Genomic DNA, 72,089 nt, shown 5'->3' with positions numbered 1-72,089 from the left:
GTGTTTTATACTTTTGGAATTTTGGTTCTTCATGTTGATTTTAAAATGACCTTTTTCATGTTTGAAATGTACTAAAGCGTTTTTTCGTCACAGCAGGTCAACTTGTGTGTGGTTGCAACATTACGATCCCATTGAGTACATTGTTGGAGAAAGGGACATCTGTTGCACCACAGGGCGGGAGGAGGGTGCCTAGTACGATACATTTTTTTTTCTTGGGTAAGCATTTTTGTGTGTTTTATACTTTTGGAATTTTGGTTCTTCATGTTGATTTTAAAATGACCTTTTTCATGTTTGAAATGTACTAAAGCGTTTTTTCCTCACAGCAGGTCAACTTGTGTGTGGTTGCAACATTACGATCCCATTGAGTACATTTTTGGAGAAAGGGACATCAGTTGCACCACAGGGCGGGAGGAGGGTGCCTAGTACGATACATTTTTTTTTCTTGGGTAAGCATTTTTGTGTGTTTTATACTTTTGGAATTTTGGTTCTTCATGTTGATTTTAAAATGACCTTTTTCATGTTTGAAATGTACTAAAGCGTTTTTTCCTCACAGCAGGTCAACTTGTGTGTGGTTGCAACATTACGATCCCATTGAGTACATTTTTGGAGAAAGGGACATCAGTTGCACCACAGGGCGGGAGGACGGTGCCTAGTACGATACATTTTTTTTTCTTCGGTAAGCATTTTTGTGTGTTTTATACTTTTGGAATTTTGGTTCTTCATGTTGATTTTAAAATGACCTTTTTCATGTTTGAAATGTACTAAAGCGTTTTTTCCTCACAGCAGGTCAACTTGTGTGTGGTTGCAACATTACGATCCCATTGAGTACATTTTTGGAGAAAGGGACATCAGTTGCACCACAGGTCGGGAGGAGGGTGCCTAGTACGATACATTTTTTTTTCTTGGGTAAACATTTTTGTGTGTTTTATACTTTTGGAATTTTGGTTCTTCATGTTGATTTTAAAATGACCTTTTTCATGTTTGAAATGTACTAAAGCGTTTTTTCCTCACAGCAGGTCAACTTGTGTGTGGTTGCAACATTACGATCCCATTGAGTACATTTTTGGAGAAAGGGACATCAGTTGCACCACAGGGCGGGAGGAGGGTGCCTAGTACGATACATTTTTTTTTCTTGGGTAAGCATTTTTGTGTGTTTTATACTTTTCGAATTTTGGTTCTTCATGTTGATTTTAAAATGACCTTTTTCATGTTTGAAATGTACTAAAGCGTTTTTTCCTCACAGCAGGTCAACTTGTGTGTGGTTGCAACATTACGATCCCATTGAGTACATTTTTGGAGAAAGGGACATCAGTTGCACCACAGGGCGGGAGGAGGCTGCCTAGTACGATACATTTTTTTTTCTTGGGTAAGCATTTTTGTGTGTTTTATACTTTTGGAATTTTGGTTCTTCATGTTGATTTTAAAATGACCTTTTTCATGTTTGAAATGTACTAAAGCGTTTTTTCCTCACAGCAGGTCAACTTGTGTGTGGTTGCAACATTACGATCCCATTGAGTACATTTTTGGAGAAAGGGACATCAGTTGCACCACAGGTCGGGAGGAGGGTGCCTAGTACGATACATTTTTTTTTCTTGGGTAAGCATTTTTTTGTTTTATACTTTTGGAATTTTGGTTCTTCATGTTGATTTTAAAATGACCTTTTTCATGTTTGAAATGTACTAAAGCGTTTTTTCCTCACAGCAGGTCAACTTGTGTGTGGTTGCAACATTACGATCCCATTGAGTACATGTTTGGAGAAAGGGACATCAGTTGCACCACAGGGCGGGAGGAGGGTGCCTAGTACGATACATTTTTTTTTCTTGGGTAAGCATTTTTGTGTGTTTTATACTTTTGGAATTTTGGTTCTTCATGTTGATTTTAAAATGACCTTTTTCATGTTTGAAATGTACTAAAGCGTTTTTTCCTCACAGCAGGTCAACTTGTGTGTGGTTGCAACATTACGATCCCATTGAGTACATTTTTGGAGAAAGGGACATCAGTTGCACCACAGGGCGGGAGGTGGGTGCCTAGTACGATACATTTTTTTTTCTTGGGTAAGCATTTTTGTGTGTTTTATACTTTTGGAATTTTGGTTCTTCATGTTGATTTTAAAATGACCTTTTTCATGTTTGAAATGTACTAAAGCGTTTTTTCCTCACAGCAGGTCAACTTGTGTGTGGTTGCAACATTACGATCCCATTGAGTACATTTTTGGAGAAAGGGACATCAGTTGCACCACAGGTCGGGAGGAGGGTGCCTAGTACGATACATTTTTTTTTCTTGGGTAAGCATTTTTGTGTGTTTTATACTTTTGGAATTTTGGTTCTTCATGTTGATTTTAAAATGACCTTTTTCATGTTTGAAATGTACTAAAGCGTTTTTTCCTCACAGCAGGTCAACTTGTGTGTGGTTGCAACATTACGATCCCATTGAGTACATTTTTGGAGAAAGGGACATCAGTTGCACCACAGGGCGGGAGGAGGGTGCCTAGTACGATACATTTTTTTTTCTTGGGTAAGCATTTTTTTGTGTTTTATACTTTCGGAATTTTGGTTCGTCATGTTGATTTTAAAATAACCTTTTTCATGTTTGAAATGTACTAAAGCGTTTCTTCCTCACAGCAGGTCAACTTGTGTGTGGTTGCAACATTACGATCCCATTGAGTACATTTTTGGAGAAAGGGACATCAGTTGCACCACAGGGCGGGAGGAGGGTGCCTAGTACGATACATTTTTTTTTCTTGGGTAAGCATTTTTGTGTGTTTTATACTTTTGGAATTTTGGTTCTTCATGTTGATTTTAAAATGACCTTTTTCATGTTTGAAATGTACTAAAGCGTTTTTTCCTCACAGCAGGTCAACTTGTGTGTGGTTGCAACATTACGATCCCATTGAGTACATTGTTGGAGAAAGGGACATCTGTTGCACCACAGGGCGGGAGGAGGGTGCCTAGTACGATACATTTTTTTTTCCTTGGGTAAGCATTTTTGTGTGTTTTATACTTTTGGAATTTTGGTTCTTCATGTTGATTTTAAAATGACCTTTTTCATGTTTGAAATGTCCTAAAGCGTTTTTTCCTCACAGCAGGTCAACTTGTGTGTGGTTGTAACATTACGATCCCATTGAGTACATTTTTGGAGAAAGGGACATCAGTTGCACCACAGGGCGGGAGGAGGGTGCCTAGTACGATACATTTTTTTTTTCTTGGTAAGCATTTTTGTGTGTTTTATACTTTTGGAATTTTGGTTCTTCATGTTGATTTTAAAATGACCTTTTTCATGTTTGAAATGTACTAAAGCGTTTTTTCCTCACAGCAGGTCAACTTGTGTGTGGTTGCAACATTACGATCCCATTGAGTACATTTTTGGAGAAAGGGACATCAGTTGCACCACAGGGCGGGAGGAGGGTGCCTAGTACGATACATTTTTTTTTCCTTGGGTAAGCATTTTTGTGTGTTTTATACTTTTGGAATTGTGGTTCTTCATGTTGATTTTAAAATGACCTTTTTCATGTTTGAAATGTACTAAAGCGTTTTTTCCTCACAGCAGGTCAACTTGTGTGTGGTTGTAACATTACGATCCCATTGAGTACATTTTTGGAGAAAGGGACATCAGTTGCACCACAGGGCTGGAGGAGGCTGCCTAGTACGATACATTTTTTTTTCTTGGGTAAGCATTTTTGTGTGTTTTATACTTTTGGAATTTTGGTTCTTCATGTTGATTTATAAATTACCATTTTCACGTTTGAAATGTACTAAAGCGTTTTTTCCTCACAGCAGGTCAACTTGTGTGTGGTTGCAACATTACGATCCCATTAAGTACATTTTTGGAGAAAGGGACATCAGTTGCACCACAGGGAGGGAGGACGGTGCCTAGTACGATACATTCTTTTTCTTCGGTAAGCATTTTTGTGTGTTTTATACTTTTGGAATTTTGGTTCTTCATGTTGATTTTAAAATGACCTTTTTCATGTTTGAAATGTACTAAAGCGTTTTTTCCTCACAGCAGGTCAACTTGTGTGTGGTTGCAACATTACGATCCCATTGAGTACATTTTTTGAGAAAGGGACATCAGTTGCACCACAGGGCGGGAGGAGGGTGCCTAGTACGATACATTTTTTTTTCTTGGGTAAGCATTTTTGTGTGTTTTATTCTTTTGGAATTTTGGTTCTTCATGTTGATTTTAAAATGACCTTTTTCATGTTTGAAATGTACTAAAGCGTTTTTTCCTCACAGCAGGTCAACTTGTGTGTGGTTGCAACATTACGATCCCATTGAGTACATGTTTGGAGAAAGGGACATCAGTTGCACCACAGGGCGGGAGGAGGGTGCCTAGTACGATACATTTTTTTTGTCTTGGGTAAGCATTTTTGTGTGTTTTATACTTTTGGAATTTTGGTTCTTCATGTTGATTTTAAAATGACCTTTTTCATGTTTGAAATGTACTAAAGCGTTTTTTCCTCACAGCAGGTCAACTTGTGTGTGGTTGCAACATTACGATCCCATTGAGTACATTTTTGGAGAAAGGGACATCAGTTGCACCACAGGGCGGGAGGAGGGTGCCTAGTACGATACATTTTTTTTTCTTGGTAAGCATTTTTGTGTGTTTTATACTTTTGGAATTTTGGTTCTTCATGTTGATTTTAAAATGACCTTTTTCATGTTTGAAATGTACTAAAGCGTTTTTTCCTCACAGCAGGTCAACTTGTGTGTGGTTGCAACATTACGATCCCATTGAGTACATGTTTGGAGAAAGGGACATCAGTTGCACCACAGGGCGGGAGGAGGGTGCCTAGTACGATACATTTTTTTTTCTTCGGTAAGCATTTTTGTGTGTTTTATACTTTTGGAATTTTGGTTCTTCATGTTGATTTTAAAATGACCTTTTTCATGTTTGAAATGTATTAAAGCGTTTTTTCCTCACAGCAGGTCAACTTGTGTGTGGTTGCAACATTACGATCCCATTGAGTACATTTTTGGAGAAAGGGACATCAGTTGCTCCACAGGGCGGGAGGAGGGTGCCTAGTACGATACATTTTTTTTTCTTGGTAAGCATTTTTGTGTGTTTTATACTTTTGGAATTTTGGTTCTTCATGTTGATTTTAAAATGACCTTTTTCATGTTTGAAATGTACTAGAGCGTTTTTTCCTCACAGCAGGTCAACTTGTGTGTGGTTGCAACATTACGATCCCATTGAGTACATTTTTGGAGAAAGGGACATCAGTTGCACCACAGGGCGGGAGGAGGGTGCCTAGTACGATACATTTTTTTTTCTTGGGTAAGCATTTTTGTGTGTTTTATTCTTTTGGAATTTTGGTTCTTCATGTTGATTTTAAAATGACCTTTTTCATGTTTGAAATGTACTAAAGCGTTTTTTCCTCACAGCAGGTCAACTTGTGTGTGGTTGCAACATTACGATCCCATTGAGTACATTTTTGGAGAAAGGGACATCAGTTGCACCACAGGGCGGGAGGAGGGTGCCTAGTACGATACATTTTTTTTTCTTGGGTAAGCATTTTTGTGTGTTTTATACTTTTGGAATTTTGGTTCTTCATGTTGATTTTAAAATGACCTTTTTCATGTTTGAAATGTACTAAAGCGTTTTTTCCTCACAGCAGGTCAACTTGTGTGTGGTTGCAACATTACGATCCCATTGAGTACATTTTTGGAGAAAGGGACATCAGTTGCTCCACAGGGCGGGAGGAGGGTGCCTAGTACGATACATTTTTTATTCTTCGGTAAGCATTTTTGTGTGTTTTATACTTTTGGAATTTTGGTTCTTCATGTTGATTTTAAAATGACCTTTTTCATGTTTGAAATGTACTAAAGCGTTTTTTCCTCACAGCAGGTCAACTTGTGTGTGGTTGCAACATTACGATCCCATTGAGTACATTTTTGGAGAAAGGGACATCAGTTGCACCACAGGGCGGGAGGAGGGTGCCTAGTACGATACATTTTTTTTTCTTGGTAAGCATTTTTGTGTGTTTTATACTTTTGGAATTTTGGTTCTTCATGTTGATTTTAAAATGACCTTTTTCATGTTTGAAATGTACTAAAGCGTTTTTTCCTCACAGCAGGTCAACTTGTGTGTGGTTGCAACATTACGATCCCATTGAGTACATTTTTGGAGAAAGGGACATCAGTTGCACCACAGGGCGGGAGGAGGGTGCCTAGTACGATACATTTTTTTTTCTTGGGTAAGCATTTTTGTGTGTTTTATACTTTTGGAATTTTGGTTCTTCATGTTGATTTTAAAATGACCTTTTTCATGTTTGAAATGTACTAAAGCGTTTTTTCCTCACAGCAGGTCAACTTGTGTGTGGTTGCAACATTACGATCACATTGAGTACATTTTTGGAGAAAGGGACATCAGTTGCACCACAGGGCGGGAGGAGGGTGCCTAGTACGATACATTTTTTTTCTTCGGTAAGCATTTTTGTGTGTTTTATACTTTTGGAATTTTGGTTCTTCATGTTGATTTTAAAATGACCTTTTTCATGTTTGAAATGTACTAAAGCGTTTTTTCCTCACAGCAGGTCAACTTGTGTGTGGTTGCAACATTACGATCCCATTGAGTACATTTTTGGAGAAAGGGACATCAGTTGCACCACAGGGCGGGAGGAGGGTGCCTAGTACGATACATTTTTCTTTCTTGGGTAAGCATTTTTGTGTGTTTTATACTTTTGGAATTTTGGTTCTTCATGTTGATTTTAAAATGACCTTTTTCATGTTTGAAATGTACTAAAGCGTTTTTTCCTCATAGCAGGTCAACTTGTGTGTGGTTGCAACATTACGATCTCATTGAGTACATTTTTGGAGAAAGGGACATCAGTTGCACCACAGGGCGGGAGGAGGGTGCCTAGTACGATACATTTTTTTTTCTTGGTAAGCATTTTTGTGTGTTTTATACTTTTGGAATTTTGGTTCTTCATGTTGATTTTAAAATGACCTTTTTCATGTTTGAAATGTACTAAAGCGTTTTTTCCTCACAGCAGGTCAACTTGTGTGTGGTTGCAACATTACGATCCCATTGAGTACATTTTTGGAGAAAGGGACATCAGTTGCACCACAGGGCGGGAGGAGGGTGCCTAGTACGATACATTTTTTTTTCTTGGGTAAGCATTTTTGTGTGTTTTATACTTTTGGAATTTTGGTTCTTCATGTTGATTTTAAAATGACCTTTTTCATGTTTGAAATGTACTAAAGCGTTTTTTCCTCACAGCAGGTCAACTTGTGTGTGGTTGCAACATTACGATCCCATTGAGTACATTTTTGGAGAAAGGGACATCAGTTGCACCACAGGGCGGGAGGAGGGTGCCTAGTACGATACATTTTTTTTTCTTGGTAAGCATTTTTGTGTGTTTTATACTTTTGGAATTTTGGTTCTTCATGTTGATTTTAAAATGACCTTTTTCATGTTTGAAATGTACTAAAGCGTTTTTTCCTCACAGCAGGTCAACTTGTGTGTGGTTGCAACATTACGATCCCATTGAGTACATTTTTGGAGAAAGGGACATCAGTTGCACCACAGGGCGGGAGGAGGGTGCCTAGTACGATACATTTTTTTTTCTTCGGTAAGCATTTTTGTGTGTTTTATACTTTTGGAATTTTGGTTCTTCATGTTGATTTTAAAATGACCTTTTTCATGTTTGAAATGTACTAAAGCGTTTTTTCCTCACAGCAGGTCAACTTGTGTGTGGTTGCAACATTACGATCCCATTGAGTACATTTTTGGAGAAAGGGACATCAGTTGCACCACAGGGCGGGAGGAGGGTGCCTAGTACGATACATTTTTTTTTCTTGGGTAAGCATTTTTGTGTGTTTTATACTTTTGGAATTTTGGTTCTTCATGTTGATTTTAAAATGACCTTTTTCATGTTTGAAATGTACTAAAGCGTTTTTTCCTCACAGCAGGTCAACTTGTGTGTGGTTGCAACATTACGATCCCATTGAGTACATTTTTGGAGAAAGGGACATCAGTTGCACCACAGGGCGGGAGGAGGGTGCCTAGTACGATACATTTTTTTTTCTTGGGTAAGCATTTTTGTGTGTTTTATACTTTTGGAATTTTGGTTCTTCATGTTGATTTTAAAATGACCTTTTTCATGTTTGAAATGTACTAAAGCGTTTTTTCCTCACAGCAGGTCAACTTGTGTGTGGTTGCAACATTACGATCCCATTGAGTACATTTTTGGAGAAAGGGACATCAGTTGCACCACAGGGCGGGAGGAGGGTGCCTAGTACGATACATTTTTTTTTCTTCGGTAAGCATTTTTGTGTGTTTTATACTTTTGGAATTTTGGTTCTTCATGTTGATTTTAAAATGACCTTTTTCATGTTTGAAATGTACTAAAGCGTTTTTTCCTCACAGCAGGTCAACTTGTGTGTGGTTGCAACATTACGATCCCATTGAGTACATTTTTGGAGAAAGGGACATCAGTTGCACCACAGGGCGGGAGGAGGGTGCCTAGTACGATACATTTTTTTTTCTTGGGTAAGCATTTTTGTGTGTTTTATACTTTTGGAATTTTGGTTCGTCATGTTGATTTTAAAATGACCTTTTTCATGTTTGAAATGTACTAAAGCGTTTTTTCCTCACAGCAGGTCAACTTGTGTGTGGTTGCAACATTACGATCCGATTGAGTACATGTTTGGAGAAAGGGACATCAGTTGCAGCACAGGGCGGGAGGAGGGTGCCTAGTACGATACATTTTTTTTTCTTGGGTAAGCATTTTTGTGTGTTTTATACTTTTGGAATTTTGGTTCTTCATGTTGATTTTAAAATGACCTTTTTCATGTTTGAAATGTACTAAAGCGTTTTTTCCTCACAGCAGGTCAACTTGTGTGTGGTTGCAACATTACGATCCCATTGAGTACATTTTTGGAGAAAGGGACATCAGTTGCACCACAGGGCGGGAGGAGGGTGCCTAGTACGATACATTTTTTTTTTCTTGGGTAAGCATTTTTGTGTGTTTTATTCTTTTGGAATTTTGGTTCGTCATGTTGATTTTAAAATGACCTTTTTCATGTTTGAAATGTACTAAAGCGTTTTTTCCTCACAGCAGGTCAACTTGTGTGTGGTTGCAACATTACGATCCCATTGAGTACATTTTTGGAGAAAGGGACATCAGTTGCACCACAGGGCGGGAGGAGGGTGCCTAGTACGATACATTTTTTTTCTTGGGTAAGCATTTTTGTGTGTTTTATACTTTTGGAATTTTGGTTCTTCATGTTGATTTTAAAATGACCTTTTTCATGTTTGAAATGTACTAAAGCGTTTTTTCCTCACAGCAGGTCAACTTGTGTGTGGTTGCAACATTACGATCCCATTGAGTACATTTTTGGAGAAAGGGACATCAGTTGCACCACAGGGCGGGAGGAGGGTGCCTAGTACGATACATTTTTTTTTCTTGGGTAAGCATTTTTGTGTGTTTTATACTTTTGGAATTTTGGTTCGTCATGTTGATTTTAAAATGACCTTTTTCATGTTTGAAATGTACTAAAGCGTTTTTTCCTCACAGCAGGTCAACTTGTGTGTGGTTGCAACATTACGATCCGATTGAGTACATGTTTGGAGAAAGGGACATCAGTTGCAGCACAGGGCGGGAGGAGGGTGCCTAGTACGATACATTTTTTTTTCTTGGGTAAGCATTTTTGTGTGTTTTATACTTTTGGAATTTTGGTTCTTCATGTTGATTTTAAAATGACCTTTTTCATGTTTGAAATGTACTAAAGCGTTTTTTCCTCACAGCAGGTCAACTTGTGTGTGGTTGCAACATTACGATCCCATTGAGTACATTTTTGGAGAAAGGGACATCAGTTGCACCACAGGGCGGGAGGAGGGTGCCTAGTACGATACATTTTTTTTTTCTTGGGTAAGCATTTTTGTGTGTTTTATTCTTTTGGAATTTTGGTTCGTCATGTTGATTTTAAAATGACCTTTTTCATGTTTGAAATGTACTAAACCATTTTTTCCTCACAGCAGGTCAACTTGTGTGTGGTTGCAACATTACGATCCCATTGAGTACATTTTTGGAGAAAGGGACATCAGTTGCACCACAGGGCGGGAGGAGGGTGCCTAGTACGATACATTTTTTTTTCTTGGGTAAGCATTTTTGTGTGTTTTATTCTTTTGGAATTTTGGTTCGTCATGTTGATTTTAAAATGACCTTTTTCATGTTTGAAATGTACTAAAGCGTTTTTTCCTCACAGCAGGTCAACTTGTGTGTGGTTGCAACATTACGATCCCATTGAGTACATTTTTGGAGAAAGGGACATCAGTTGCACCACAGGGCGGGAGGAGGGTGCCTAGTACGATACATTTTTTTTTCTTGGGTAAGCATTTTTGTGTGTTTTATACTTTTGGAATTTTGGTTCTTCATGTTGATTTTAGAATGACCTTTTTCATGTTTGAAATGTACTAAAGCGTTTTTTCCTCACAGCAGGTCAACTTGTGTGTGGTTGCAACATTACGATCCCATTGAGTACATTTTTGGAGAAAGGGACATCAGTTGCACCACAGGGCGGGAGGAGGGTGCCTAGTACGATACATTTTTTTTTCTTGGGTAAGCATTTTTGTGTGTTATATTCTTTTGGAATTTTGGTTCTTCATGTTGATTTTAAAATGACCTTTTTCATGTTTGAAATGTACTAAAGCGTTTTTTCCTCACAGCAGGTCAACTTGTGTGTGGTTGCAACATTACGATCCCATTGAGTACATTTTTGGAGAAAGGGACATCAGTTGCACCACAGGGCGGGAGGAGGGTGCCTAGTACGATACATTTTTTTTTCTTGGGTAAGCATTTTTGTGTGTTTTATACTTTTGGAATTTTGGTTCGTCATGTTGATTTTAAAATGACCTTTTTCATGTTTGAAATGTACTAAAGCGTTTTCTCCTCACAGCAGGTCAACTTGTGTGTGGTTGCAACATTACGATCCCATTGAGTACATTTTTGGAGAAAGGGACATCAGTTGCACCACAGGGCGGGAGGAGGGTGCCTAGTACGATACATTTTTTTGTCTTGGGTAAGCATTTTTGTGTGTTTTATACTTTTGGAATTTTGGTTCTTCATGTTGATTTTAAAATGACCTATTTCATGTTTGAAATGTACTAAAGCGTTTTTTCCTCACAGCAGGTCAACTTGTGTGTGGTTGCAACATTACGATCCCATTGAGTACATTTTTGGAGAAAGGGACATCAGTTGCACCACAGGGCGGGAGGAGGGTGCCTAGTACGATACATTTTTTTTTCTTGGGTAAGCATTTTTGTGTGTTTTATTCTTTTGGAATTTTGGTTCGTCATGTTGATTTTAAAATGACCTTTTTCATGTTTGAAATGTACTAAAGCGTTTTCTCCTCACAGCAGGTCAACTTGTGTGTGGTTGCAACATTACGATCCCATTGAGTACATTTTTGGAGAAAGGGACATCAGTTGCACCACAGGGCGGGAGGAGGGTGCCTAGTACGATACATTTTTTTTTCTTGGGTAAGCATTTTTGTGTGTTTTATACTTTTGGAATTTTGGTTCTTCATGTTGATTTTAAAATGACCTTTTTCATGTTTGAAATGTACTAAAGCGTTTTTTCCTCACAGCAGGTCAACTTGTGTGTGGTTGCAACATTACGATCCCATTGAGTACATTTTTGGAGAAAGGGACATCAGTTGCACCACAGGGCGGGAGGAGGGTGCCTAGTACGATACATTTTTTTTCTTGGGTAAGCATTTTTGTGTGTTTTATACTTTTGGAATTTTGGTTCTTCATGTTGATTTTAAAATGACCTTTTTCATGTTTGAAATGTACTAAAGCGTTTTTTCCTCACAGCAGGTCAACTTGTGTGTGGTTGCAACATTACGATCCCATTGAGTACATTTTTGGAGAAAGGGACATCAGTTGCACCACAGGGCGGGAGGAGGGTGCCTAGTACGATACATTTTTTTTCTTGGGTAAGCATTTTTGTGTGTTTTATACTTTTGGAATTTTGGTTCTTCATGTTGATTTTAAAATGACCTTTTTCATGTTTGAAATGTACTAAAGCGTTTTCTCCTCACAGCAGGTCAACTTGTGTGTGGTTGCAACATTACGATCCCATTGAGTACATTTTTGGAGAAAGGGACATCAGTTGCACCACAGGGCGGGAGGAGGGTGCCTAGTACGATACATTTTTTTGTCTTGGGTAAGCATTTTTGTGTGTTTTATACTTTTGGAATTTTGGTTCTTCATGTTGATTTTAAAATGACCTTTTTCATGTTTGAAATGTACTAAAGCGTTTTTTCCTCACAGCAGGTCAACTTGTGTGTGGTTGCAACATTACGATCCCATTGAGTACATTTTTGGAGAAAGGGACATCAGTTGCACCACAGGGCGGGAGGAGGGTGCCTAGTACGATACATTTTTTTTTCTTGGGTAAGCATTTTTGTGTGTTTTATACTTTTGGAATTTTGGTTCGTCATGTTGATTTTAAAATGACCTTTTTCATGTTTGAAATGTACTAAAGCGTTTTCTCCTCACAGCAGGTCAACTTGTGTGTGGTTGCAACATTACGATCCCATTGAGTACATTTTTGGAGAAAGGGACATCAGTTGCACCACAGGGCGGGAGGAGGGTGCCTAGTACGATACATTTTTTTGTCTTGGGTAAGCATTTTTGTGTGTTTTATACTTTTGGAATTTTGGTTCTTCATGTTGATTTTAAAATGACCTTTTTCATGTTTGAAATGTACTAAAGCGTTTTTTCCTCACAGCAGGTCAACTTGTGTGTGGTTGCAACATTACGATCCCATTGAGTACATTTTTGGAGAAAGGGACATCAGTTGCACCACAGGGCGGGAGGAGGGTGCCTAGTACGATACATTTTTTTTTCTTGGGTAAGCATTTTTGTGTGTTTTATACTTTTGGAATTTTGGTTCTTCATGTTGATTTTAAAATGACCTTTTTCATGTTTGAAATGTACTAAAGCGTTTTTTCCTCACAGCAGGTCAACTTGTGTGTGGTTGCAACATTACGATCCCATTGAGTACATTTTTGGAGAAAGGGACATCAGTTGCACCACAGGGCGGGAGGAGGGTGCCTAGTACGATACATTTTTTTTTCTTGGGTAAGCATTTTTGTGTGTTTTATTCTTTTGGAATTTTGGTTCTTCATGTTGATTTTAAAATGACCTTTTTCATGTTTGAAATGTACTAAAGCGTTTTTTCCTCACAGCAGGTCAACTTGTGTGTGGTTGCAACATTACGATCCCATTGAGTACATTTTTGGAGAAAGGGACATCAGTTGCACCACAGGGCGGGAGGAGGGTGCCTAGTACGATACATTTTTTTTCTTGGGTAAGCATTTTTGTGTGTTTTATACTTTTGGAATTTTGGTTCGTCATGTTGATTTTAAAATGACCATTTTCATGTTTGAAATGTACTAAAGCGTTTTTTCCTCACAGCAGGTCAACTTGTGTGTGGTTGCAACATTACGATCCCATTGAGTACATTTTTGGAGAAAGGGACATCAGTTGCACCACAGGGCGGGAGGAGGGTGCCTAGTACGATACATTTTTTTTTCTTGGGTAAGCATTTTTGTGTGTTTTATTCTTTTGGAATTTTGGTTCGTCATGTTGATTTTAAAATGACCTTTTTCATGTTTGAAATGTACTAAAGCGTTTTTTCCTCACAGCAGGTCAACTTGTGTGTGGTTGCAACATTACGATCCCATTGAGTACATTTTTGGAGAAAGGGACATCAGTTGCACCACAGGGCGGGAGGAGGGTGCCTAGTACGATACATTTTTTTTTCTTGGGTAAGCATTTTTGTGTGTTTTATTCTTTTGGAATTTTTGTTCTTCATGTTGATTTTAAAATGACCTTTTTCATGTTTGAAATGTACTAAAGCGTTTTTTCCTCACAGCAGGTCAACTTGTGTGTGGTTGCAACATTACGATCCCATTGAGTACATGTTTGGAGAAAGGGACATCAGTTGCACCACAGGGCGGGAGGAGGGTGCCTAGTACGATACATTTTTTTGTCTTGGGTAAGCATTTTTGTGTGTTTTATACTTTTGGAATTTTGGTTCTTCATGTTGATTTTAAAATGACCTTTTTCATGTTTGAAATGTACTAAAGCGTTTTTTCCTCACAGCAGGTCAACTTGTGTGTGGTTGCAACATTACGATCCCATTTAGTACATTTTTGGAGAAAGGGACATCAGTTGCACCACAGGGCGGGAGGAGGGTGCCTAGTACGATACATTTTTTTTTCTTGGGTAAGCATTTTTGTGTGTTTTATACTTTTGGAATTTTGGTTCGTCATGTTGATTTTAAAATGACCTTTTTCATGTTTGAAATGTACTAAAGCGTTTTTTCCTCACAGCAGGTCAACTTGTGTGTGGTTGCAACATTACGATCCCATTGAGTACATTTTTGGAGAAAGGGACATCAGTTGCACCACAGGGCGGGAGGAGGGTGCCTAGTACGATACATTTTTCTTTCTTCGGTAAGCATTTTTTGTGTGTTTTATACTTTTGGAATTTTGGTTCTTCATGTTGATTTTAAAATGACCTTTTTCATGTTTAAAATGTACAAAAGCGTTTTTTCCTCACAGCAGGTCATCTTGTGTGTGGTTGCAACATTACGATCCCATTGAGTACTTTTTTGGAGAAAGGGACATCAGTTGCACCACAGGGCGGGAGGAGGCTGCCTAGTACGATACATTTTTTTTTCTTGGGTAAGCATTTTTGTGTGTTTTATACTTTTGGAATTTTGGTTCTTCATGTTGATTTTAAAATGACCTTTTTCATGTTTGAAATGTACTAAAGCGTTTTTTCCTCACAGCAGGTCAACTTGTGTGTGGTTGCAACATTACGATCCCATTGAGTACATGTTTGGAGAAAGGGACATCAGTTGCACCACAGGGCGGGAGGAGGGTGCCTAGTACGATACATTTTTTTGTCTTGGGTAAGCATTTTTGTGTGTTTTATACTTTTGGAATTTTGGTTCTTCATGTTGATTTTAAAATGACCTTTTTCATGTTTGAAATGTACTAAAGCGTTTTTTCCTCACAGCAGGTCAACTTGTGTGTGGTTGCAACATTACGATCCCATTGAGTACATTTTTGGAGAAAGGGACATCAGTTGCACCACAGGGCGGGAGGAAGGTGCCTAGTACGATACATTTTTTTTTCTTGGTAAGCATTTTTGTGTGTTTTATACTTTTGGAATTTTGGTTCTTCATGTTGATTTTAAAATGACCTTTTTCATATTTGAAATGTACTGAAGCGTTTTTTCCTCACAGCAGGTCAACTTGTGTGTGGTTGCAACATTACGATCCCATTGAGTACATTTTTGGAGAAAGGGACATCAGTTGCACCACAGGGCGGGAGGAGGGTGCCTAGTACGATACATTTTTTTTTCTTGGGTAAGCATTTTTGTGTGTTTTATACTTTTGGAATTTTAGTTCTTCATGTTGATTTTAAAATGACCTTTTTCATGTTTGAAATGTACTAAAGCGTTTTTTCCTCACAGCAGGTCAACTTGTGTGTGGTTGCAACATTACGATCCCATTGAGTACATTTTTGGAGAAAGGGACATCAGTTGCACCACAGGGCGGGAGGAGGGTGCCTAGTACGATACATTCTTTTTCTTCGGTAAGCATTTTTTTTGTGTTTTATACTTTCGGAATTTTGGTTCGTCATGTTGATTTTAAAATGACCTTTTTCATGTTTGAAATGTACTAAAGCGTTTTTTCCTCACAGCAGGTCAACTTGTGTGTGGTTGCAACATTACGATCCCATTGAGTACATTTTTGGAGAAAGGGACATCAGTTGCACCACAGGGCGGGAGGAGGGTGCCTAGTACGATACATTTTTTTTTCTTGGGTAAGCATTTTTGTGTGTTTTATACTTTTGGAATTTTGGTTCTTCATGTTGATTTTAAAATGACCTTTTTCATGTTTGAAATGTACTAAAGCGTTTTTTCCTCACAGCAGGTCAACTTGTGTGTGGTTGCAACATTACGATCCCATTGAGTACATTTTTGGAGAAAGGGACATCAGTTGCACCACAGGGCGGGAGGAGGGTGCCTAGTACGATACATTTTTTTTTCTTGGTAAGCATTTTTGTGTGTTTTATACTTTTGGAATTTTGGTTCTTCATGTTGATTTTAAAATGACGTTTTTCATGTTTGAAATGTACTAAAGCGTTTTTTCCTCACAGCAGGTCAACTTGTGTGTGGTTGCAACATTACGATCCCATTGAGTACATTTTTGGAGAAAGGGACATCAGTTGCACCACAGGGCGGGAGGAGGCTGCCTAGTACGATACATTTTTTTTTTCTTGGGTAAGCATTTTTGTGTGTTTTATACTTTTGGAATTTTGGTTCTTCATGTTAATTTTAAAATGACCTTTTTCATGTTTGAAATGTACTAAAGCGTTTTTTCCTCTCAGCAGGTCAACTTGTGTGTGGTTGCAACATTACGATCCCATTGAGTACATTTTTGGAGAAAGGGACATCAGTTGCACCACAGGGCGGGAGGAGGGTGCCTAGTACGATACATTTTTTTTTCTTCGGTAAGCATTTTTGTGTGTTTTATACTTTTGGAATTTTGGTTCTTCATGTTGATTTTAAAATGACCTTTTTCATGTTTGAAATGTACTAAAGCATTTTTCCCTCACAGCAGGTCAACTTGTGTGTGGTTGCAACATTACGATCCCATTGAGTACATTTTTGGAGAAAGGGACATCAGTTGCACCACAGGGCGGGAGGAGGGTGCCTAGTACGATACATTTTTTTTTCTTCGGTAAGCATTTTTGTGTGTTTTATACTTTTGGAATTTTGGTTCTTCATGTTGATTTTAAAATGACCTTTTTCATGTTTGAAATGTACTAAAGCATTTTTTCCTCACAGCAGGTCAACTTGTGTGTGGTTGCAACATTACGATCCCATTGAGCACATTTTTGGAGAAAGGGACATCAGTTGCACCACAGGGCGGGAGGAGGGTGCCTAGTACGATACATTTTTTTTTCTTCGGTAAGCATTTTTGTGTGTTTTATACTTTTGGAATTTTGGTTCTTCATGTTGATTTTAAAATGACCTTTTTCATGTTTGAAATGTACTAAAGCATTTTTTCCTCACAGCAGGTCAACTTGTGTGTGGTTGCAACATTACGATCCCATTGAGTACATTTTTGGAGAAAGGGACATCAGTTGCACCACAGGGCGGGAGGAGGGTGCCTAGTACGATACATTTTTTTTTCTTCGGTAAGCATTTTTGTGTGTTTTATACTTTTGGAATTTTGGTTCTTCATGTTGATTTTAAAATGACCTTTTTCATGTTTGAAATGTACTAAAGCGTTTTTTCCTCACAGCAGGTCAACTTGTGTGTGGTTGCAACATTACGATCCCATTGAGTACATTTTTGGAGAAAGGGACATCAGTTGCACCACAGGGCGGGAGGAGGGTGCCTAGTACGATACATTTTTTTTTCTTCGGTAAGCATTTTTGTGTGTTTTATACTTTTGGAATTTTGGTTCCTCATGTTGATTTTAAAATGACCTTTTTCATGTTTGAAATGTACTATAGCGTTTTTTCCTCACAGCAGGTCAACTTGTGTGTGGTTGCAACATTACGATCCCATTGAGTACATTTTTGTAGAAAGGGACATCAGTTGCACCACAGGGCGGGAGGAGGGTGCCTAGTATGATACATTTTTTTTTCTTCGGTAAGCATTTTTGTGTGTTTTATACTTTTGGAATTTTGGTTCTTCATGTTGATTTTAAAATGACCTTTTTCATGTTTGAAATGTACTAAAGCGTTTTTTCCTCACAGCAGGTGAACTTGTGTGTGGTTGCAACATTACGATCCCATTGAGTACATATTTGGAGAAAGGGACATCAGTTGCACCACAGGGCGGGAGGAGGGTGCCTAGTACGATACATTTTTTTTTCTTGGGTAAGCATTTTTGTGTGTTTTATACTTTTGGAATTTTGGTTCTTCATGTTGATTTTAAAATGACCTTTTTCATGTTTGAAATGTACTAAAGCGTTTTTTCCTCACAGCAGGTCAACTTGTGTGTGGTTGCAACATTACGATCCCATTGAGTACATTTTTGGAGAAAGGGACATCAGTTGCACCACAGGGCGGGAGGAGGGTGCCTAGTACGATACATTTTTTTTTCTTGGGTAAGCATTTTTGTGTGTTTTATACTTTTGGAATTTTGGTTCTTCATGTTGATTTTAAAATGACCTTTTTCATGTTTGAAATGTACTAAAGCGTTTTTTCCTCACAGCAGGTCAACTTGTGTGTGGTTGCAACATTACGATCCCATTGAGTACATTTTTGTAGAAAGGGACATCAGTTGCACCACAGGGCGGGAGGAGGGTGCCTAGTACGATACATTTTGTTTTCTTCGGTAAGCATTTTTGTGTGTTTTATACTTTTGGAATTTTGGTTCTTCATGTTGATTTTAAAATGACCTTTTTCATGTTTGAAATGTACTAAAGCGTTTTTTCCTCACAGCAGGTCAACTTGTGTGTGGTTGCAACATTACGATCCCATTGAGTACATTTTTGTAGAAAGGGACATCAGTTGCACCACAGGGCGGGAGGAGGGTGCCTAGTACGATACATTTTGTTTTCTTGGGTAAGCATTTTTGTGTGTTTTATACTTTTGGAATTTTGGTTCTTCATGTTGATTTTAAAATGACCTTTTTCATGTTTGAAATGTACTAAAGCGTTTTTTCCTCACAGCAAGTGAACTTGTGTGTGGTTGCAACATTACGATCCCATTGAGTACATTTTTGTAGAAAGGGACATCAGTTGCACCACAGGGCGGGAGGAGGCTGCCTAGTATGATACATTTTTTTTTCTTCGGTAAGCATTTTTGTGTGTTTTATACTTTTGGAATTTTGGTTCTTCATGTTGATTTTAAAATGACCTTTTTCATGTTTGAAATGTACTAAAGCGTTTTTTCCTCACAGCAGGTGAACTTGTGTGTGGTTGCAACATTACGATCCCATTGAGTACATATTTGGAGAAAGGGACATCAGTTGCACCACAGGGCGGGAGGAGGGTGCCTAGTACGATACATTTTTTTTTCTTCGGTAAGCATTTTTGTGTGTTTTATACTTTTGGAATTTTGGTTCTTCATGTTGATTTTAAAATGACCTTTTTCATGTTTGAAATGTACTAAAGCATTTTTTCCTCACAGCAGGTCAACTTGTGTGTGGTTGCAACATTACGATCCCATTGAGCACATTTTTGGAGAAAGGGACATCAGTTGCACCACAGGGCGGGAGGAGGGTGCCTAGTACGATACATTTTTTTTTCTTCGGTAAGCATTTTTGTGTGTTTTATACTTTTGGAATTTTGGTTCTTCATGTTGATTTTAAAATGACCTTTTTCATGTTTGAAATGTACTAAAGCGTTTTTTCCTCACAGCAGGTCAACTTGTGTGTGGTTGCAACATTACGATCCCATTGAGTACATTTTTGGAGAAAGGGACATCAGTTGCACCACAGGGCGGGAGGAGGGTGCCTAGTACGATACATTTTGTTTTCTTCGGTAAGCATTTTTGTGTGTTTTATACTTTTGGAATTTTGGTTCTTCATGTTGATTTTAAAATGACCTCTTTCATGTTTGAAATGTACTAAAGCGTTTTTTCCTCACAGCAGGTCAACTTGTGTGTGGTTGCAACATTACGATCCCATTGAGTACATTTTTGGAGAAAGGGACATCAGTTGCACCACAGGGCGGGAGGAGGGTGCCTAGTACGATACATTTTTTTTTCTTGGGTAAGCATTTTTGTGTGTTTTATACTTTTGGAATTTTGGTTCTTCATGTTGATTTTAAAATGACCTTTTTCATGTTTGAAATGTACTAAAGCGTTTTTTCCTCACAGCAGGTCAACTTGTGTGTGGTTGCAACATTACGATCCCATTGAGTACATTTTTGGAGAAAGGGACATCAGTTGCACCACAGGGCGGGAGGAGGGTGCCTAGTATGATACATTTTTTATTCTTCGGTAAGCATTTTTGTGTGTTTTATACTTTTGGAATTTTGGTTCTTCATGTTGAGTTTAAAATGACCTTTTTCATGTTTGAAATGTACTAAAGCGTTTTTTCCTCACAGCAGGTCAACTTGTGTGTGGTTGCAACATTACGATCCCATTGAGTACATTTTTGGAGAAAGGGACATCAGTTGCACCACAGGGAGGGGGGAAGGTGCCTAGTACGATACATTATTTTTTCTTCGGTAAGCATTTTTGTGTGTTTTATACTTTTGGAATTTTGGTTCTTCATGTTGATTTTAAAATGACCTTTTTCATGTTTGAAATGTACTAAAGCGTTTTTTCCTCACAGCAGGTCAACTTGTGTGTGGTTGCAACATTACGATCCCATTGAGTACATTTTTGGAGAAAGGGACATCAGTTGCACCACAGGGCGGGAGGAGGGTGCCTAGTACGATACATTTTTTTTTCTTCGGTAAGCATTTTTGTGTGTTTTATACTTTTGGAATTTTGGTTCTTCATGTTGATTTTAAAATGACCTTTTTCATGTTTGAAATGTACTAAAACGTTTTTTCCTCACAGCAGGTCAACTAGTGTGTGTGGTTGCAACATTACGATCCCATTGAGTACATTTTTGGAGAAAGGGACATCAGTTGCACCACAGGGCGGGAGGAGGGTGCCTAGTATGATACATTTTTTATTCTTCGGTAAGCATTTTTGTGTGTTTTATACTTTTGGAATTTTGGTTCTTCATGTTGATTTTAAAATGACCTTTTTCATGTTTGAAATGTACTAAAGCGTTTTTTCCTCACAGCAGGTCAACTTGTGTGTGGTTGCAACATTACGATCCCATTGAGTACATTTTTGGAGAAAGGGACATCAGTTGCACCACAGGGCGGGAGGAGGGTGCCTAGTACGATACATTTTTTTTTCTTCGGTAAGCATTTTTGTGTGTTTTATACTTTTGGAATTTTGGTTCTTCATGTTGATTTTAAAATGACCTTTTTCATGTTTGAAATGTACTAAAACGTTTTTTCCTCACAGCAGGTCAACTAGTGTGTGTGGTTGCAACATTACGATCCCATTGAGTACATTTTTGGAGAAAGAGACATCAGTTGCACCACAGGGCGGGAGGAGGGTGCCTAGTATGATACATTTTTTATTCTTCGGTAAGCATTTTTGTGTGTTTTATACTTTTGGAATTTTGGTTCTTCATGTTGATTTTAAAATGACCTTTTTCATGTTTGAAATGTACTAAAGCGTTTTTTCCTCACAGCAGGTCAACTTGTGTGTGGTTGCAACATTACGATCCCATTGAGTACATTTTTGGAGAAAGGGACATCAGTTGCACCACAGGGAGGGGGGAAGGTGCCTAGTACGATACATTATTTTTTCTTCGGTAAGCATTTTTGTGTGTTTTATACTTTTGGAATTTTGGTTCTTCATGTTGATTTTAAAATGACCTTTTTCTTGTTTGAAATGTACTAAAGCGTTTTTTCCTCACAGCAGGTCAACTTGTGTGTGGTTGCAACATTACGATCCCATTGAGTACATTTTTGGAGAAAGGGACATCAGTTGCACCACAGGTCGGGAGGAGGGTGCCTAGTACGATACATTTTTTTTTCTTCGGTAAGCATTTTTGTGTGTTTTATACTTTTGGAATTTTGGTTCTTCATGTTGATTTTAAAATGACCTTTTTCATGTTTGAAATGTACTAAAGCGTTTTTTCCTCACAGCAGGTCAACTTGTGTGTGGTTGCAACGTTACGATCCCATTGAGTACATTTTTGGAGAAAGGGACATCAGTTGCACCACAGGGCGGGAGGAAGGTGCCTAGTACGATACATTTTTTTTTCTTCGGTAAGCATTTTTGTGGGTTTTATACTTTTGGAATTTTGGTTCTTCATGTTGATTTTAAAGTGACCTTTTTCATGTTTGAAATGTACTAAAGCGTTTTTTCCTCACAGCAGGTCAACTTGTGTGTGGTTGCAACATTACGATCCCATTGAGTACATTTTTGGAGAAAGGGACATCAGTTGCACCACAGGGCGGGAGGAGGCTGCCTAGTACGATACATTTTTTTTTCTTCGGTAAGCATTTTTGTGTGTTTTATACTTTTGGAATTTTGGTTCTTCATGTTGATTTTAAAATGACCTTTTTCATGTTTGAAATGTACTAAAGCGTTTTTTCCTCACAGCAGGTCAACTTGTGTGTGGTTGCAACATTACGATCCCATTGAGTACATTTTTGGAGAAAGGGACATCAGTTGCACCACAGGTCGGGAGGAGGGTGCCTAGTACGATACATTTTGTTTTCTTCGGTAAGCATTTTTGTGTGTTTTATACTTTTGGAATTTTGGTTCTTCATGTTGATTTTAAAATGACCTTTTTCATGTTTGAAATGTACTAAAGCGTTTTTTCCTCACAGCAGGTCAACTTGTGTGTGGTTGCAACATTACGATCCCATTGAGTACATTTTTGGAGAAAGGGACATCAGTTGCACCACAGGTCGGGAGGAGGGTGCCTAGTACGATACATTTTGTTTTCTTCGGTAAGCATTTTTGTGTGTTTTATACTTTTGGAATTTTGGTTCTTCATGTTGATTTTAAAATGACCTTTTTCATGTTTGAAATGTACTAAAGCGTTTTTTCCTCACAGCAGGTCAACTTGTGTGTGGTTGCAACATTACGATCCCATTGAGTACATTTTTGGAGAAAGGGACATCAGTTGCACCACAGGGCGGGAGGAGGGTGCCTAGTACCATACATTATTTTTTCTTCGGTAAGCATTTTTTTGTGTTTTATACTTTCGGAATTTTGGTTCTTCATGTTGATTTTAAAATGTCCTTTTTCATGTTTGAAATGTACTAAAGTGTTTTTTCCTCACAGCAGGCCAACTTGTGTGTGGTTGCAACATTACGATCCCATTGAGTACATTTTTGGAGAAAGGGACATCAGTTGCACCACAGGGCGGGAGGAGGGTGCCTAGTACCATACATTATTTTTTCTTCGGTAAGCATTTTTGTGTGTTTTATACCTTTGGAATTTTGGTTCTTCATGTTGATTTTAAAATGACCTTTTTCATGTTTGAAATGTACTAAAGCGTTTTTCCCTCACAGCAGGCCAACTTGTGTGTGGTTGCAACATTACGATCCCATTGAGTACATTTTTGGAGAAAGGGACATCAGTTGCACCACAGGGCGGGAGTAGGGTGCCTAGTACGATACATTTTTTTTTCTTCTGTAAGCATTTTTTTGTGTTTTATACTTTTGGAATTTTGGTTCTTCATGTTGATTTTAAAATGACCTTTTTCATGTTTGAAATGTACTAAAGCGTTTTTTCCTCACAGCAGGTCAACTTGTGTGTGGTTGCAACATTACGATCCCATTGAGTACATTTTTGGAGAAAGGGACATCAGTTGCACCACAGGGCGGGAGGAGGGTGCCTAGTATGATACATTTTTTATTCTTCGGTAAGCATTTTTGTGTGTTTTATACTTTTGGAATTTTGGTTCTTCATGTTGATTTTAAAATGACCTTTTTCATGTTTGAAATGTACTAAAGCGTTTTTTCCTCACAGCAGGTCAACTTGTGTGTGGTTGCAACATTACGATCCCATTGAGTACATTTTTGGAGAAAGGGACATCAGTTGCACCACAGGGAGGGGGGAAGGTGCCTAGTACGATACATTATTTTTTCTTCGGTAAGCATTTTTGTGTGTTTTATACTTTTGGAATTTTGGTTCTTCATGTTGATTTTAAAATGACCTTTTTCTTGTTTGAAATGTACTAAAGCGTTTTTTCCTCACAGCAGGTCAACTTGTGTGTGGTTGCAACATTACGATCCCATTGAGTACATTTTTGGAGAAAGGGACATCAGTTGCACCACAGGTCGGGAGGAGGGTGCCTAGTACGATACATTTTTTTTTCTTCGGTAAGCATTTTTGTGTGTTTTATACTTTTGGAATTTTGGTTCTTCATGTTGATTTTAAAATGACCTTTTTCATGTTTGAAATGTACTAAAGCGTTTTTTCCTCACAGCAGGTCAACTTGTGTGTGGTTGCAACGTTACGATCCCATTGAGTACATTTTTGGAGAAAGGGACATCAGTTGCACCACAGGGCGGGAGGAAGGTGCCTAGTACGATACATTTTTTTTTCTTCGGTAAGCATTTTTGTGGGTTTTATACTTTTGGAATTTTGGTTCTTCATGTTGATTTTAAAGTGACCTTTTTCATGTTTGAAATGTACTAAAGCGTTTTTTCCTCACAGCAGGTCAACTTGTGTGTGGTTGCAACATTACGATCCCATTGAGTACATTTTTGGAGAAAGGGACATCAGTTGCACCACAGGGCGGGAGGAGGCTGCCTAGTACGATACATTTTTTTTTCTTCGGTAAGCATTTTTGTGTGTTTTATACTTTTGGAATTTTGGTTCTTCATGTTGATTTTAAAATGACCTTTTTCATGTTTGAAATGTACTAAAGCGTTTTTTCCTCACAGCAGGTCAACTTGTGTGTGGTTGCAACATTACGATCCCATTGAGTACATTTTTGGAGAAAGGGACATCAGTTGCACCACAGGTCGGGAGGAGGGTGCCTAGTACGATACATTTTGTTTTCTTCGGTAAGCATTTTTGTGTGTTTTATACTTTTGGAATTTTGGTTCTTCATGTTGATTTTAAAATGACCTTTTTCATGTTTGAAATGTACTAAAGCGTTTTTTCCTCACAGCAGGTCAACTTGTGTGTGGTTGCAACATTACGATCCCATTGAGTACATTTTTGGAGAAAGGGACATCAGTTGCACCACAGGGCGGGAGGAGGGTGCCTAGTACGATACATTTTTTTTTCTTCGGTAAGCATTTTTGTGTGTTTTATACTTTTGGAATTTTGGTTCTTCATGTTGATTTTAAAATGACCTTTTTCATGTTTGAAATGTACTAAAGCGTTTTTTCCTCAGAGCAGGTCAACTTGTGTGTGGTTGCAACATTACGATCCCATTGAGTACATTTTTGGAGAAAGGGACATCAGTTGCACCACAGGGCGGGAGGAGGGTGCCTAGTACGATACATTTTTTTTTCTTCGGTAAGCATTTTTGTGTGTTTTATACTTTTGGAATTTTGGTTCTTCATGTTGATTTTAAAATGACCTTTTTCATGTTTGAAATGTACTAAAACGTTTTTTCCTCACAGCAGGTCAACTAGTGTGTGTGGTTGCAACATTACGATCCCATTGAGTACATTTTTGGAGAAAGGGACATCAGTTGCACCACAGGGCGGGAGGAGGGTGCCTAGTACGATACATTTTTTTTTCTTCGGTAAGCATTTTTGTGTGTTTTATACTTTTGGAATTTTGGTTCTTCATGTTGATTTTAAAATGACCTTTTTCATGTTTGAAATGTACTAAAGCGTTTTTTCCTCACAGCAGGTCAACTTGTGTGTGGTTGCAACATTACGATCCCATTGAGAACATTTTTGGAGAAAGGGACATCAGTTGCACCACAGGGCGGGAGGAGGGTGCCTAGTACGATACATTATTTTTTCTTCGGTAAGCATTTTTGTGTGTTTTATACTTTTGGAATTTTGGTACTTCATGTTGATTTTAAAATGACCTTTTTCATGTTTGAAATGTACTAAAGCGTTTTTTCCTCACAGCAGGTCAACTTGTGTGTGGTTGCAACATTACGATCCCATTGAGTACATTTTTGGAGAAAGGGACATCAGTTGCACCACAGGGCGGGAGGAGGCTGCCTAGTACGATACATTTTTTTTTCTTCGGTAAGCATTTTTGTGTGTTTTATACTTTTGGAATTTTGGTTCTTCATGTTGATTTTAAAATGTCCTTTTTCATGTTTGAAATGTACTAAAGTGTTTTTTCCTCACAGCAGGTCAACTTGTGTGTGGTTGCAACATTACGATCCCATTGAGTACATTTTTGGAGAAAGGGACATCAGTTGCACCACAGGGCGGGAGGAGGGTGCCTAGTACCATACATTATTTTTTCTTCGGTAAGCATTTTTGTGTGTTTTATACCTTTGGAATTTTGGTTCTTCATGTTGATTTTAAAATGACCTTTTTCATGTTTGAAATGTACTAAAGCGTTTTTTCCTCACAGCAGGCCAACTTGTGTGTGGTTGCCACATTACGATCCCATTGAGTACATTTTTGGAGAAAGGGACATCAGTTGCACCACAGGGCGGGAGTAGGGTGCCTAGTACGATACATTTTTTTTTCTTCTGTAAGCATTTTTTTGTGTTTTATACTTTTGGAATTTTGGTTCTTCATGTTGATTTTAAAATGACCTTTTTCATGTTTGAAATGTACTAAAGCGTTTTTTCCTCACAGCAGGTCAACTTGTGTGTGGTTGCAACATTACGATCCCATTGAGTACATTTTTGGAGAAAGGGACATCAGTTGCACCACAGGTCGGGAGGAGGGTGCCTAGTACGATACATTTTGTTTTCTTGGGTAAGCATTTTTGTGTGTTTTATACTTTTGGAATTTTGGTTCTTCATGTTGATTTTAAAATGACCTTTTTCATGTTTGAAATGTACTAAAGCGTTTTTTCCTCACAGCAGGTCAACTTGTGTGTGGTTGCAACATTACGATCCCATTGAGTACATTTTTGGAGAAAGGGACATCAGTTGCACCACAGGGCGGGAGGAGGGTGCCTAGTACGATACATTTTTTTTTCTTCGGTAAGCATTTTTGTGTGTTTTATACTTTTGGAATTTTGGTTCTTCATGTTGATTTTAAAATGACCTTTTTCATGTTTGAAATGTACTAAAGCGTTTTTTCCTCAGAGCAGGTCAACTTGTGTGTGGTTGCAACATTACGATCCCATTGAGTACATTTTTGGAGAAAGGGACATCAGTTGCACCACAGGGCGGGAGGAGGGTGCCTAGTACGATACATTTTTTTTTCTTCGGTAAGCATTTTTGTGTGTTTTATACTTTTGGAATTTTGGTTCTTCATGTTGATTTTAAAATGACCTTTTTCATGTTTGAAATGTACTAAAACGTTTTTTCCTCACAGCAGGTCAACTAGTGTGTGTGGTTGCAACATTACGATCCCATTGAGTACATTTTTGGAGAAAGGGACATCAGTTGCACCACAGGGCGGGAGGAGGGTGCCTAGTATGATACATTTTTTTTTCTTCGGTAAGCATTTTTGTGTGTTTTATACTTTTGGAATTTTGGTTCTTCATGTTGATTTTAAAATGACCTTTTTCATGTTTGAAATGTACTAAAGCGTTTTTTCCTCACAGCAGGTCAACTTGTGTGTGGTTGCAACATTACGATCCCATTGAGAACATTTTTGGAGAAAGGGACATCAGTTGCACCACAGGGCGGGAGGAGGGTGCCTAGTACGATACATTATTTTTTCTTCGGTAAGCATTTTTGTGTGTTTTATACTTTTGGAATTTTGGTACTTCATGTTGATTTTAAAATGACCTTTTTCATGTTTGAAATGTACTAAAGCGTTTTTTCCTCACAGCAGGTCAACTTGTGTGTGGTTGCAACATTACGATCCCATTGAGTACATTTTTGGAGAAAGGGACATCAGTTGCACCACAGGGCGGGAGGAGGCTGCCTAGTACGATACATTTTTTTTTCTTCGGTAAGCATTTTTGTGTGTTTTATACTTTTGGAATTTTGGTTCTTCATGTTGATTTTAAAATGTCCTTTTTCATGTTTGAAATGTACTAAAGTGTTTTTTCCTCACAGCAGGCCAACTTGTGTGTGGTTGCAACATTACGATCCCATTGAGTACATTTTTGGAGAAAGGGACATCAGTTGCACCACAGGGCGGGAGGAGGGTGCCTAGTACCATACATTATTTTTTCTTCGGTAAGCATTTTTGTGTGTTTTATACCTTTGGAATTTTGGTTCTTCATGTTGATTTTAAAATGACCTTTTTCATGTTTGAAATGTACTAAAGCGTTTTTTCCTCACAGCAGGCCAACTTGTGTGTGGTTGCAACATTACGATCCCATTGAGTACATTTTTGGAGAAAGGGACATCAGTTGCACCACAGGGCGGGAGTAGGGTGCCTAGTACGATACATTTTTTTTTCTTCTGTAAGCATTTTTTTGTGTTTTATACTTTTGGAATTTTGGTTCTTCATGTTGATTTTAAAATGACCTTTTTCATGTTTGAAATGTACTAAAGCGTTTTTTCCTCACAGCAGGTCAACTTGTGTGTGGTTGCAACATTACGATCCCATTGAGTACATTTTTGGAGAAAGGGACATCAGTTGCACCACAGGGCGGGAGGAGGGTGCCTAGTACGATACATTTTTTTTTCTTCGGTAAGCATTTTTGTGTGTTTTATACTTTTGGAATTTTGGTTCTTCATGTTGATTTTAAAATGACCTTTTTCATGTTTGAAATGTACTAAAGCGTTTTTTCCTCAGAGCAGGTCAACTTGTGTGTGGTTGCAACATTACGATCCCATTGAGTACATTTTTGGAGAAAGGGACATCAGTTGCACCACAGGGCGGGAGGAGGGTGCCTACTACGATACATTTTTTTTTCTTCGGTAAGCATTTTTGTGTTTTATACTTTTGGAATTTTGGTTCTTCATGTTGATTTTAAAATGACCTTTTTCATGTTTGAAATGTACTAAAGTGTTTTTCCCTCACAGCAGGCCAACTTGTGTGTGGTTGCAACATTACGATCCCATTGAGTACATTTTTGGAGAAAGGGACATCAGTTGCACCACAGGGCGGGACGTGGTGCCTAGTACCATACATTATTTTTTCTTCGGTAAGCATTTTTGTGTGTTTTATACCTTTGAAATTTTGGTTCTTCATGTTGATTTTAAAATGACCTTTTTCATGTTTGAAATGTACTAAAGCGTTTTTTCCTCAGAGCAGGTCAACTTGTGTGTGGTTGCAACATTACGATCCCATTGAGTACATTTTTGGAGAAAGGGACATCAGTTGCACCACAGGGCGGGAGGAGGGTGCCTAGTACGATACATTTTGTTTTCTTCGGTAAGCATTTTTTTGTGTTTTATACTTTTGGAATTTTGGTTCTTCATGTTGATTTTAAAATGACCTATTTCATGTTTGAAATGTACTAAAGCGTTTTTTCCTCACAGCAGGTCAACTTGTGTGTGGTTGCAACATTACGATCCCATTGAGTACATTTTTGGAGAAAGGGACATCAGTTGCACCACAGGGCGGGAGGAGGGTGCCTAGTACGGTACATTTTTTTTTCTTGGGTAAGCATTTTTGTGTGTTTTATACTTTTGGAATTTTGGTTCTTCATGTTGATTTTAAAATGACCTTTTTCATGTTTGAAATGTACTAAAGCGTTTTTTCCTCACAGCAGGTCAACTTGTGTGTGGTTGCAACATTACGATCCCATTGAGTACATTTTTGGAGAAAGGGACATCAGTTGCACCACAGGGCGGGAGGAGGGTGCCTAGTACGATACATTTTTTTTTCTTGGGTAAGCATTTTTGTGTGTTTTATACTTTTGGAATTTTGGTTCTTCATGTTGATTTTAAAATGACCTTTTTCATGTTTGAAATGTACTAAAGCGTTTTTTCCTCACAGCAGGTCAACTTGTGTGTGGTTGCAACATTACGATCCCATTGAGTACATTTTTGGAGAAAGGGACATCAGTTGCACCACAGGGCGTGAGGAGGGTGCCTAGTACGATACATTATTTTTTCTTCGGTAAGCATTTTTGTGTGTTTTATACCTTTGGAATTTTGGTTCCTCATGTTGATTTTAAAATGACCTTTTTCATGTTTGAAATGTACTAAAGCGTTTTTTCCTCACAACAGGTCAACTTGTGTGTGGTTGCAACATTACGATCCCATTGAGTACATTTTTGGAGAAAGGGACATCAGTTGCACCACAGGGCGGGAGGAGGGTGCCTAGTACGATACATTTTTTTTTCTTCGGTAAGCATTTTTGTGTGTTTTATACTTTTGGAATTTTGGTTCTTCATGTTGATTTTAAATGACCTTTTTCATGTTTGAAATGTACTAAAGCGTTTTTTCCTCACAGCAGGTCAACTTGTGTGTGGTTGCAACATTACGATCCCATTGAGTACATTTTTGGAGAAAGGGACATCAGTTGCACCACAGGGCGGGTGGTGGGTGCCTAGTACGATACATGTTGTTTTCTTCGGTAAGCATTTTTTTGTGTTTTATACTTTTGGAATTTTGGTTTTTCATGTTGATTTTAAAATGACCTTTTTCATGTTTGAAATGTACTAAAGCGTTTTTTCCTCACAGCAGGTCAACTTGTGTGTGGTTGCAACATTACGATCCCATTGAGTACATTTTTGGAGAAAGGGACATCAATTGCACCACAGGGCGGGTGGTGGGTGCCTAGTACGATACATTTTGTTTTCTTCGGTAAGCATTTTTTTGTGTTTTATACTTTTGGAATCTTGGTTCTTCATGTTGATTTTAAAATGACCTTTTTCATGTTTGAAATGTACTAGAGCGTTTTTTCCTCACAACAGGTCAACTTGTGTGTGGTTGCAACATTACGATCCCATTGAGTACATTTTTGGAGAAAGGGACATCAGTTGCACCACAAGGCGGGTGGTGGGTGCCTAGTACGATACATTTTGTTTTCTTCGGTATGCATTTTTTTGTGTTTTATACTTCTGGAATTTTGGTTCTTCATGTTGATTTTAAAATGACCTTTTTCATGTTTGAAATGTACTAAAGCGTTTTTTCCTCACAACAGGTCAACTTGTGTGTGGTTGCAACATTACGATCCCATTGAGTACATTTTTGGAGAAAGGGACATCGGTTGCACCACATGGCGGGAGGAGGGTGCCTAGTACGTTACTTTTGTTTTCTTCGGTAAGCATTTTTTTATGATTTATACTTTTGTAATTTTGGTACTTCATGTTGATTTTAAAATGACCTTTTTCATGTTTGAAATGTACTAAAGCGTTTTTTCCTCACAGCAGGTCAACTTGTGTGTGGTTGCAACATTACGATCCCATTGAGTACATTTTTGGAGAAAGGGACATCAGTTGCACCACAGGGCGGGAGGAGGGTGCCTACTACGATACATTTTTTTTTCTTCGGTAAGCATTTTTGTGTGTTTTATACTTTTGGAATTTTGGTTCTTCATGTTGATTTTAAAATGACCTTTTTCATGTTTGAAATGTACTAAAGTGTTTTTTCCTCACAGCAGGCCAACTTGTGTGTGGCTGCAACATTACGATCCCATTGAGTACATTTTTGGAGAAAGGGACATCAGTTGCAGCACAGGGCGGGAGGAGGGTGCCTAGTACGATACATTATTTTTTCTTCGGTAAGCATTTTTGTGTGTTTTATACCTTTGGAATTTTGGTTCCTCATGTTGATTTTAAAATGACCTTTTTCATGTTTGAAATGTACTAAAGCGTTTTTTCCTCACAGCAGGTCAACTTTTGTGTGGTTGCAACATTACGATCCCATTGAGTACATTTTTGGAGAGAGGGACATCAGTTGCACCACAGGGCGGGAGGAGGGTGCCTAGTACGATACATTTTTTTTTCTTCGGTAAGCATTTTTGTGTGTTTTATACTTTTGGAATTTTGGTTCTTTATGTTGATTTTAAATGACCTTTTTCATGTTTGAAATGTACTAAAGCGTTTTTTCCTCACAGCAGGTCAACTTGTGGGTGGTTGCAACATTACGATCCCATTGAGTACATTTTTGGAGAAAGGGACATCAGTTGCACCACAGGGCGGGTGGTGGGTGCCTAGTACGATACATTTTGTTTTCTTCGGTATGCATTTTTTTGTGTTTTATACTTTTGGAATTTTGGTTTTTCATGTTGATTTTAAAATGACCTTTTTCATGTTTGAAATGTACTAAAGCGTTTTTTCCTCACAACAGGTCAACTTGTGTGTGGTTGCAACATTACGATCCCATTGAGTACATTTTTGGAGAAAGGGACATCAGTTGCACCACAGGGCGGGTGGTGGGTGCCTAGTACGATACATGTTGTTTTCTTCGGTAAGCATTTTTTTGTGTTTTATACTTTTGGAATTTTGGTTTTTCATGTTGATTTTAAAATGACCTTTTTCATGTTTGAAATGTACTAAAGCGTTTTTTCCTCACAACAGGTCAACTTGTGTGTGGTTGCAACATTACGATCCCATTGAGTACATTTTTGGAGAAAGGGACATCAGTTGCACCACAGGGCGGGTGGTGGGTGCCTAGTACGATACATTTTGTTTTCTTCGGTATGCATTTTTTTGTGTTTTATACTTTTGGAATTTTGGTTCTTCATGTTGATTTTAAAATGACCTTTTTCATGTTTGAAATGTACTAAAGCGTTTTTTCCTCACAACAGGTCAACTTGTGTGTGGTTGCAACATTACGATCCCATTGAGTACATTTTTGGAGAAAGGGACATCAGTTGCACCACATGGCGGGAGGAGGGTGCTTAGTACGTTACTTTTGTTTTCTTCGGTAAGCATTTTTTTATGATTTATACTTTTGGAATTTTGGTACTTCATGTTGATTTTAAAATGACCTTTTTCATGTTTGAAATGTACTAAAGCGTTTGTTCCTCACAGCAGGTCAGCTTGTGTGTGGTTGCAACATTACGATCCCATTGAGTACATTTTTGGAGAAAGGACATGAGTTGCACCACAGGGCGGGAGGAGGCTGCCTAGTACGATACATTTTTTTTTCTCGGTAAGCATTTTTTTGTGTTTTATACTTTTGGAATTTTGGTTCTTCATGTTGATTTTAAAATGACCTATTTCATGTTTGAAATGTACTAAAGCGTTTTTTCCTCACAGCAGGTCAACTTGTGTGTGGTTGCAACATTACGATCCCATTGAGTACATTTTTGGAGAAAGGGACATCAGTTGCACCACAGGGCGGGTGGTGGGTGCCTAGTACGATACATTTTGTTTTCTTCGGTATGCATTTTTTTGTGTTTTATACTTTTGGAATTTTGGTTCTTCATGTTGATTTTAAAATGACCTTTTTCATGTTTGAAATGTACTAAAGCGTTTTTTCCTCACAGCAGGTCAACTTGTGTGTGGTTGCAACATTACGATCCCATTGAGTACATTTTTGGAGAAAGGGACATCAGTTGCACCACAGGGCGGGTGGTGGGTGAATAGTACGATACATTTTGTTTTCTTCGGTATGCATTTTTTTGTGTTTTATACTTTTGGAATTTTGGTACTTCATGTTGATTTTAAAATGACCTTTTTCATGTTTGAAATGTACTAAAGCGTTTTTTCCTCACAGCAGGTCAACTTGTGTGTGGTTGCAACATTACGATCCCATTGAGTACATTTTTGGAGAAAGGGACATCAGTTGCACCACAGGGCGGGTGGTGGGTGCCTAGTACGATACATTTTGTTTTCTTCGGTATGCATTTTTTTGTGTTTTATACTTTTGGAATTTTGGTTCTTCATGTTGATTTTAAAATGAACTTTTTCATGTTTGAAATGTACTAAAGCGTTTTTTCCTCACAGCAGGTCAACTTGTGTGTGGTTGCAACATTACGATCCCATTGAGTACATTTTTGGAGAAAGGGACATCAGTTGCACCACAGGGCGGGAGGAGGCTGCCTAGTACGATACATTTTTTTTTCTTCGGTAAGCATTTTTTTGTGTTTTATACTTTTGGAATTTTGGTACTTCATGTTGATTTTAAAATGACCTTTTTCATGTTTGAAATGTACTAAAGCGTTTTTTCCTCACAGCAGGTCAACTTGTGTGTGGTTGCAACATTACGATCCCATTGAGTACATTTTTGGAGAAAGGGACATCAGTTGCACCACAGGGCGGGTGGTGGGTGCCTAGTACGATACATTTTGTTTTCTTCGGTATGCATTTTTTTGTGTTTTATACTTTTGGAATTTTGGTTCTTCATGTTGATTTTAAAATGACCTTTTTCATGTTTGAAATGTACTAAAGCGTTTTTTCCTCACAACAGGTCAACTTGTGTGTGGTTGCAACATTACGATCCCATTGAGTACATTTTTGGAGAAAGGGACATCAGTTGCACCACAGGGCGGGAGGAGGGTGCCTAGTATGATACATTTTGTTTTCTTCGGTAAGCATTTTTTTGTGTTTTATACTTTTGGAATTTTGGTTCTTCATGTTGATTTTAAAATGACCTTTTTCATGTTTGAAATGTACTAAAGCGTTTTTTCCTCACAGCAGGTCAACTTGTGTGTGGTTGCAACATTACGATCCCATTGAGTACATTTTTGGAGAAAGGGACATCAGTTGCACCACAGGGCGGGAGGAGGGTGCCTAGTACGATACATTTTTTTTTCTTCGGTAAGCATTTTTGTGTGTTTTATACTTTTGGAATTTTGGTTCTTCATGTTGATTTTAAAATGACCTTTTTCATGTTTGAAATGTACTAAAGCGTTTGTTCCTCACAGCAGGTCAGCTTGTGTGTGGTTGCAACATTACGATCCCATTGAGTACATTTTTGGAGAAAGGGACATCAGTTGCACCACAGGGCGGGAGGAGGCTGCCTAGTACGATACATTTTTTTTTCTTGGGTAAGCATTTTTGTGTGTTTTATACTTTTGGAATTTTGGTTCTTCATGTTGATTTTAAAATGACCTTTTTCATGTTTGAAATGTACTAAAGCGTTTTTTCCTCACAGCAGGTCAACTTGTGTGTGGTTGCAACATTACGATCCCATTGAGTACATTTTTGGAGAAAGGGACATCAGTTGCACCACAGGGCGGGAGGAGGCTGCCTAGTACGATACATTTTTTTTCTTCGGTAAGCATTTTTGTGTGTTTTATACTTTAGGAATTTTGGTTCTTCATGTTGATTTTAAAATGACCTTTTTCATGTTTGAAATGTACTAAAGCGTTTTTTCCTCACAGCAGGTCAACTTGTGTGTGGTTGCAACATTACGATCCCATTGAGTACATTTTTGGAGAAAGGACATCAGTTGCACCACAGGGCGGGAGGAGGGTGCCTAGTACGATACATTTTTTTTTCTTCGGTAAGCATTTTTGTGTGTTTTATACTTTTGGAATTTTGGTTCTTCATGTTGATTTTAAAATGACCTTTTTCATGTTTGAAATGTACTAAAGCGTTTTTTCCTCACAGCAGGTCAACTTGTGTGTGGTTGCAACATTACGATCCCATTGAGTACATTTTTGGAGAAAGGGACATCAGTTGCACCACAGGGCGGGAGGAGGGTGCCTAGTACGATACATTTTTTTTTCTTCGGTAAGCATTTTTGTGTGTTTTATACTTTTGGAATTTTGGTTCTTCATGTTGATTTTAAAATGACCTTTTTCATGTTTGAAATGTACTAAAGCGTTTTTTCCTCACAGCAGGTCAACTTGTGTGTGGTTGCAACATTACGATCCCATTGAGTACATTTTTGGAGAAAGGGACATCAGTTGCACCACAGGGCGGGAGGAGTGTGCCTAGTACGATACATTTTTTTTTCTTGGGTAAGCATTTTTTTGTGTTTTATACTTTTGGAATTTTGGTTCTTCATGTTGATTTTAAAATGACCTTTTTCATGTTTGAAATGTACTAAAGCGTTTTTTCCTCACAGCAGGTCAGCTTGTGTGTGGTTGCAACATTACGATCCCATTGAGTACATTTTTGGAGAAAGGGACATCAGTTGCACCACAGGGCGGGAGGAGGGTGCCTAGTACGATACATTTTTTTTTCTTCGGTAAGCATTTTTTTGTGTTTTATACTTTTGGAATTTTGGTTCTTCATGTTGATTTTAAAATGACCTTTTTCATGTTTGAAATGTACTAAAGCGTTTTTTCCTCACAGCAGGTCAACTTGTGTGTGGTTGCAACATTACGATCCCATTGAGTACATTTTTGGAGAAAGGGACATCAGTTGCACCACAGGGCGGGTGGTGGGTGCCTAGTACGATACATTTTTTTTTCTTCGGTAAGCATTTTTGTGTGTTTTATACTTTTGGAATTTTGGTTCTTCATGTTGATTTTAAAATGACCATTTTAATGTTTGAAATGTACTAAAGCGTTTTTTCCTCACAGCAGGTCAACTTGTGTGTGGTTGCAACATTACGATCCCATTGAGTACATTTTTGGAGAAAGGGACATCAGTTGACCACAGGGCGGGAGGAGGGTGCCTAGTACGATACATTATTTTTTCTTCGGTAAGCATTTTTGTGTGTTTTATACCTTTGGAATTTTGGTTCTTCATGTTGATTTTAAAATGACCATTTTAATGTTTGAAATGTACTAAAGCGTTTTTTCCTCAGAGCAGGTCAACTTGTGTGTGGTTGCAACATTACGATCCCATTGAGTACATTTTTGGAGAAAGGGACATCAGTTGACCACAGGGCGGGAGGAGGGTGCCTAGTACGATACATGTTGTTTTCTTCGGTAAGAATTTTTTTGTGTTTTATACTTTTGGAATTTTGGTTCTTCATGTTGATTTTAAAATGACCTTTTTCATGTTTGAAATGTACTAAAGCGTTTTTTCCTCACAGCAGGTCAACTTGTGTGTGGTTGCAACATTACGATCCCATTGAGTACATTTTTGGAGAAAGGGACATCAGTTGCACCACAGGGCGGGTGGTGGGTGCCTAGTACGATACATTTTTTTTTCTTCGGTAAGCATTTTTGTGTGTTTTATACTTTTGGAATTTTGGTTCTTCATGTTGATTTTAAAATGACCTTTTTCATGTTTGAAATGTACTAAAGCGTTTTTTCCTCACAGCAGGTCAACTTGTGTGTGGTTGCAACATTACGATCCCATTGAGTACATTTTTGGAGAAAGGGACATCAGTTGCACCACAGGGCGGGAGGAGGGTGCCTAGTACGATACATTTTTTTTTTCGGTAAGCATTTTTTTGTGTTGTATACTTTTGGAATTTTGGTTCTTCATGTTGATTTTAAAATGACCTTTTTCATGTTTGAAATGTACTAAAGCGTTTTTTCCTCACAGCAGGTCAACTTGTGTGTGGTTGCAACATTACGATCTCATTGAGTACATTTTTGGAGAAAGGGACATCAGTTGCACCACAGGGCGGAAGGAGGGTGCCTAGTACGATACATTTTTTTTTCTTCGGTAAGCATTTTTGTGTGTTTTATACTTTTGGAATTTTGGTTCTTCATGTTGATTTTAAAATGACCTTTTTCATGTTTGAAATGTACTAAAACGTTTTTTCCTCACAGCAGGTCAACTTGTGTGTGGTTGCAACATTACGATCCCATTGAGTACATTTTTGGAGAAAGGACATCAGTTGCACCACAGGGCGGGAGGAGGGTGCCTAGTACGATACATTTTTTTTTCTTCGGTAAGCATTTTTGTGTGTTTTATACTTTTGGAATTTTGGTTCTTCATGTTGATTTTAAAATGACCTTTTTCATGTTTGAAATGTACTAAAGCGTTTTTTCCTCACAGCAGGTCAACTTGTGTGTGGTTGCAACATTACGATCCCATTGAGTACATTTTTGGAGAAAGGGACATCAGTTGCACGACAGGGCGGGAGGAGGGTGCCTAGTACGATACATTTTTTTTTCTTCGGTAAGCATTTTTGTGTGTTTTATACTTTTGGAATTTTGGTTCTTCATGTTGATTTTAAAATGACCTTTTTCATGTTTGAAATGTACTAAAGCGTTTTTTCCTCACAGCAGGTCAACTTGTGTGTGGTTGCAACATTACGATCCCATTGAGTACATTTTTGGAGAAAGGGACATTAGTTGCACCACAGGTCAGGAGGAGGGTGCCTAGTACGATACATTTTTTTTTCTTCGGTAAGCATTTTTGTGTGTTTTATACTTTTGGAATTTTGGTTCTTTATGTTGATTTTAAAATGACCTTTTTCATGTTTGAAATGTACTAAAGCGTTTTTTCCTCACAGCAGGTCAACTTGTGTGTGGTTGCAACATTACGATCCCATTGAGTACATTTTTGGAGAAAGGGACATCAGTTGCACCACAGGTCGGGAGGAAGGTGCGTAGTACGATACATTTTTTTTTCTTCGGTAAGCATTTTTGTGTGTTTTATACTTTTGGAATTTTGGTTCTTCATGTTGATTTTAAAATGACCTTTTTCATGTTTGAAATGTACTAAAGCGTTTTTTCCTCACAGCAGGTCAACTTGTGTGTGGTTGCAACGTTACGATCCCATTGAGTACATTTTTGGAGAAAGGGACATCAGTTGCACCACAGGGCGGGAGGAAGGTGCCTAGTACGATACATTTTTTTTTCTTCGGTAAGCATTTTTGCGTGTTTTATACTTTTGGAATTTTGGTTCTTCATGTTGATTTTAAAGTGACCTTTTTCATGTTTGAAATGTACTAAAGCGTTTTTTCCTCACAGCAGGTCAACTTGTGTGTGGTTGCAACATTACGATCCCATTGAGTACATTTTTGGAGAAAGGGACATCAGTTGCACCACAGGGCGGGAGGAGGCTGCCTAGTACGATACATTTTTTTTTCTTCGGTAAGCATTTTTGTGTGTTTTATACTTTTGGAATTTTGGTTCTTCATGTTGATTTTAAAATGACCTTTTTCATGTTTGAAATGTACTAAAGCGTTTTTTCCTCACAGCAGGTCAACTTGTGTGTGGTTGCAACATTACGATCCCATTGAGTACATTTTTGGAGAAAGGGACATCAGTTGCACCACAGGGCGGGAGGAGGGTGCCTAGTACGATACATTTTGTTTTCTTCGGTAAGCATTTTTGTGTGTTTTATACTTTTGGAATTTTGGTTCTTCATGTTGATTTTAAAATGACCTTTTTCATGTTTGAAATGTACTAAAGCGTTTTTTCCTCACAGCAGGTCAACTTGTGTGTGGTTGCAACATTACGATCCCATTGAGTACATTTTTGGAGAAAGGGACATCAGTTGCACCACAGGGCGGGAGGAGGGTGCCTAGTACGGTACATTTTTTTTTCTTGGGTAAGCATTTTTGTGTGTTTTATACTTTTGGAATTTTGGTTCTTCATGTTGATTTTAAAATGACCTTTTTCATGTTTGAAATGTACTAAAGCGTTTTTTCCTCACAGCAGGTCAACTTGTGTGTGGTTGCAACATTACGATCCCATTGAGTACATTTTTGGAGAAAGGGACATCAGTTGCACCACAGGGCGGGAGGAGGGTGCCTAGTACGGTACATTTTTTTTTCTTGGGTAAGCATTTTTGTGTGTTTTATACTTTTGGAATTTTGGTTCTTCATGTTGATTTTAAAATGACCTTTTTCATGTTTGAAATGTACTAAAGCGTTTTTTCCTCACAGCAGGTCAACTTGTGTGTGGTTGCAACATTACGATCCCATTGAGTACATTTTTGGAGAAAGGGACATCAGTTGCACCACAGGGCGGGAGGAGGGTGCCTAGTACGATACATTTTTTTTTCTTCGGTAAGCATTTTTGTGTGTTTTATACTTTTGGAATTTTGGTTCTTCATGTTGATTTTAAAATGACCTTTTTCATGTTTGAAATGTACTAAAACGTTTTTTCCTCACAGCAGGTCAACTAGTGTGTGTGGTTGCAACATTACGATCCCATTGAGTACATTTTTGGAGAAAGGGACATCAGTTGCACCACAGGGCGGGAGGAGGGTGCCTAGTATGATACATTTTTTTTTCTTCGGTAAGCATTTTTGTGTGTTTTATACTTTTGGAATTTTGGTTCTTCATGTTGATTTTAAAATGACCTTTTTCATGTTTGAAATGTACTAAAGCGTTTTTTCCTCACAGCATGTCAACTTGTGTGTGGTTGCAACATTACGATCCCATTGAGTACATTTTTGGAGAAAGGGACATCAGTTGCACCACAGGGCGGGAGGAGGGTGCCTAGTATGATACATTTTTTTTTCTTCGGTAAGCATTTTTGTGTGTTTTATACTTTTGGAATTTTGGTTCTTCATGTTGATTTTAAAATGACCTTTTTTATGTTTGAAATGTACTAAAGCGTTTTTTCCTCACAGCAGGTCAACTTGTGTGTGGTTGCAACATTACGATCCCATTGAGTACATTTTTGGAGAAAGGGACATCAGTTGCACCACAGGGCGGGAGGAGGGTGCCTAGTACGATACATTTTTTTTTCTTCGGTAAGCATTTTTGTGTGTTTTATACTTTTGGAATTTTGGTTCTTCATGTTGATTTTAAAATGACCTTTTTCATGTTTGAAATGTACTAAAGCGTTTTTTCCTCACAGCAGGTCAACTTGTGTGTGGTTGCAACATTACGATCCCATTGAGTACATTTTTGGAGAAAGGGACATCAGTTGCACCACAGGGCGTGAGGAGGGTGCCTACTACGATACATTTTTTTTTCTTCGGTAAGCATTTTTGTGTGTTTTATACTTTTGGAACTTTGGTTCTTCATGTTGATTTTAAAATGACCTTTTTCATGTTTGAAATGTACTAAAGTGTTTTTTCCTCACAGCAGGCCAACTTGTGTGTGGTTGCAACATTACGATCCCATTGAGTACATTTTTGGAGAAAGGGACATCAGTTGCACCACAGGGCGGGAGGAGGGTGCCTAGTACGATACATTATTTTTTCTTCGGTAAGCATTTTTGTGTGTTTTATACCTTTGGAATTTTGGTTCCTCATGTTGATTTCAAAATTACCTTTTTCATGTTTGAAATGTACTAAAGCGTTTTTTCCTCACAACAGGTCAACTTGTGTGTGGTTGCAACATTACGATCCCATTGAGTACATTTTTGGAGAAAGGGACATCAGTTGCACCACAGGGCGGGAGGAGGGTGCCTAGTACGATCCTTATTTTTTCTTCGGTAAGCATTTTTTTATGTTTTATACTTTTGGAATTTTGGTTCTTCATGTTGATTTTAAAATGACTTTTTTCATGTTTGAAATGTACTAAAGCGTTTTTTCCTCACAGCAGGTCAACTTGTGTGTGGTTGCAACATTACGATCCCATTGAGTACATTTTTGGAGAAAGGGACATCAGTTGCACCACAGGGCGGGAGGAGGGTGCCTAGTACGATACATTTTTTTTTCTTCGGTAAGCATTTTTGTGTGTTTTATACTTTTGGAATTTTGGTTCTTCATGTTGATTTTAAATGACCTTTTTCATGTTTGAAATGTACTAAAGCGTTTTTTCCTCACAGCAGTTCAACTGGTGTGTGGTTGCAACATTACGATCCCATTGAGTACATTTTTGGAGAAAGGGACATCAGTTGCACCACAGGGCGGGTGGTGGGTGCCTAGTACGATACATGTTGTTTTCTTCGGTAAGCATTTTTTTGTGTTTTATACTTTTGGAATCTTGGTTCTTCATGTTGATTTTAAAATGACCTTTTTCATGTTTGAAATGTACTAAAGCGTTTTTTCCTCACAACAGGTCAACCTGTGTGTGGTTGCAACATTACGATCCCATTGAGTACATTTTTGGAGAAAGGGACATCAGTTGCACCACAGGGCGGGAGGAGGGTGCCTAGTACGATACATTTTTTTTTCTTCGGTAAGCATTTTTGTGTGTTTTATACTTTTGGAATTTTGGTTCTTCATGTTGATTTTAAATGACCTTTTTCATGTTTGAAATGTACTAAAGCGTTTTTTCCTCACAGCAGGTCAACTTGTGTGTGGTTGCAACATTACGATCCCATTGAGTACATTTTTGGAGAAAGGGACATCAGTTGCACCACAGGGCGGGTGGTGGGTGCCTAGTACAATACATGTTGTTTTCTTCGGTAAGCATTTTTTTGTGTTTTATACTTTTGGAATTTTGGTTTTTCATGTTGATTTTAAAATGACCTTTTTCATGTTTGAAATGTACTAAAGCGTTTTTTCCTCACAGCAGGTCAACTTGTGTGTGGTTGCAACATTATGATCCCATTGAGTACATTTTTGGAGAAAGGGACATCAATTGCACCACAGGGCGGGTGGTGGGTGCCTAGTACGATACATTTTGTTTTCTTCGGTAAGCATTTTTTTGTGTTTTATACTTTTGGAATCTTGGTTCTTCATGTTGATTTTAAAATGACCTTTTTCATGTTTGAAATGTACTAAAGCGTTTTTTCCTCACAACAGGTCAACTTGTGTGTGGTTGCAACATTACGATCCCATTGAGTACATTTTTGGAGAAAGGTACATCAGTTGCACCACAGGGCGGGAGGAGGGTGCCTACTACGATACATTTTTTTTTCTTCGGTAAGCATTTTTGTGTGTTTTATACTTTTGGAATTTTGGTTCTTCATGTTGATTTTAAAATGACCTTTTTCATGTTTGAAATGTACTAAAGCGTTTTTTCCTCACAGCAGGCCAACTTGTGTGTGGTTGCAACATTACGATCCCATTGAGTACATTTTTGGAGAAAGGGACATCAGTTGCACCACAGGGCGGGAGGAGGGTGCCTAGTACGATACATTATTTTTTCTTCGGTAAGCATTTTTGTGTGTTTTATACCTTTGGAATTTTGGTTCCTCATGTTGATTTTAAAATGACCTTTTTCATGTTTGAAATGTACTAAAGAGTTTTTTCCTCACAACAGGTCAACTTGTGTGTGGTTGCAACATTACGATCCCATTGAGTACATTTTTGGAGAAAGGGACATGAGTTGCACAACAGGGCGGGAGGAGGGTGCCTAGTACGATACTTTTTTTTTCTTCGGTAAGCATTTTTTTATGTTTTATACTTTTGGAATTTTGGTTCTTCATGTTGATTTTAAAATTACTTTTTTCATGTTTGAAATGTACTAAAGCGTTTTTTCCTCACAGCAGGTCAACTTGTGTGTGGTTGCAACATTACGATCCCATTGAGTACATTTTTGGAGAGAGGGACATCAGTTGCACCACAGGGCGGGAGGAGGGTGCCTAGTACGATACATTTTTTTTTCTTCGGTAAGCATTTTTGTGTGTTTTATACTTTTGGAATTTTGGTTCTTTATGTTGATTTTAAATGACCTTTTTCATGTTTGAAATGTACTAAAGCGTTTTTTCCTCACAGCAGGTCAACTTGTGTGTGGTTGCAACATTACGATCCCATTGAGTACATTTTTGGAGAAAGGGACATCAGTTGCACCACAGGGCGGGTGGTGGGTGCCTAGTACGATACATGTTGTTTTCTTCGGTAAGCATTTTTTTGTGTTTTATACTTTTGGAATTTTGGTTTTTCATGTTGATTTTAAAATGACCTTTTTCATGTTTGAAATGTACTAAAGCGTTTTTTCCTCACAGCAGGTCAACTTGTGTGTGGTTGCAACATTACGATCCCACTGAGTACATTTTTGGAGAAAGGGACATCAATTGCACCACAGGGCGGGTGGTGGGTGCCTAGTACGATACATTTTTTTTTCTTCGGTAAGCATTTTTGTGTGTTTTATACTTTTGGAATTTTGGTTCTTCATGTTGATTTTAAAATGACCTTTTTCATGTTTGAAATGTACTAAAGCGTTTTTTCCTCACAACAGGTCAACTTGTGTGTGGTTGCAACATTACGATCCCATTGAGTACATTTTTGGAGAAAGGGACATCAGTTGCACCACAGGGCGGGTGGTGGGTGCCTAGTACGATACATTTTGTTTTCTTCGGTATGCATTTTTTTGTGTTTTATACTTTTGGAATTTTGGTTCTTCATGTTGATTTTAAAATGACCTTTTTCATGTTTGAAATGTACTAAAGCGTTTTTTCCTCACAACAGGTCAACTTGTGTGTGGTTGCAACATTACGATCCCATTGAGTACATTTTTGGAGAAAGGGACATCAGTTGCACCACATGGCGGGAGGAGGGTGCTTAGTACGTTACTTTTGTTTTCTTAGGTAAGCATTTTTTTATGATTTATACTTTTGGAATTTTGGTACTTCATGTTGATTTTAAAATGACCTTTTTCATGTTTGAAATGTACTAAAGCGTTTTTTCCTCACAGCAGGTCAACTTGTGTGTGGTTGCAACATTACGATCCCATTGAGTACATTTTTGGAGAAAGGGACATCAGTTGCACCACAGGGCGGGAGGAGGGTGCCTAGTACGATACATTTTTTTTTCTTCGGTAAGCATTTTTGTGTGTTTTATACTTTTGGAATTTTGGTTCTTCATGTTGATTTTAAAATGACCTTTTTCATGTTTGAAATGTACTAAAACGTTTTTTCCTCACAGCAGGTCAACTAGTGTGTGTGGTTGCAACATTACGATCCCATTGAGTACATTTTTGGAGAAAGGGACATCAGTTGCACCACAGGGCGGGAGGAGGGTGCCTAGTATGATACATTTTTTTTTCTTCGGTAAGCATTTTTGTGTGTTTTATACTTTTGGAATTTTGGTTCTTCATGTTGATTTTAAAATGACCTTTTTCATGTTTGAAATGTACTAAAGCGTTTTTTCCTCACAGCATGTCAACTTGTGTGTGGTTGCAACATTACGATCCCATTGAGTACATTTTTGGAGAAAGGGACATCAGTTGCACCACAGGGCGGGAGGAGGGTGCCTAGTATGATACATTTTTTTTTCTTCGGTAAGCATTTTTGTGTGTTTTATACTTTTGGAATTTTGGTTCTTCATGTTGATTTTAAAATGACCTTTTTTATGTTTGAAATGTACTAAAGCGTTTTTTCCTCACAGCAGGTCAACTTGTGTGTGGTTGCAACATTACGATCCCATTGAGTGAATTTTTGGAGAAAGGGACATCAGTTGCACCACAGGGCGGGAGGAGGGTGCCTAGTACGATACATTTTTTTTTCTTCGGTAAGCATTTTTGTGTGTTTTATACTTTTGGAATTTTGGTTCTTCATGTTGATTTTAAAATGACCTTTTTCATGTTTGAAATGTACTAAAGCGTTTTTTCCTCAGAGCAGGTCAACTTGTGTGTGGTTGCAACATTACGATCCCATTGAGTACATTTTTGGAGAAAGGGACATCAGTTGCACCACAGGGCGTGAGGAGGGTGCCTACTACGATACATTTTTTTTTCTTCGGTAAGCATTTTTGTGTGTTTTATACTTTTGGAACTTTGGTTCTTCATGTTGATTTTAAAATGACCTTTTTCATGTTTGAAATGTACTAAAGTGTTTTTTCCTCACAGCAGGCCAACTTGTGTGTGGTTGCAACATTACGATCCCATTGAGTACATTTTTGGAGAAAGGGACATCAGTTGCACCACAGGGCGGGAGGAGGGTGCCTAGTACGATACATTATTTTTTCTTCGGTAAGCATTTTTGTGTGTTTTATACCTTTGGAATTTTGGTTCCTCATGTTGATTTCAAAATTACCTTTTTCATGTTTGAAATGTACTAAAGCGTTTTTTCCTCACAACAGGTCAACTTGTGTGTGGTTGCAACATTACGATCCCATTGAGTACATTTTTGGAGAAAGGGACATCAGTTGCACCACAGGGCGGGAGGAGGGTGCCTAGTACGATCCTTTTTTTTTCTTCGGTAAGCATTTTTTTATGTTTTATACTTTTGGAATTTTGGTTCTTCATGTTGATTTTAAAATGACTTTTTTCATGTTTGAAATGTACTAAAGCGTTTTTTCCTCACAGCAGGTCAACTTGTGTGTGGTTGCAACATTACGATCCCATTGAGTACATTTTTGGAGAAAGGGACATCAGTTGCACCACAGGGCGGGAGGAGGGTGCCTAGTACGATACATTTTTTTTTCTTCGGTAAGCATTTTTGTGTGTTTTATACTTTTGGAATTTTGGTTCTTCATGTTGATTTTAAATGACCTTTTTCATGTTTGAAATGTACTAAAGCGTTTTTTCCTCACAGCAGTTCAACTGGTGTGTGGTTGCAACATTACGATCCCATTGAGTACATTTTTGGAGAAAGGGACATCAGTTGCACCACAGGGCGGGTGGTGGGTGCCTAGTACGATACATGTTGTTTTCTTCGGTAAGCATTTTTTTGTGTTTTATACTTTTGGAATCTTGGTTCTTCATGTTGATTTTAAAATGACCTTTTTCATGTTTGAAATGTACTAAAGCGTTTTTTCCTCACAACAGGTCAACTTGTGTGTGGTTGCAACATTACGATCCCATTGAGTACATTTTTGGAGAAAGGGACATCAGTTGCACCACAGGGCGGGAGGAGGGTGCCTAGTACGATACATTTTTTTTTCTTCGGTAAGCATTTTTGTGTGTTTTATACTTTTGGAATTTTGGTTCTTCATGTTGATTTTAAATGACCTTTTTCATGTTTGAAATGTACTAAAGCGTTTTTTCCTCACAGCAGGTCAACTTGTGTGTGGTTGCAACAATACGATCCCATTGAGTACATTTTTGGAGAAAGGGACATCAGTTGCACCACAGGGCGGGTGGTGGGTGCCTAGTACAATACATGTTGTTTTCTTCGGTAAGCATTTTTTTGTGTTTTATACTTTTGGAATTTTGGTTCTTCATGTTGATTTTAAAATGACATTTTTCATGTTTGAAATGTACTAAAGCGTTTTTTCCTCACAGCAGGTCAACTTGTGTGTGGTTGCAACATTATGATCCCATTGAGTACATTTTTGGAGAAAGGGACATCAATTGCACCACAGGGCGGGTGGTGGGTGCCTAGTACGATACATTTTGTTTTCTTCGGTAAGCATTTTTTTGTGTTTTATACTTTTGGAATCTTGGTTCTTCATGTTGATTTTAAAATGACCTTTTTCATGTTTGAAATGTACTAAAGCGTTTTTTCCTCACAACAGGTCAACTTGTGTGTGGTTGCAACATTACGATCCCATTGAGTACATTTTTGGAGAAAGGTACATCAGTTGCACCACAGGGCGGGAGGAGGGTGCCTACTACGATACATTTTTTTTTCTTCGGTAAGCATTTTTGTGTGTTTTATACTTTTGGAATTTTGGTTCTTCATGTTGATTTTAAAATGACCTTTTTCATGTTTGAAATGTACTAAAGTGTTTTTTCCTCACAGCAGGCCAACTTGTGTGTGGTTGCAACATTACGATCCCATTGAGTACATTTTTGGAGAAAGGGACATCAGTTGCACCACAGGGCGGGAGGAGGGTGCCTAGTACGATACATTATTTTTTCTTCGGTAAGCATTTTTGTGTGTTTTATACCTTTGGAATTTTGGTTCCTCATGTTGATTTTAAAATGACCTTTTTCATGTTTGAAATGTACTAAAGAGTTTTTTCCTCACAACAGGTCAACTTGTGTGTGGTTGCAACATTACGATCCCATTGAGTACATTTTTGGAGAAAGGGACATGAGTTGCACAACAGGGCGGGAGGAGGGTGCCTAGTACGATACTTTTTTTTTCTTCGGTAAGCATTTTTTTATGTTTTATACTTTTGGAATTTTGGTTCTTCATGTTGATTTTAAAATTACTTTTTTCATGTTTGAAATGTACTAAAGCGTTTTTTCCTCACAGCAGGTCAACTTGTGTGTGGTTGCAACATTACGATCCCATTGAGTACATTTTTGGAGAGAGGGACATCAGTTGCACCACAGGGCGGGAGGAGGGTGCCTAGTACGATACATTTTTTTTTCTTCGGTAAGCATTTTTGTGTGTTTTATACTTTTGGAATTTTGGTCCTTTATGTTGATTTTAAATGACCTTTTTCATGTTTGAAATGTACTAAAGCGTTTTTTCCTCACAGCAGGTCAACTTGTGTGTGGTTGCAACATTACGATCCCATTGAGTACATTTTTGGAGAAAGGGACATCAGTTGCACCACAGGGCGGGTGGTGGGTGCCTAGTACGATACATGTTGTTTTCTTCGGTAAGCATTTTTTTGTGTTTTATACTTTTGGAATTTTGGTTTTTCATGTTGATTTTAAAATGACCTTTTTCATGTTTGAAATGTACTAAAGCGTTTTTTCCTCACAGCAGGTCAACTTGTGTGTGGTTGCAACATTACGATCCCATTGAGTACATTTTTGGAGAAAGGGACATCAATTGCACCACAGGGCGGGTGGTGGGTGCCTAGTACGATACATTTTTTTTTCTTCGGTAAGCATTTTTGTGTGTTTTATACTTTTGGAATTTTGGTTCTTCATGTTGATTTTAAAATGACCTTTTTCATGTTTGAAATGTACTAAAGCGTTTTTTCCTCACAACAGGTCAACTTGTGTGTGGTTGCAACATTACGATCCCATTGAGTACATTTTTGGAGAAAGGGACATCAGTTGCACCACAGGGCGGGTGGTGGGTGCCTAGTACGATACATTTTGTTTTCTTCGGTATGCATTTTTTTGTGTTTTATACTTTTGGAATTTTGGTTCTTCATGTTGATTTTAAAATGACCTTTTTCATGTTTGAAATGTACTAAAGCGTTTTTTCCTCACAACAGGTCAACTTGTGTGTGGTTGCAACATTACGATCCCATTGAGTACATTTTTGGAGAAAGGGACATCAGTTGCACCACATGGCGGGAGGAGGGTGCTTAGTACGTTACTTTTGTTTTCTTAGGTAAGCATTTTTTTATGATTTATACTTTTGGAATTTTGGTACTTCATGTTGATTTTAAAATGACCTTTTTCATGTTTGAAATGTACTAAAGCGTTTGTTCCTCACAGCAGGTCAGCTTGTGTGTGGTTGCAACATTACGATCCCATTGAGTACATTTTTGGAGAAAGGACATGTGTTGCACCATAGGGCGGGAGGAGGCTGCCTAGTACGATACATTTTTTTTTCTTCGGTAAGCATTTTTTTGTGTTTTATACTTTTGGAATTTTGGTTCTTCATGTTGATTTTAAAATGACCTATTTCATGTTTGAAATGTACTAAAGCGTTTTTTCCTCACAGCAGGTCAACTTGTGTGTGGTTGCAACATTACGATCCCATTGAGTACATTTTTGGAGAAAGGGACATCAGTTGCACCACAGGGCGGGTGGTGGGTGCCTAGTACGATACATTTTGTTTTCTTCGGTATGCATTTTTTTGTGTTTTATACTTTTGGAATTTTGGTTCTTCATGTTGATTTTAAAATGACCTTTTTCATGTTTGAAATGTACTAAAGCGTTTTTTCCTCACAGCAGGTCAACTTGTGTGTGGTTGCAACATTACGATCCCATTGAATACATTTTTGGAGAAAGGGACATCAGTTGCACCACAGGGCGGGTGGTGGGTGTGTAGTACGATACATTTTGTTTTCTTCGGTATGCATTTTTTTGTGTTTTATACTTTTGGAATTTTGGTACTTCATGTTGATTTTAAAATGACCTTTTTCATGTTTGAAATGTACTAAAGCGTTTTTTCCTCACAGCAGGTCAACTTGTGTGTGGTTGCAACATTACGATCCCATTGAGTACATTTTTGGAGAAAGGGACATCAGTTGCACCACAGGGCGGGTGGTGGGTGCCTAGTACGATACATTTTGTTTTCTTCGGTATGCATTTTTTTGTGTTTTATACTTTTGGAATTTTGGTTCTTCATGTTGATTTTAAAATGACCTTTTTCATGTTTGAAATGTACTAAAGCGTTTTTTCCTCACAGCAGGTCAACTTGTGTGTGGTTGCAACATTACGATCCCATTGAGTACATTTTTGGAGAAAGGGACATCAGTTGCACCACAGGGCGGGAGGAGGGTGCCTAGTACGATACATTATTTTTTCTTCGGTAAGCATTTTTGTGTGTTTTATACCTTTGGAATTTTGGTTCCTCATGTTGATTTTAAAATGACCTTTTTCATGTTTGAAATGTACTAAAGCGTTTTTTCCTCACAACAGGTCAACTTGTGTGTGGTTGCAACATTACGATCCCATTGAGTACATTTTTGGAGAAAGGGACATCAGTTGCACCACAGGGCGGGAGGAGGGTGCCTAGTACGATACTTTTTTTTTCTTCGGTAAGCATTTTTTTATGTTTTATACTTTTGGAATTTTGGTTCTTCATGTTGATTTTAAAATTACTTTTTTCATGTTTGAAATGTACTAAAGCGTTTTTTCCTCACAGCAGGTCAACTTGTGTGTGGTTGCAACATTACGATCCCATTGAGTACATTTTTGGAGAGAGGGACATCAGTTGCACCACAGGGCGGGAGGAGGGTGCCTAGTACGATACATTTTTTTTTCTTCGGTAAGCATTTTTGTGTGTTTTATACTTTTGGAATTTTGGTTCTTCATGTTGATTTTAAAATGACCTTTTTCATGTTTGAAATGTACTAAAGCGTTTGTTCCTCACAGCAGGTCAGCTTGTGTGTGGTTGCAACATTACGATCCCATTGAGTACATTTTTGGAGAAAGGGACATCAGTTGCACCACAGGGCGGGTGGTGGGTGCCTAGTACGATACATGTTGTTTTCTTCGGTAAGCATTTTTTTGTGTTTTATACTTTTGGAATCTTGGTTCTTCATGTTGATTTTAAAATGACCTTTTTCATGTTTGAAATGTACTAAAGCGTTTTTTCCTCACAACAGGTCAACTTGTGTGTGGTTGCAACATTACGATCCCATTGAGTACATTTTTGGAGAAAGGGACATCAGTTGCACCACAGGGCGGGAGGAGGGTGCCTAGTACGATACATTTTTTTTTCTTCGGTAAGCATTTTTGTGTGTTTTATACTTTTGGAATTTTGGATCTTCATGTTGATTTTAAATGACCTTTTTCATGTTTGAAATGTACTAAAGCGTTTTTTCCTCACAGCAGGTCAACTTGTGTGTGGTTGCAACATTACGATCCCATTGAGTACATTTTTGGAGAAAGGGACATCAGTTGCACCACAGGGCGGGTGGTGGGTGCCTAGTACAATACATGTTGTTTTCTTCGGTAAGCATTTTTTTGTGTTTTATACTTTTGGAATTTTGGTTTTTCATGTTGATTTTAAAATGACCTTTTTCATGTTTGAAATGTACTAAAGCGTTTTTTCCTCACAGCAGGTCAACTTGTGTGTGGTTGCAACATTACGATCCCATTGAGTACATTTTTGGAGAAAGGGACATCAATTGCACCACAGGGCGGGTGGTGGGTGCCTAGTACGATACATTTTGTTTTCTTCGGTAAGCATTTTTTTGTGTTTTATACTTTTGGAATCTTGGTTCTTCATGTTGATTTTAAAATGACCTTTTTCATGTTTGAAATGTACTAAAGCGTTTTTTCCTCACAACAGGTCAACTTGTGTGTGGTTGCAACATTACGATCCCATTGAGTACATTTTTGGAGAAAGGGACATCAGTTGCACCACAGGGCGGGAGGAGGGTGCCTACTACGATACATTTTTTTTTCTTCGGTAAGCATTTTTGTGTGTTTTATACTTTTGGAATTTTGGTTCTTCATGTTGATTTTAAAATGACCTTTTTCATGTTTGAAATGTACTAAAGTGTTTTTTCCTCACAGCAGGCCAACTTGTGTGTGGTTGCAACATTACGATCCCATTGAGTACATTTTTGGAGAAAGGGACATCAGTTGCACCACAGGGCGGGAGGAGGGTGCCTAGTACGATACATTATTTTTTCTTCGGTAAGCATTTTTGTGTGTTTTATACCTTTGGAATTTTGGTTCCTCCTGTTGATTTTAAAATGACCTTTTTCATGTTTGAAATGTACTAAAGAGTTTTTTCCTCACAACAGGTCAACTTGTGTGTGGTTGCAACATTACGATCCCATTGAGTACATTTTTGGAGAAAGGGACATCAGTTGCACAACAGGGCGGGAGGAGGGTGCCTAGTACGATACTTTTTTTTTCTTCGGTAAGCATTTTTTTATGTTTTATACTTTTGGAATTTTGGTTCTTCATGTTGATTTTAAAATTACTTTTTTCATGTTTGAAATGTACTAAAGCGTTTTTTCCTCACAGCAGGTCAACTTGTGTGTGGTTGCAACATTACGATCCCATTGAGTACATTTTTGGAGAGAGGGACATCAGTTGCACCACAGGGCGGGAGGAGGGTGCCTAGTACGATACATTTTTTTTTCTTCGGTAAGCATTTTTGTGTGTTTTATACTTTTGGAATTTTGGTTCTTTATGTTGATTTTAAATGACCTTTTTCATGTTTGAAATGTACTAAAGCGTTTTTTCCTCACAGCAGGTCAACTTGTGTGTGGTTGCAACATTACGATCCCATTGAGTACATTTTTGGAGAAAGGGACATCAGTTGCACCACAGGGCGGGTGGTGGGTGCCTAGTACGATACATGTTGTTTTCTTCGGTAAGCATTTTTTTGTGTTTTATGCTTTTGGAATTTTGGTTTTTCATGTTGATTTTAAAATGACCTTTTTCATGTTTGAAATGTACTAAAGCGTTTTTTCCTCACAGCAGGTCAACTTGTGTGTGGTTGCAACATTACGATCCCATTGAGTACATTTTTGGAGAAAGGGACATCAATTGCACCACAGGGCGGGTGGTGGGTGCCTAGTACGATACATTTTTTTTTTCTTCGGTAAGCATTTTTGTGTGTTTTATACTTTTGGAATTTTGGTTCTTCATGTTGATTTTAAAATGACCTTTTTCATGTTTGAAATGTACTAAAGCGTTTTTTCCTCACAACAGGTCAACTTGTGTGTGGTTGCAACATTACGATCCCATTGAGTACATTTTTGGAGAAAGGGACATCAGTTGCACCACAGGGCGGGTGGTGGGTGCCTAGTACGATACATTTTGTTTTCTTCGGTATGCATTTTTTTGTGTTTTATACTTTTGGAATTTTGGTTCTTCATGTTGATTTTAAAATGACCTTTTTCATGTTTGAAATGTACTAAAGCGTTTTTTCCTCACAACAGGTCAACTTGTGTGTGGTTGCAACATTACGATCCCATTGAGTACATTTTTGGAGAAAGGGACATCAGTTGCACCACATGGCGGGAGGAGGGTGCTTAGTACGTTACTTTTGTTTTCTTAGGTAAGCATTTTTTTATGATTTATACTTTTGGAATTTTGGTACTTCATGTTGATTTTAAAATGACCTTTTTCATGTTTGAAATGTACTAAAGCGTTTGTTCCTCACAGCAGGTCAGCTTGTGTGTGGTTGCAACATTACGATCCCATTGAGTACATTTTTGGAGAAAGGACATGTGTTGCACCATAGGGCGGGAGGAGGCTGCCTAGTACGATACATTTTTTTTTCTTCGGTAAGCATTTTTTTGTGTTTTATACTTTTGGAATTTTGGTTCTTCATGTTGATTTTAAAATGACCTTTTTCATGTTTGAAATGTACTAAAGCGTTTTTTCCTCACAGCAGGTCAACTTGTGTGTGGTTGCAACATTACGATCCCATTGAGTACATTTTTGGAGAAAGGGACATCTGTTGCACCACAGGGCGGGTGGTGGGTGCCTAGTACGATACATTTTGTTTTCTTCGGTATGCATTTTTTTGTGTTTTATACTTTTGGAATTTTGGTTCTTCATGTTGATTTTAAAATCACCTTTTTCATTTTTGAAATGTACTAAAGCGTTTTTTCCTCACAGCAGGTCAACTTGTGTGTGGTTGCAACATTACGATCCCATTGAGTACATTTTTGGAGAAAGGGACATCAGTTGCACCACAGGGCGGGTGGTGGGTGCCTAGTACGATACATTTTGTTTTCTTCGGTATGCATTTTTTTGTGTTTTATACTTTTGGAATTTTGGTACTTCATGTTGATTTTAAAATGACCTTTTTCATGTTTGAAATGTACTAAAGCGTTTTTTCCTCACAGCAGGTCAACTTGTGTGTGGTTGCAACATTACGATCCCATTGAGTACATTTTTGGAGAAAGGGACATCAGTTGCACCACAGGGCGGGTGGTGGGTGCCTAGTACGATACATTTTGTTTTCTTCGGTATGCATTTTTTTGTGTTTTATACTTTTGGAATTTTGGTTCTTCATGTTGATTTTAAAATGACCTTTTTCATGTTTGAAAGGTACTAAAGCGTTTTTTCCTCACGGCAGGTCAACTTGTGTGTGGTTGCAACATTACGATCCCATTGAGTACATTTTTGGAGAAAGGGACATCAGTTGCACCACAGGGCGGGAGGAGGGTGCCTAGTACGATACATTATTTTTTCTTCGGTAAGCATTTTTGTGTGTTTTATACCTTTCGAATTTTGGTTCCTCATGTTGATTTTAAAATGACCTTTTTCATGTTTGAAATGTACTAAAGCGTTTTTTCCTCACAACAGGTCAACTTGTGTGTGGTTGCAACATTACGATCCCATTGAGTACATTTTTGGAGAAAGGGACATCAGTTGCACCACAGGGCGGGAGGAGGGTGCCTAGTACGATACTTTTTTTTTCTTCGGTAAGCATTTTTTTATGTTTTATACTTTTGGAATTTTGGTTCTTCATGTTGATTTTAAAATTACTTTTTTCATGTTTGAAATGTACTAAAGCGTTTTTTCCTCACAGCAGGTCAACTTGTGTGTGGTTGCAACATTACGATCCCATTGAGTACATTTTTGGAGAGAGGGACATCAGTTGCACCACAGGGCGGGAGGAGGCTGCCTAGTACGATACATTTTTTTTTCTTCGGTAAGCATTTTTGTGTGTTTTATACTTTTGGAATTTTGGTTCTTCATGTTGATTTTAAAATGACCTTTTTCATGTTTGAAATGTACTAAAGCGTTTGTTCCTCACAGCAGGTCAGCTTGTGTGTGGTTGCAACATTACGATCCCATTGAGTACATTTTTGGAGAAAGGGACATCAGTTGCACCACATGGCGGGAGGAGGCTGCCTAGTACGATACATTTTTTTTTCTTGGGTAAGCATTTTTGTGTGTTTTATACTTTTGGAATTTTGGTTCTTCATGTTGATTTTAAAATGACCTTTTTCATGTTTGAAATGTACTAAAGCGTTTTTTCCTCACAGCAGGTCAACTTGTGTGTGGTTGCAACATTACGATCCCATTGAGTACATTTTTGGAGAAAGGGACATCAGTTGCACCACAGGGCGGGAGGAGGGTGCCTAGTACGATACATTTTTTTTCTTCGGTAAGCATTTTTGTGTGTTTTATACTTTTGGAATTTTGGTTCTTCATGTTGATTTTAAAATGACCTTTTTCATGTTTGAAATGTACTAAAGCGTTTTTTCCTCACAGCAGGTCAACTTGTGTGTGGTTGCAACATTACGATCCCATTGAGTACATTTTTGGAGAAAGGACATCAGTTGCACCACAGGGCGGGAGGAGGGTGCCTAGTACGATACATTTTTTTTTCTTCGGTAAGCATTTTTGTGTGTTTTATACTTTTGGAATTTTGGTTCTTCATGTTGATTTTAAAATGACCTTTTTCATGTTTGAAATGTACTAAAGCGTTTTTTCCTCACAGCAGGTCAACTTGTGTGTGGTTGCAACATGACGATCCCATTGAGTACATTTTTGGAGAAAGGGACATCAGTTGCACCACAGGGCGGGAGGAGGGTGCCTAGTACGATACATTTTTTTTTCTTCGGTAAGCATTTTTGTGTGTTTTATACTTTTGGAATTTTGGTTCTTCATGTTGATTTTAAAATGACCTTTTTCATGTTTGAAATGTACTAAAGCGTTTTTTCCTCACAGCAGGTCAACTTGTGTGTGGTTGCAACATTACGATCCCATTGAGTACATTTTTGGAGAAAGGGACATCAGTTGCACCACAGGGCGGGAGGAGGGTGCCTAGTACGATACATTTTTTTTTCTTCGGTAAGCATTTTTTTGGGTTTTATACTTTTGGAATTTTGGTTCTTCATGTTGATTTTAAAATGACCTTTTTCATGTTTGAAATGTACTAAAGCGTTTGTTCCTCACAGCAGGTCAGCTTGTGTGTGGTTGCAACATTACGATCCCATTGAGTACATTTTTGGAGAAATGGACATCAGTTGCACCACAGGGCAGGAGGAGGGTGCCTAGTACGATACATTTTTTTTTCTTCGGTAAGCATTTTTTTGTGTTTTATACTTTTGGTATTTTGGTTCTTCATGTTGATTTTAAAATGACCTTTTTCATGTTTGAAATGTACTAAAGCGTTTTTTCCTCACAGCAGGTCAACTTGTGTGTGGTTGCAACATTACGATCCCATTGAGTACATTTTTGGAGAAAGGGACATCAGTTGCACCACAGGGCGGGAGGAGGCTGCCTAGTACGATACATTTTTTTTTCTTCGGTAAGCATTTTTGTGTGTTTTATACTTTTGGAATTTTGGTTCTTCATGTTGATTTTAAAATGACCTTTTTCATGTTTGAAATGTACTAAAGCGTTTTTTCCTCACAGCAGGTCAACTTGTGTGTGGTTGCAACATTACGATCCCATTGAGTACATTTTTGGAGAAAGGACATCAGTTGCACCACAGGGCGGGAGGAGGGTGCCTAGTACTATACATTTTTTTTTCTTGGGTAAGCATTTTTGTGTGTTTTATACTTTTGGAATTTTGGTTCTTCATGTTGATTTTAAAATGACCTTTTTCATGTTTGAAATGTACTAAAGCGTTTTTTCCTCACAGCAGGTCAACTTGTGTGTGGTTGCAACATTACGATCCCATTGAGTACATTTTTGGAGAGAGGGACATCAGTTGCACCACAGGGCGGGAGGAGGGTGCCTAGTACGATACATTTTTTTTTCTTCGGTAAGCATTTTTGTGTGTTTTATACTTTTGGAATTTTGGTTCTTCATGTTGATTTTAAAATGACCTTTTTCATGTTTGAAATGTACTAAAGCGTTTGTTCCTCACAGCAGGTCAGCTTGTGTGTGGTTGCAACATTACGATCCCATTGAGTACATTTTTGGAGAAAGGGACATCAGTTGCACCACATGGCGGGAGGAGGCTGCCTAGTACGATACATTTTTTTTTCTTGGGTAAGCATTTTTGTGTGTTTTATACTTTTGGAATTTTGGTTCTTCATGTTGATTTTAAAATGACCTTTTTCATGTTTGAAATGTACTAAAGCGTTTTTTCCTCACAGCAGGTCAACTTGTGTGTGGTTGCAACATTACGATCCCATTGAGTACATTTTTGGAGAAAGGGACATCAGTTGCACCACAGGGCGGGAGGAGGGTGCCTAGTACGATACATTTTTTTTCTTCGGTAAGCATTTTTGTGTGTTTTATACTTTTGGAATTTTGGTTCTTCATGTTGATTCTAAAATGACCTTTTTCATGTTTGAAATGTACTAAAGCGTTTTTTCCTCACAGCAGGTCAACTTGTGTGTGGTTGCAACATTACGATCCCATTGAGTACATTTTTGGAGAAAGGACATCAGTTGCACCACAGGGCGGGAGGAGGGTGCCTAGTACGATACATTTTTTTTTCTTCATTAGCATTTTTGTGTGTTTTATACTTTTGGAATTTTGGTTCTTCATGTTGATTTTAAAATGACCTTTTTCATGTTTGAAATGTACTAAAGCGTTTTTTCCTCACAGCAGGTCAACTTGTGTGTGGTTGCAACATGACGATCCCATTGAGTACATTTTTGGAGAAAGGGACATCAGTTGCACCACAGGGCGGGAGGAGGGTGCCTAGTACAATACATTTTTTTTTCTTCGGTAAGCATTTTTGTGTGTTTTATACTTTTGGAATTTTGGTTCTTCATGTTGATTTTAAAATGACCTTTTTCATGTTTGAAATGTACTAAAGCGTTTTTTCCTCACAGCAGGTCAACTTGTGTGTGGTTGCAACATTACGATCCCATTGAGTACATTTTTGGAGAAAGGGACATCAGTTGCACCACAGGGCGGGAGGAGGGTGCCTAGTACGATACATTTTTTTTTCTTCGGTAAGCATTTTTTTGTGTTTTATACTTTTGGAATTTTGGTTCTTCATGTTGATTTTAAAATGACCTTTTTCATGTTTGAAATGTACTAAAGCGTTTGTTCCTCACAGCAGGTCAGCTTGTGTGTGTTTGCAACATTACGATCCCATTGAGTACATTTTTGGAGAAAGGGACATCAGTTGCACCACAGGGCGGGAGGAGGGTGCCTAGTACGATACATTTTTTTTTCTTCGGTAAGCATTTTTTTGTGTTTTATACTTTTGGAATTTTGGTTCTTCATGTTGATTTTAAAATGACCTTTTTCATGTTTGAAATGTACTAAAGCGTTTTTTCCTCACAGCAGGTCAACTTGTGTGTGGTTGCAACATTACGATCCCATTGAGTACATTTTTGGAGAAAGGGACATCAGTTGCACCACAGGGCGGGAGGAGGCTGCCTAGTACGATACATTTTTTTTTCTTCGGTAAGCATTTTTGTGTGTTTTATACTTTTGGAATTTTGGTTCTTCATGTTGATTTTAAAATGACCTTTTTCATGTTTGAAATGTACTAAAGCGTTTTTTCCTCACAGCAGGTCAACTTGTGTGTGGTTGCAACATTACGATCCCATTGAGTACATTTTTGGAGAAAGGACATCAGTTGCACCACAGGGCGGGAGGAGGGTGCCTAGTACTATACATTTTTTTTTCTTGGGTAAGCATTTTTGTGTGTTTTATACTTTTGGAATTTTGGTTCTTCATGTTGATTTTAAAATGACCTTTTTCATGTTTGAAATGTACTAAAGCGTTTTTTCCTCACAGCAGGTCAACTTGTGTGTGGTTGCAACATTACGATCCCATTGAGTACATTTTTGGAGAAAGGGACATCAGTTGCACCACAGGGCGGGAGGAGGGTGCCTAGTACGATACATTTTTTTTTCTTCGGTAAGCATTTTTTTGTGTTTTATACCTTTGGAATTTTGGTTCTTCATGTTGATTTTAAAATGACCATTTCAATGTTGGAAAGGTACTAAAGCGTTTTTTCCTCAGAGCAGGTCAACTTGTGTGTGGTTGCAACATTACGATCCCATTGAGTACATTTTTGCAGAAAGGGACATCAGTTGACCACAGGCCGGGAGGAGGGTGCCTAGTACGATACATTTTTTTTCTTCGGTAAGCATTTTTTTGTGTTTTATACCTTTGGAATTTTGGTTCTTCATGTTGATTTTAAAATGACCATTTTAATGTTTGAAATGTACTAAAGCGTTTTTTCCTCAGAGCAGGTCAACTTGTGTGTGGTTGCAACATTACGATCCCATTGAGTACATTTTTGGAGAAAGGGACATCAGTTGACCACAGGGCGGGAGGAGGGTGCCTAGTACGATACATTATTTTTTCTTCGGTAAGCATTTTTTTGTGTTTTATACCTTTGGAATTTTGGTTCTTCATGTTGATTTTAAAATGACCATTTTAATGTTTGAAATGTACTAAAGCGTTTTTTCCTCAGAGCAGGTCAACTTGTGTGTGGTTGCAACATTACGATCCCATTGAGTACATTTTTGGAGAAAGGGACATCAGTTGCACCACAGGGCGGGAGGAGGGTGCCTAGTACGATACATTTTTTTTTCTTCGGTAAGCATTTTTTTGTGTTTTATACTTTTGGAATTTTGGTTCTTCATGTTGATTTTAAAATGACCTTTTTCATGTTTGAAATGTACTAAAGCGTTTTTTCCTCACAGCAGGTCAACTTGTGTGTGGTTGCAACATTACGATCCCATTGAGTACATTTTTGGAGAAAGGGACATCAGTTGCACCACAGGGCGGGAGGAGGGTGCCTAGTACGATACATGTTGTTTTCTTCGGTAAGCATTTTTGTGTGTTTTATACTTTTGGAATTTTGGTTCTTCATGTTGATTTTAAAATGACCTTTTTCATGTTTGAAATGTACTAAAGCGTTTTTTCCTGACAGCAGGTCAACTTGTGTGTGGTTGCAACATTACGATCCCATTGAGTACATTTTTGGAGAAAGGGACATCAATTGCACCACAGGGCGGGTGGTGGGTGCCTAGTACGATACATTTTGTTTTCTTCGGTAAGCATTTTTTTGTGTTTTATACTTATGGAATTTTGGTTCTTCATGTTGATTTTAAAATGACCTTTTTCATGTTTGAAATGTACTAAGGCGTTTTTTCCTCACAGCAGGTCAACTTGTGTGTGGTTGCAACATTACGATCCCATTGAGTACATTTTTGGAGAAAGGGACATCAGTTGCACCACAGGGCGGGAGGAGGCTGCCTAGTACGATACATTTTTTTTTCTTCGGTAAGCATTTTTGTGTGTTTTATACTTTTGGAATTTTGGTTCTTCATGTTGATTTTAAAATGACCTTTTTCATGTTTGAAATGTACTAAAGCGTTTTTTCCTCACAGCAGGTCAACTTGTGTGTGGTTGCAACATTACGATCCCATTGAGTACATTTTTGGAGAAAGGGACATCAATTGCACCACAGGGCGGGTGGTGGGTGCCTAGTACGATACATTTTTTTTTCTTCGGTAAGCATTTTTGTGTGTTTTATACTTTTGGAATTTTGGTTCTTCATGTTGATTTTAAAATGACCTTTTTCATGTTTGAAATGTACTAAAGCGTTTTTTCCTCACAGCAGGTCAACTTGTGTGTGGTTGCAACATTACGATCCCATTGAGTACATTTTTGGAGAAAGGGACATCAGTTGCACCACAGGGCGGAAGGAGGGTGCCTAGTACGATACATTTTTTTTTCTTCAGTAAGCATTTTTGTGTGTTTTATACCTTTGGAATTTTGGTTCTTCATGTTGATTTTAAAATGACCTTTTTCATGTTTGAAATGTACTAAAGCGTTTTTTCCTCACAGCAGGTCAACTTGTGTGTGGTTGCAACATTACGTTCCCATTGAGTACATTTTTGGAGAAAGGACATCAGTTGCACCACAGGGCGGGAGGAGGGTGCCTAGTACGATACATTTTTTTTTCTTCGGTAAGCATTTTTGTGTGTTTTATACTTTTGGAATTTTGGTTCTTCATGTTGATTTTAAAATGACCTTTTTCATGTTTGAAATGTACTAAAGCGTTTTTTCCTCACAGCAGGTCAACTTGTGTGTGGTTGCAACATTACGATCCCATTGAGTACATTTTTGGAGAAAGGGACATCAGTTGCACCACAGGGCGGGAGGAGGGTGCCTAGTACGATACATTTTTTTTTTCTTCGGTAAGCATTTTTGTGTGTTTTATACTTTTGGAATTTTGGTTCTTCATGTTGATTTTAAAATGACCTTTTTCATGTTTGAAATGTACTAAAGCGTTTTTTCCTCACAGCAGGTCAACTTGTGTGTGGTTGCAACATTACGATCCCATTGAGTACATTTTTGGAGAAAGGGACATCAGTTGCACCACAGGGCGGGAGGAGGGTGCCTAGTACGATACATTTTTTTTTCTTCGGTAAGCATTTTTTTGTGTTTTATACTTTTGGAATTTTGGTTCTTCATGTTGATTTTAAAATGACCTTTTTCATGTTTGAAATGTACTAAAGCGTTTGTTCCTCACAGCAGGTCAGCTTGTGTGTGGTTGCAACATTACGATCCCATTGAGTACATTTTTGGAGAAATGGACATCAGTTGCACCACAGGGCGGGAGGAGGGTGCCTAGTACGATACATTTTTTTTTCTTCGGTAAGCATTTTTGTGTGTTTTATACTTTTGGAATTTTGGTTCTTCATGTTGATTTTAAAATGACCTTTTTCATGTTTGAAATGTACTAAAGCGTTTTTTCCTCACAGCAGGTCAACTTGTGTGTGGTTGCAACATTACGTTCCCATTGAGTACATTTTTGGAGAAAGGGACATCAGTTGCACCACAGGGCGGGAGGAGGGTGCCTAGTACGATACATTTTTTTTTCTTCGGTAAGCATTTTTGTGTGTTTTATACTTTTGGAATTTTGGTTCTTCATGTTGATTTTAAAATGACCTTTTTCATGTTTGAAATGTACTAAAGCATTTTTTCCTCACAGCAGGTCAACTTGTGTGTGGTTGCAACATTACGATCCCATTGAGTACATTTTTGGAGAAAGGGACATCAGTTGCACCACAGGGCGGGAGGAGGGTGCCTAGTACGATACATTTTTTTTTCTTCGGTAAGCATTTTTGTGTGTTTTATACTTTTGGAATTTTGGTTCTTCATGTTGATTTTAAAATGACCTTTTTCATGTTTGAAATGTACTAAAGCGTTTTTTTCTCACAGCAGGTCAACTTGTGTGTGGTTGCAACATTACGATCCCATTGAGTACATTTTTGGAGAAAGGGACATCAGTTGCACCACAGGGCGGGAGGAGGGTGCCTAGTACGATACATTTTTTTTTCTTCGGTAAGCATTTTTGTGTGTTTTATACTTTTGGAATTTTGGTTCTTCATGTTGATTTTAAAATGACCTTTTTCATGTTTGAAATGTACTATAGCGTTTTTTCCTCACAGCAGGTCAACTTGTGTGTGGTTGCAACATTACGATCCCATTGAGTACATTTTTGTAGAAAGGGACATCAGTTGCACCACAGGGCGGGAGGAGGGTGCCTAGTATGATACATTTTTTTTTCTTCGGTAAGCATTTTTGTGTGTTATATACTTTTGGAATTTTGGTTCTTCATGTTGATTTTAAAATGACCTTTTTCATGTTTGAAATGTACTAAAGCGTTTTTTCCTCACAGCAGGTGAACTTGTGTGTGGTTGCAACATTACGATCCCATTGAGTACATATTTGGAGAAAGGGACATCAGTTGCACCACAGGGCGGGAGGAGGGTGCCTAGTACGATACATTTTTTTTTCTTCGGTAAGCATTTTTGTGTGTTTTATACTTTTGGAATTTTGGTTCTTCATGTTGATTTTAAAATGACCTTTTTCATGTTTGAAATGTACTAAAGCGTTTTTTCCTCACAGCAGGTCAACTTGTGTGTGGTTGCAACATTACGAACCCATTGAGTACATTTTTGGAGAAAGGACATCAGTTGCACCACAGGGCGGGAGGAGGGTGCCTAGTACGATACATTTTTTTTTCTTCGGTAAGCATTTTTGTGTGTTTTATACTTTTTGAATTTTGGTTCTTCATGTTGATTTTAAAATGACCTTTTTCATGTTTGAAATGTACTAAAGCGTTTTTTCCTCACAGCAGGTCAACTTGTGTGTGGTTGCAACATTACGATCCCATTGAGTACATTTTTGGAGAAAGGGACATCAGTTGCACCACAGGGCGGGAGGAGGGTGCCTAGTACGATACATTTTTTTTTCTTCGGTAAGAATTTTTTTGTGTTTTATACCTTTGGAATTTTGGTTCTTCATGTTGATTTTAAAATGACCATTTCAATGTTGGAAATGTACTAAAGCGTTTTTTCCTCAGAGCAGGTCTACTTGTGTGTGGTTGCAACATTACGATCCCATTGAGTACATTTTTGGAGAAAGGGACATCAGTTGACCACAGGCCGGGAGGAGGGTGCCTAGTACGATACATTTTTTTTTCTTCGGTAAGCATTTTTTTGTGTTTTATACCTTTGGAATTTTGGTTCTTCATGTTGATTTTAAAATGACCATTTTAATGTTTGAAATGTACTAAAGCGTTTTTTCCTCAGAGCAGGTCAACTTGTGTGTGTTTGCAACATTACGATCCCATTGAGTACATTTTTGGAGAAAGGGACATCAGTTGCACCACAGGGCGGGAGGAGGGTGCCTAGTACGATACATTATTTTTTCTTCGGTAAGCATTTTTTTGTGTTTTATACCTTTGGAATTTTGGTTCTTCATGTTGATTTTAAAATGACCATTTTAATGTTTGAAATGTACTAAAGCGTTTTTTCCTCAGAGCAGGTCAACTTGTGTGTGGTTGCAACATTACGATCCCATTGAGTACATTTTTGGAGAAAGGGACATCAGTTGACCACAGGGCGGGAGGAGGGTGCCTAGTACGATACATGTTGTTTTCTTCGGTAAGCATTTTTTTGTGTTTTATACTTTTGGAATTTTGGTTCTTCATGTTGATTTTAAAATGACCTTTTTCATGTTTGAAATGTACTAAAGCGTTTTTTCCTCACAGCAGGTCAACTTGTGTGTGGTTGCAACATTACGATCCCATTGAGTACATTTTTGGAGAAAGGGACATCAATTGCACCACAGGGCGGGTGGTGGGTGCCTAGTACGATACATTTTGTTTTCTTCGGTAAGCATTTTTTTGTGTTTTATACTTTTGGAATTTTGGTTCTTCGTGTTGATTTTAAAATGACCTTTTTCATGTTTCAAATGTACTAAAGCGTTTTTTCCTCACAGCAGGTCAACTTGTGTGTGGTTGCAACATTACGATCCCATTGAGTACATTTTTGGAGAAAGGGACATCAGTTGCACCACAGGGCGGGAGGAGGCTGCCTAGTACGATACATTTTTTTTTCTTCGGTAAGCATTTTTGTGTGTTTTACACTTTTGGAATTTTGGTTCTTCATGTTGATTTTAAAATGACCTTTTTCATGTTTGAAATGTACTAAAGCGTTTTTTCCTCACAGCAGGTCAACTTGTGTGTGGTTGCAACATTACGATCCCATTGAGTACATTTTTGGAGAAAGGACATCAGTTGCACCACAGGGCGGGAGGAGGGTGCCTAGTATGATACATTTTTTTTTCTTCGGTAAGCATTTTTGTGTGTTTTATACTTTTTGAATTTTGGTTCTTCATGTTGATTTTAAAATGACCTTTTTCATGTTTGACATGTACTAAAGCGTTTTTTCCTCACAGCAGGTCAACTTGTGTGTGGTTGCAACATTACGATCCCATTGAGTACATTTTTGGAGAAAGGGACATCAGTTGCACCACAGGGCGGGAGGAGGGTGCCTAGTACGATACATTTTTTTTTCTTCGGTAAGCATTTTTTTGTGTTTTATACCTTTGGAATTTTGGTTCTTCATGTTGATTTTAAAGTGACCATTTCAATGTTGGAAATGTACTAAAGCGTTTTTTCCTCAGAGCAGGTAAACTTGTGTGTGGTTGCAACATTACGATCCCATTGAGTACATTTTTGGAGAAAGGGACATCAGTTGACCACAGGCCGGGAGGAGGGTGCCTAGTACGATACATTTTTTTTTCTTCGGTAAGCATTTTTTTGTGTTTTATACCTTTGGAATTTTGGTTCTTCATGTTGATTTTAAAATGACCATTTTAATGTTTGAAATGTACTAAAGCGTTTTTTCCTCAGAGCAGGTCAACTTGTGTGTGGTTGCAACATTACGATCCCATTGAGTACATTTTTGGAGAAAGGGACATCAGTTGACCACAGGGCGGGAGGAGGGTGCCTAGTACGATACATTTTGTTTTCTTCGGTAAGCATTTTTGTGTGTTTTATACCTTTGGAATTTTGGTTCTTCATGTTGATTTTAAAATGACCATTTTAATGTTTGAAATGTACTAAAGCGTTTTTTCCACAGAGCAGGTCAACTTGTGTGTGGTTGCAACATTACGATCCCATTGAGTACATTTTTGGAGAAAGGGACATCAGTTGACCACAGGGCGGGAGGAGGGTGCCTAGTACGATACATGTTGTTTTCTTCGGTAAGCATTTTTTTGTGTTTTATACTTTTGGAATTTTGGTTCTTCCTGTTGATTTTAAAATGACCTTTTTCATGTTTGAAATGTACTAAAGCGTTTTTTCCTTACAGCAGGTCAACTTGTGTGTGGTTGCAACATTACGATCCCATTGAGTACATTTTTGGAGAAAGGGACATCAATTGCACCACAGGGCGGGTGGTGGGTGCCTAGTACGATACATTTTGTTTTCTTCGGTAAGCATTTTTTTGTGTTTTATACTTTTGGTATTTTGGTTCTTCAAGTTGATTTTAAAATGACCTTTTTCATGTTTGAAATGTACTAAAGCGTTTTTTCCTCACAGCAGGTCAACTTGTGTGTGGTTGCAACATTACGATCCCATTGAGTACATTTTTGGAGAAAGGGACATCAGTTGCACCACAGGGCGGGAGGAGGGTGCCTAGTACGATACATTTTTTTTTCTTCGGTAAGCATTTTTGTGTGTTTTATACTTTTGGAATTTTGGATCATCATGTTGATTTTAAAATGACCTTTTTCATGTTTGAAATGTACTAAAGCGTTTTTTCCTCACAGCAGGTCAACTTGTGTGTGGTTGCAACATTACGATCCCATTGAGTACATTTTTGGAGAAAGGGACATCAGTTGCACCACAGGGCGGGAGGAGGGTGCCTAGTACGATACATTTTGTTTTCTTCGGTAAGCATTTTTGTGTGTTTTATACTTTTGGAATTTTGGTTCTTCATGTTGATGTTAAAATGACCTTTTTCATGTTTGAAATGTACTAAAGCGTTTTTTCCTCAGAGCAGGTCAACTTGTGTGTGGTTGCAACATTACGATCCCATTGAGTACATTTTTGGAGAAAGGGACATCAGTTGCACCACAGGGCGGGAGGAGGGTGCCTAGTACGATACATTTTTTATTCTTCGGTAAGCATTTTTGTGTGTTTTATACTTTTGGAATTTTGGTTCTTCATGTTGATTTTAAAATGACCTTTTTCATGTTTGAAATGTACTAAAGCGTTTTTTCCTCACAGCAGGTCAACTTGTGTGTGGTTGCAACATTACGATCCCATTGAGTACATTTTTGGAGAAAGGGACATCAGTTGCACCACAGGGCGGGAGGAGGGTGCCTAGTACGATACATTTTTTTTTCTTCGGTAAGCATTTTTGTGTGTTTTATACTTTTGGAATTTTGGTTCTTCATGTTGATTTTAAAATGACCTTTTTCATGTTTGAAATGTACTAAAGCGTTTTTTCCTCACAGCAGGTCAACTTGTGTGTGGTTGCAACATTACGATCCCATTGAGTACATTTTTGGAGAAAGGGACATCAGTTGCACCACAGGGCGGGAGGAGGGTGCCTAGTACGATACATTTTGTTTTCTTCGGTAAGCATTTTTTTGTGTTTTATACATTTGGAATTTTGGTTCTTCATGTTGATTTTAAAATGACCTTTTTCATGTTTGAAATGTACTAAAGCGTTTTTTCCTCACAGCAGGTCAACTTGTGTGTGGTTGCAACATTACGATCCCATTGAGTACATTTTTGGAGAAAGGGACATCAGTTGCACCACAGGGTGGGAGGAGGGTGCCTAGTACGATACATTTTTTTTTCTTCGGTAAGCATTTTTGTGTGTTTTATACTTTTGGAATTATGGTTCTTCATGTTGATTTTAAAATGACCTTTTTCATGTTTGAAATGTACTAAAGCGTTTTTTCCTCACAGCAGGTCAACTTGTGTGTGGTTGCAACATTACGATCCCATTGAGTACATTTTTGGAGAAAGGGACATCAGTTGCACCGCAGGGCGGGAGGAGGGTGCCTACTACGATACATTTTTTTTTCTTCGGTAAGCATTTTTGTGTGTTTTATACTTTTGGAATTTTGGTTCTTCATGTTGATTTTAAAATGACCTTTTTCATGTTTGAAATGTACTACAGTGGTTTTTCCTCACAGCAGGCCAACTTGTGTGTGGTTGCAACATTACGATCCCATTGAGTACATTTTTGGAGAAAGGGACATCAGTTGACCACAGGGCGGGAGGAGGGTGCCTAGTACGATACATTATTTTTTCTTCGGTAAGCATTTTTGTGTGTTTTATACCTTTGGAATTTTGGTTCTTCATGTTGATTTTAAAATGACCTTTTTCATGTTTGAAATGTACTAAAGCGTTTTTTCCTCACAGCAGGTCAACTTGTGTGTGGTTGCAACATTACGATCCCATTGAGTACATTTTTGGAGAAAGGGACATCAGTTGCACCACAGGGCGGGAGGAGGATGCCTAGTACGATACATTTTGTTTTCTTCGGTAAGCATTTTTTTGTGTTTTATACTTTTTGAATTTTGGTTCTTCATGTTGATTTTAAAATGACCTTTTTCATGTTTGAAATGTACTAAAGCGTTTTTTCCTCACAGCAGGTCAACTTGTGTGTGGTTGCAACATTACGATCCCATTGAGTACATTTTTGGAGAAAGGGACATCAGTTGCACCACAGGGCGGGAGGAGGGTGCCTAGTACGATACATTTTTTTTTCTTCGGTAAGCATTTTTGTGTGTTTTATACTTTTGGAATTTTGGTTCTTCATGTTGATTTTAAAATGACATTTTTCATGTTTGAAATGTACTAAAGCGTTTTTTCCTCACAGCAGGTCAACTTGTGTGTGGTTGCAACATTACGATCCCATTGAGTACATTTTTGGAGGAAGGGACATCAGTTGCACCACAGGGCGGGAGGAGGGTGCCTAGTACGATACATTTTTTTTTCTTCGGTAAGCATTTTTGTGTGTTTTATACTTTTGGAATTTTGGTTCTTCATGTTGATTTTAAAATGACCTTTTTAATGTTTGAAATGTACTAAAGTGTTTTTTCCTCACAGCAGGCCAACTTGTGTGTGGTTGCAACATTACGATCCCATTGAGTACATTTTTGGAGAAAGGGACATCAGTTGCACCACAGGGCGGGAGGAGGGTGCCTAGTACGATACATTATTTTTTCTTCGGTAAGCATTTTTGTGTGTTTTATACCTTTGGAATTTTGGTTCTTCATGTTGATTTTAAAATGACCTTTTTCATGTTTGAAATGTACTAAAGCGTTTTTTCCTCACAGCAGGTCAACTTGTGTGTGGTTGCAACATTACGATCCCATTGAGTACATTTTTGGAGAAAGGGACATCAGTTGCACCACAGGGCGGGAGGAGGCTGCCTAGTACGATACATTTTTTTTCTTCGGTAAGCATTTTTGTGTGTTTTATACTTTTGGAATTTTGGTTCTTCATGTTGATTTTAAAATGACCTTTTTCATGTTTGAAATGTACTAAAGTGTTTTTTCCTCACAGCAGGCCAACTTGTGTGTGGTTGCAACATTATGATCCCATTGTGTACATTTTTGGAGAAAGGGATATCAGTTGCACCACAGGGCGGGAGGAGGGTGCCTAGTACGATACGTTTTTTATTCTTCGGTAAGCATTTTTGTGTGTTTTATACCTTTGGAATTTTGGTTCTTCATGTTGATTTTAAAATGACCTTTTTCATGTTTGAAATGTACTAAAGCATTTTTTCCTCACAGCAGGTCAACTTGTGTGTGGTTGCAACATTACGATCCCATTGAGTACATTTTTGGAGAAGGGGACATCAGTTGCACCACAGGGCGGGAGGAGGGTGCCTAGTACGATACATTTTGTTTTCTTCGGTAAGCATTTTTTTGTGTTTTATACTTATGGAATTTTGGTTCTTCATGTTGATTTTAAAATGACCTTTTTCATGTTTGACATGTACTAAAGCGTTTTTTCCTCACAGCAGGTCAACTTGTGTGTGGTTGCAACATTACGATCCCATTGAGTACATTTTTGGAGAAAGGGACATCAGTTGCACCACAGGGCGGGAGGAGGGTGCCTAGTACGATACATTTTTTTTTCTTCGGTAAGCATTTTTGTGTGTTTTATACTTTTGGAATTTTGGTTCTTCATGTTGATTTTAAAATGACCTTTTTCATGTTTGAAATTTACTAAAGCGTTTTTTCCTCACAGCAGGTCAACTTGTGTGTGGTTGCAACATTACGATCCCATTGAGTACATTTTTGGAGAAAGGGACATCAGTTGCACCACAGGGCTGGAGGAGGGTGCCTAGTACGATACATTTTTTTTTCTTCGGTAAGCATTTTTGTGTGTTTTATACTTTTGGAATTTTGGTTCTTCATGTTGATTTTAAAATGACCTTTTTCATGTCTGAAATGTACTGAAGTGTTTTTTCCTCACAGCATTCCAACCTGTGTGTGGTTGCAACATTACGATCCCATTGAGTACATTTTTGGAGAAAGGGACATCAGTTGCACCACAGGGCGGGAGGAGGGTGCCTAGTACGATACATTATTTTTTCTTCGGTAAATATTTTTGTGTGTTTTATACCTTTGGAATTTTGGTTCTTCATGTTGATTTTAAAATGACCTTTTTCATGTTTGAAATGTACTAAAGCGTTTTTTCCTCACAGCAGGTCAACTTGTGTGTGGTTGCAACATTACGATCCCATTGAGTACATTTTTGGAGAAAGGGACATCAGTTGCACCACAGGGCGGGAGAAGGGTGCCTAGTACGATACATTTTGCTTTCTTTGGTAAGCATTTTTTTGTGTTTTATACTTTTGGAATTTTGGTTCTTCATGTTGATGTTAAAATGACCTTTTTCATGTTTGAAATGTACTAAAGCGTTTTTTCCTCACAGCAGGTCAACTTGTGTGTGGTTGCAACATTACGATCCCATTGAGTACATTTTTGGAGAAAGGGACATCAGTTGCACCACAGGGCGGGAGGAGGGTGCCTAGTACGATACATTTTTTATTCTTCGGTAAGCATTTTTGTGTGTTTTATACTTTTGGAATTTTGGTTCTTCATGTTGATTTTAAAATGACCTTTTTCATGTTTGAAATTTACTAAAGCGTTTTTTCCTCACAGCAGGTCAACTTGTGTGTGGTTGCAACATTACAATCCCATTGAGTACATTTTTGGAGAAAGGGACATCAGTTGCACCACAGGGCTGGAGGAGGGTGCCTAGTACGATACATTTTTTTTTCTTCGGTAAGCATTTTTGTGTGTTTTATACTTTTGGAATTTTGGTTCTTCATGTTGATTTTAAAATGACCTTTTTCATGTCTGAAATGTACTGAAGTGTTTTTTCCTCACAGCATTCCAACCTGTGTGTGGTTGCAACATTACGATCCCATTGAGTACATTTTTGGAGAAAGGGACATCAGTTGCACCACAGGGCGGGAGGAGGGTGCCTAGTACGATACATTATTTTTTCTTCGGTAAATATTTTTGTGTGTTTTATACCTTTGGAATTTTGGTTCTTCATGTTGATTTTAAAATGACCTTTTTCATGTTTGAAATGTACTAAAGCGTTTTTTCCTCACAGCAGGTCAACTTGTGTGTGGTTGCAACATTACGATCCCATTGAGTACATTTTTGGAGAAAGGGACATCAGTTGCACCACAGGGCGGGAGAAGGGTGCCTAGTACGATACATTTTGCTTTCTTTGGTAAGCATTTTTTTGTGTTTTATACTTTTGGAATTTTGGTTCTTCATGTTGATGTTAAAATGACCTTTTTCATGTTTGAAATGTACTAAAGCGTTTTTTCCTCACAGCAGGTCAACTTGTGTGTGGTTGCAACATTACGATCCCATTGAGTACATTTTTGGAGAAAGGGACATCAGTTGCACCACAGGGCGGGAGGAGGGTGCCTAGTACGATACATTTTTTATTCTTCGGTAAGCATTTTTGTGTGTTTTATACTTTTGGAATTTTGGTTCTTCATGTTGATTTTAAAATGACCTTTTTCATGTTTGAAATGTACTAAAGCGTTTTTTCCTCACAGCAGGTCAACTTGTGTGTGGTTGCAACATTACGATCCCATTGAGTACATTTTTGGAGAAAGGGACATCAGTTGACCACAGGGCGGGAGGAGGGTGCCTAGTACGATACATTTTTTTTTCTTCGGTAAGCATTTTTGTGTGTTTTATACTTTTGGAATTTTGGTTCTTCATGTTGATTTTAAAATGACCTTTTTCATGTTTGAAATGTACTAAAGTGTTTTTTCCTCACAGCAGGTCAACTTGTGTGTGGTTGCAACATTACGATCCCATTGAGTACATTTTTGGAGAAAGGGACATCAGTTGCACCACAGGGCGGGAGGAGGGTGCCTAGTACGATACATTTTTTTTTCTTCGGTAAGCATTTTTGTGTGTTTTATACTTTTGGAATTTTGGTTCTTCATGTTGATTTTAAAATGACCTTTTTCATGTTTGAAATGTACTAAAGCGTTTTTTCCTCACAGCAGGTCAACTTGTGTGTGGTTGCAAGATTACGATCCCATTTAGTACATTTTTGGAGAAAGGGACATCAGTGCACCACAGGGCGGGAGGAGGGTGCCTAGTACGATACATTTTTTTTTCTTCGGTAAGCATTTTTGTGTGTTTTATACTTTTGGAATTATGGTTCTTCATGTTGATTTTAAAATGACCTTTTTCATGTTTGAAATGTACTAAAGCGTTTTTTCCTCACAGCAGGTCAACTTGTGTGTGGTTGCAACATTACGATCCCATTGAGTACATTTTTGGAGAAAGGGACATCAGTTGCACCGCAGGGCGGGAGGAGGGTGCCTACTACAATACATTTTTTTTTCTTCGGTAAGCATTTTTGTGTGTTTTATACTTTTGGAATTTTGGTTCTTCATGTTGATTTTAAAATGACCTTTTTCATGTTTGAAATGTACTAAAGTGTTTTTTCCTCACAGCAGGCCAACTTGTGTGTGGTTGCAACATTACGATACCATTGAGTACATTTTTGGAGAAAGGGACATCAGTTGCACCACAGGGCGGGAGGAGGGTGCCTAGTACGATACATTATTTTTTCTTCGGTAAGCATTTTTGTGTGTTTTATACCTTTGGAGTTTTGGTTCTTCATGTTGATTTTAAAATGACCTTTTTCATGTTTGAAATGTACTAAAGCGTTTTTTCCTCACAGCAGGTCAACTTGTGTGTGGTTGCAACATTACGATCCCATTGAGTACATTTTTGGAGAA

The sequence above is a fragment of the Schistocerca nitens genome, chromosome 9 (genome assembly GCF_023898315.1).
Source record: "Schistocerca nitens isolate TAMUIC-IGC-003100 chromosome 9, iqSchNite1.1, whole genome shotgun sequence".
NCBI classification, from domain to species: domain Eukaryota; kingdom Metazoa; phylum Arthropoda; class Insecta; order Orthoptera; family Acrididae; genus Schistocerca; species Schistocerca nitens.
This window is presented reverse-complemented; position numbering follows the sequence as displayed.